The following is a 72,089-nucleotide window of genomic DNA, read 5'->3' as shown; positions in this document are numbered from 1 at the left end:
CAATTAGCATAAAAATTGCATACATAAAAACAGACACCTAGAGAAAGATAGAGAGACAATGACAGAGATAGAATCTCTAAGGCATAAGTATTATTTGTAATCTGTATGGCCACTTAATAACATTTAGTATGAAATAATATTTCATATATTTGTAATTGGATTGAATAAGGGAATAATAGCAAGCATAAAGTATCTCCAATATACCAGACACTCTTCATCTGTTCCTCACTATATCTTCATAATACACAGATAAGTCATCTTATATGCTCATGTGCAAAGAATAGAAATAAGTTACTAATAAGTTTGACTTTTTACAATCATAGATAATGTCCTCTTGATATGTACCTAGGGTTTTACTTCATGGTTGATCAACTACTATGTACATGTACTATGTAGTACATGATCAATCACTATGCATTCTCTCTTTCTCATAAATTGGCCACTAATGGAAATAAATTCCCTTTCATCAGGCAATGTGACTAAGTTGGAAGTGCCTAGACACCATCCCAGGAAAAAAATTTATTGTTAAATACAAAGATAGCCCAAAAGTATGAGATCAAGAAACATCAGAAGGAGGGATGTTTCAGATTTGCTAGGCACAAATCCTGAGTGTTAGACAAGTTAGAGAAGTGGGTACAGAGATCAAGAAGACTGGACATTGACAAACTAAAACAGACAGGTAAAAGGAAGGAGGAAGCTAAATTAATCTAGGAAGTGCATAAAGAGAGATAACACCAACCTCGTTGGACAAGAACAGAACTTATCAACAGATAATTAGCCAGCAGTTTGAAATACCTTTGCCTAAGGTGGAGTCAGTGGATCAAATTTTCGAGACATTTCTTAGATGTTGGACATTGCAAACCAAGTGACAATAAACCTGACTGAGCAAGTATTGGTGATGAAGAAAGTTGATTCTGTGGAGTGGTGTCAGTGGATTAGTCACATGGTAGATACATTTTGAATTTTAGTGGATGTTCAACACTTTCCAGATTACCAGAGAGGCTGTGACTATTTGTGATCCCACCAACCAGTGGATGAGGCTTCCCCTTTTCTTATATCCTCATCAGCATGCTTCCACTTCTTTTGTTGGTCTGTTATTTCATGCATGAAATGAAATCTTAAAAAATTTCTTAATTTGCATTTCTCCAACTGCTAACAGTGATGAACATTGTTTGAGATACTTCTTGGTATTTCTTATTTCTTTTTTTTCAGAAATGTCTGTTCAATGTCTTAATGTTTTAAATGGGTCATTTGGTTTCTTGGTTCTGATTTCATAGCTCTTTGTATATTAATTCTCTGTCAGGCATATAGCTGGAAAAGACTCCCTCCTACTCTGTGGACTTCTTCTTCACTTGATTATTTTCTTAGATATACCCACGTCTTTTAGGTTTATGAGGTCTAACTTTTCAATTGCTGGACTTAATTTCTGGGTCATGGGCAAATGCAGTCCTCCTGAGAGAGCTCTTTTCCTACACAAGTGTCCCGTAGACTATTGAGAATGTTTGCTTCTGGCAGTTTTAATATTTCAGGATTCACATTGAGGTCTTTATTTTTTTCACTTTTAAAACATTCTCCCCCCCCCCCCCGGGGTCTTTCTGAAAAGCCATTGACTATGACACTGGGACCTGTTTCCTCTGCATATGCTGGATTTTGGGGATCCAGTCTGTTTGGACGCTCGCCTTCCTGGACCTGGAGGGAGGGGGAGGGAGCTGGAGCTTCCCACAGGGCAGGAAACCCTGACTGCCCTGGGGGACGGAGGGGAAGGAGGGGGGGAGTGGGGGGAGTGGGAGGGTGTTGGGAGGGGGGGCGGAAATGGAAACTTTTATAATTTAATAAAATTTACTAAAAAAAAAAGTAAAAAAAAATAAATAAAACATTCTCATTTTACATATAAATCCCAGTTCCCTCTCCCCCACACCTCCCACTTCTCACACCCCACACCCCATGCATTCCTCAGAGAGGCTGAGGCTTCCAGTGAGGTGAAAACAAAGTCTGTCACATCACTTGAGGCAGGACCAAAATCCTTTCCTTATATTGAAGCTGAGCAAGGTATCCTTCGTAGGGAAGGATTTCCAAAGAGCCAGTTCATGCACTATGAATAAATACAATTTCCACTGCTAGTGGGTCCACAAACTTCCCAAATCACACAACTGTTACCCATATTCAGAGGGCCTAGTTCTGTCTTATGCAGGTTTCCCAGTCAGGCCAGAGTTAATGAGTTCTCACTTACTTGAGTCAGCTGTTTCTGTGGGTTTCTCCATCATGGTCTTGGCCCCTTTGCTCATAATATTAGTCTCTCTATGACTGGACTCCAGGAATATGGCCCAAAGCTTAGCTGTGGATCTCTACATCTGCTTTCATCAATTACTGGATGAAGGTTCTATGATGAACATAAAGGTAGAAATCAATCTGATTACAGAGGATGGGCAAGTAAGGTACCCTCTCCATATGGGACCTCCTGGAACCTCCTGAAGCTCAGAAACTTCTATAAGGCAAAGGACACAGTCAACAAAACAAAACAGCAATCTCCATAATTGGAAAAATTTTCACCAACCCCACATTGGACAGAGGGCTGATCTCCAAAATATACAAAAAAAAAAACCCTCAAGAAACTAGATATCAAACACCAAATAATTCAATTAAAAGATGGGGTACAGATCTAAACAGAGAATTTTCAAAAGAAAAATCTCAAGTTGCTGACAGACACTTAGGGAACTATTCAACATCCTTAGTCCTCAGAGAAATGTAAATCAAAACATCTCTACGACACTATCTTACACATGTCATAATGGCTAAGAACAAAACCACTACTGATAGCTTACTTTGGAGAGTATGTGAAGTAAGAACACTCCTTCATTATTGCTGGGAGTGCAAACTTATACAGTCATTTTAAAAATCAGTATGATGGTCTCTCAGAAAACTGGAAACAATCAACCTCAAGACCTAGCAATATCACTCTTGGGCATATACCCAAAAGATGCACACACATACTGCAAGGTCATTTTCTCGATATTCATAGCAGCATTATTTGTTCCAGGACAGGCTTCAGAACTAGAGAAAAAACTGATCTCAAATACATAAATAAATAAATAAATGAAAAAACAAAACAAAGAAAAATTCAATATTAAGAAGAAATATAGACTGTGAAATTATACTATTTTCTCTGTGTTTTTATTTGAAACGTTCTTCAAATCTTTATTTATTTATTGCATTGTGGCCTTTCCTATATTCTACTCATGTCTTTTATGCTAGCAAATCATGCCATGATCCACAGTGTTCCTAATTACTTTAATTAGCTAGTCAGTGCTGTGTTGGTATTGAATCTTAATTATGCATATGGAAGTGTAGATATATTTTACATATGTAAACAGAAATGTAGACATATTTTACATATGCAAACTAATTAGATTTTAAAGCAAATACAGATTAAATTCTGCAAGTAAAGGCTTTAGTTTTCACTCTAAATTTCCTAGGAATATTTTCAATGAAATTAATACTCAAATTGAAACATTTCATCAAAGACCTGAGTACACATTAAAGGCTCTTTGTTTTTGAAATACAGTCACGAATGGTATTCATTTGTCATTTTAAAACATGAAGTTCCTACTACCTCTCATATGCGGATTTAATATACAAGTCTGAAGAAAGGATCATGATACTAGTATTAAAACAGAAATCTTAGGATTTTATACAAATGAATATTGTATGAAAATAATATAGAACACTTAATCTACTGAAATCTTTATAACTCTAACAGAGAAAGAAGTGAGCTCAAATCAATGTTAATGCCTTAGGTATTCCTGAAATTGGCTAATATATTACAGAGTGTAAACTCCTTTCTAAACTATCTTCACATGTTAATACAGAAGTATTCAGTATTTTTTCTGTGTGAAAGGCAAACATCATGAAATTCCTGAAGCAAAATTACAGCCTTGGTGTAATTTATTTCACAACACTATAGGTAAGAATAAATGGTGCAACAAAAGATAAAAGATGAGGGTCCCTATGCTCCCAGCACAGAGTTGTGTTCCACCACCCTTAGTCAAGAAGTTCCTTACTGCAAACTGGAAGAATGTAAAAGCCACGGTATATAGTGGAGTACAGTGAAATGCTGGCCCCTTGACATGACATGGGCATTGCACACATGAATTCAAAGAAGCTGTTGCTGTCTACACAGATTTACAACAGGATAAAGTCTGAGAGAGGGAGAACAGGCTTCTAAAGAAGTTATCCAAGGACAGAAAGGATGTGGAACCTTATTAGTCATTGATAAACATGCTAAGATATCATTAAGCACCTATAAAATGTGTCAAAAGTAGAAAACTAAAATATCCTACATGAAAGGAAATAAGATAAAACTGCATTTTTTATTTATTATTGGTGAAGATGTAAAATAATACAATCCTGCTAGAATAGAGAGCCATTGTGTCTCATAAAGCTAAATACAGGCTTATAATATGATACATTTATAGTTCTGGCTATTTACATATGATGAATAAATACTTTTGTTCACACAGTAATATTTGTGTATGTCTGTGGCAACTTTATTTATTACGATAAAGAAGCAGAAGCAATTCAGATAGAAATCAGAGGGTATATTGTCAACTGTACAGTGATACAAAGAAAGAGAAAGACAGTTGGGGGAAAGATTGAGACAGAGAAGTTCATTGATGCTGTAAATCTTAGATAACTCTTGGGCATGCATTTGTACTTGTGGTGTATGTGTATTCATCCATGTTCATGTGTGTGTGAGCCTATGCATCTGCAGGTGTGCATGTGTGAAGATACAAGAGGTTGACATGAGATGTTTTGCTCTTCACTGTTCAATTTATTTTACTGAAACAAACTCTTAAACTGGACCTAGGGTTCACTGATTTACCTTCTCTACCAGCTAACCCAGGGATTAATGAAGGCTTCCAGGTGCCAGTAGATGCTTCAATATTAAAAACATAGACTCAGTTTGAACCTGAACTGCAAATGCTTTTTCTTTTCCTCATGCCCTACTTATAAATGTTCAGGAAACTGAGGTAAAGGAACTAGCTCATTAGCATACATTTTTGAAATAACAGTGTGAAAGGTGAGAGTTGATTCGTGTTTGTAAAGAGGCAGTTTGTGAAAGGCTGAGACAATAGATTTGCTGTAAAGAAGAAACCATAGGGAACCTTCTGTTTGAACAGCTTGAATACAAACTGTGACTACAGTCACACACATCTATATATGTGCTAAAATTTCACAGAATTAACTCACGTGCACACAGTCTGAGTTTCCATGAAACTGGTGAAACATACAAAAGAAGACATGCCCTGTTGGAGAAAGTGGGTGGGTCACTGTAGATGGACTCTGAAGTTTCAGAAGCTCAAGCCAGGCCCACTGGGTCTCTTTCTTGCAGTTTCTGTCTGCAGATCCAGATGTGGCACTCTCAACTTCTACAGCAGCACATCTGCCTACATTCCACCATACTCTCCACCACGATGACAGTGAACTAAAACTCAAAAGCTGCAAGCAAACCCAAGTTAAATGTTTTCTTTTATAAGTGGTTGCCATGTTCATGGTGTCTTTGTGCCAAATTAGAACAGTGACTAAGACAAATAGAATTATAGGATATTTCTGTATAGCATTTACATTTTTATCTCTGACTGCAAGTTGAAGGAAAAAGGCAGAGGACGAACTTTAATTTGTGTTGTGTAATATTTTTGTGGGGGAACATTTGTTAAAGTGTGGGATGTTAAAGGGGAGTTGAGAGCTGACCATGATGGAGGCATCACCTTTATTGTAGCACTCTAGAGTCACTGTTAATTTTGATTCCAGTCTGCTTTAAATAACTAATTGAAAGAAAGTTAGGGCTATATATACAGTTTCAAAACAATATTTTAAACAGGAAAGAAAAGACATAGAAAGGCGAAACAACAAGGTTTCTAAAGAAGAATTTGCCTTAGGCTCAAGATGTCCTAAGGGAAGTGAGCTGTGAAAATGTGCAAGATCCTAAGCTAAAACGTGTCAAGTAGAAATAATTTTGTTTCAGTTTCTAGTAGCTGACAAGTTACAGAAATAGAGACCCTCTCTGTGAGGTGTGTACCTGTCTAAATTCTAAGGGTTCAATTTTCTTCATGCCTTTCTGGAAAACAGTCCAACTAAAAATGCAAACACCTCTCCTACCCTGCAGTGCAGAGGAATTTTGAACACACTCTTCTCACTTTTATATGACCAGGAATTGTTGCAGGGGCTGCTTGATCGTTCCCGGCCACTTAGCCCCAAAATAATCACACAGAAAACCGTATTCAGTAAATCACTGCTTGGCCCATTAGCTCTAGTTTCTTATTGGCTAACTTTTACATCTTAGTTTAACCCATTTCTTTTAATCTGTGTATCACCACGAGTTTATGTCCTGCCAGCAAAGCTTCAGCACACCTACCTCCGACAGTGTATCATAGCATGTCTCGGACTCTGCCTTCTTCCTTCCAGAATTCAGTTTCATCTTCCCTGACTACCTAAGTTCTGCTCTATCAATGGACAAAGGCAGTTTCTTTATTTTTTAATGGTAATCACAGCACACAGAAGGGACTCACACATCAAAATGCATAAACGCATAAAGCAAAAGTACACCTGTCTTTCTAAGTAATATACATATTACTTAGAAATAATCTATATAAGATATATAAAGAGAGAAAGCAATATATATAATTAGTCTGAAATATATATACATCTGTCAGACTAACTTTTAGAATATCTATGTGTGAATAAAAATGAAGCCATTCAAAAGGTAAATTAGTATTTATCAAACTTCATGAAAGAAGCATACAGCCATTAGCACAGAGACTCAGAATTTGCCAATATGTAGAGCATAAGACATACAGAATGCTCAGACCAAAATGAGACATCTGTATAACACCGCACACTCCTATGGCTCAGGTGTAGCTAGCTTTCTTGTCAGGCTTTCTTTGAATCACCAACTCCCAAATAAAGACACAGAAAGTTATTATTAATTATTAAAGCTTGACCTTTAGCCAAGGCTTGTCTCAATTATCACTAAAAATTTAAATTAACCCATTTATATTCTTCTACATTCTGTTATGTGCCTCTCTTCCTTCTTGCCCCTCCTGTTTCCTCTCCATGTCTGACTGGCAACTCTGCCTTTCATCCTCCCAGAGTCCTATCTCTGCTCAGACATTCTACCTTTATCTTCTGCCTAGCTATTGGTTGTTCAGATTTTTATTACACCAACCACTGTAATACAGCATCATACAGTATCCATACATCCCACAATACTCAGAGATCATTGCAGAAGATCAAAGAATAATTTCAAGGACAAGAGGACTTCGATGACTATATCAAATTAGAATTTTCTGGCACATGTAAACTTACATGGTTGTGACAGATTGCTTAAGACCTATACATAATTAATTCATACAAAGTCCCAACATGTAAAGGAGATATAGCCACAAAGATCCACCTTTGGAGATATTGGCAATTGATAGCATCTAAGAGTGGGAGAGTCAGTATTATTTAAGGATGTGGTTATTGGTAGATTGCCCACACTGAAGTGGATATCCAAACACCCATGAGTATATATATATACATATATATATATATATATATATATATATATATATATATATATCACTTATTGGCTTAATAAATTATTTTTAAAGGACATGAAGTTGGAGGTTATTCGCTTAGGATTCATCCATTCAGAGTCAGGGCAAGAAGTAGGGGATAAATAAAAACAAAATACATTGTATAGCTGAAGATGGATTCTAAGAAGAATTCTTACACTAGCTCCAAACTGAGTATAATAAATGGTCATTTATTTAGAGGTAGACACACAGATCACAATCCTCTGCTTGAACAGGAAACAGCAACTGAACCCGGCAGCCAGCAGTAGAGAACACATGTGTGCTTTACATCATGTTTTATAGTTTAAGAGGCCATGCCCAAGTGGACTTGTAACTTAAAAGCTATTGGTTGAAGGATTTCCTACAACACCTCCTCCTTTTGTTTAAAAAAGAGAGTTCTAAGTCTAATATAAAACTGTATAAATTAAAAAATATCAAGAATAAAAATTAGAATTACAACCAGCATAAAAAATATCATGCAAGAAATATTTGATAAATGTTTCGATAATTATCCTATCCCATGGAGTCTAAGGCTTATATTATAAATAACTTGGCCAGGTTATGGGAAGAGAGTAACTATGACTATCTAGTCTGCTAATCTATCATAATTTTTAACAGATTTTGATTGTCAAATTCAAGATGAATTCTTTCAGATAATTTCTCAGTACCCATTGACATGGATTAAATTTTGTCTGTTAAATTAATGTAACCCTTTTCAATAGTAATACTTTTTTTCAGGTAACTTTTGATTTTCTTTTTTTTTTCTTTTTTTTCTTTTTTTTTTTTTAGTAAATTTTATTAAATTATAAAAGTTTCCATTTCCGCCCCCCCTCCCAACACCCTCCCACTCCCCCCACTCCCCCCCTCCTTCCCCTCCGTCCCCCAGGGCAGTCAGGGTTTCCTGCCCTGTGGGAAGCTCCAGCTCCCTCCCCCTCCCTCCAGGTCCAGGAAGGCGAGCGTCCAAACAGACTGGATCCCCAAAATCCAGCATATGCAGAGGAAACAGGTCCCGGTGTCATAGTCAATGGCTTTTCAGAAAGACCCCGGGCCAGCCACAGTCAGAGAATCCGGCCAAATTCCGAGAATCTGGCTAGATCACATCCTCGTTCAGTCCCAGTCCTACTGGCCCTGGTAAACTCTCATCAGATCTGTTCCCTTGTATCAGTGGGTGATAGCATCCCTCGCAGTACTGATTTCGTCTTTCATGTTCCTCCTCCTTCCGCTCCCCCTCCGGACCTCGGGGGGCTCAATCCGTTGCTCCAATGTGGGCCTCCGACTGCATAGCCGTCCTTCGCCAGACGAAGGATCTATGGTGATAAGCAAAATATACATCAGTATGGTCATGGGCCACGGCCGATTCAGGCACCCTCTCCTCTGTCCAGAGAGCAATCTGGGGGATTTCTCCTTGGACCTGGGATCCCATATATAATCAAGTCTCCTGTAAACCCTAAAATGGCTCCCTTAGTTGAAATATTAAAAAATGGGGTACTGAACTTAACAGAGAATTCACAACAGATGAACTTCGAATGGCCAGAAGACACTTAAGGTCATGCTCAACCTCCTTAGCGATCAGGGAAATGCAAATCAAAACCACTTTGAGATACCATCTTACACCTGTCAGAAGAGCTAAAGTCAAAAACACCAATGATAGCCTATGCTGGAGAGGATGTGGGGTGAGGGGAACAATCATCCATTGTTGGTGGGAATGCAAACTCGTGCAGCCACTGTGGAAATCAGTGTGGCGGTTTCTCAGGAAACTGGGAGTCAACCTCCCTCAGGACCCAGCAATTCCACTCTTGGGAATATACCCTAAAGATTCCCTAACATACTACAAAAGCATTTGTTCAACTATGTTCATAGCTGCACTATTTGTAATAGCCAGAACATGGAAACAACCTAGGTGCCCCTCAATAGATGAATGGTTAAAAAAGGTGTGGAACATATATACATTAGAGTTTTACTCGGCGGTTAAAAACAATGACATCTTGAATTTTGCATGCAAATGGATGGAAATAGAAAATGCTTTACTGAGTAAGGTAAGCCAGACCCAAAAAGAGGAACACGGTATGTATTCACTCATAAGTGGATTCTAACCATAATTAAAGGTCTTTGAGCCTATTATTCGTGATCCTAGAGAAGCTAAATAAGAAGATGAACCTGATGAAGATTATTTAGCTATCCACCAGGAGGTAGGAAATAGACAAGAGTCCCAGGTAACCTCGGGTGCATGGGGGGGTGGGAGGGTCAATGGAGGGGGAGAGGGCTAGAGAGAAGGGAGTAGGGGAGGAACGGGGAAAGCTTGGTGGCCGGGGATGGGGGGGAGGGAAGTAGGATAACTTTTGATTTTCAATGGTATTCATCCTGTCAGCTAGCTGCTCCTTATTAGTTTGTAAAGACTGTATCGTTTATAAAAGGGCCTCATTCTTGGCTCTGTAACCAAACCATTTCTTAAGGATATAAAATGAAGAAGAAAACTGAATTCCAATTTCCAATAAATGGATGTATGGCAATAATTTTAGCAGCTAAGCAGAATACAATCCATAGTATCAGCAAAAGGGTTATTCAAATACTGCATGGTAATACTGTCTGCGATTATATAACATTGAAGTTAATGATTTATTTATTAATCAAATAGTTACTTTGTTGTCAGATTTTGAAAAATTTGTATAGGTATAATAACCTTTATTTTCCAGCAGGTGTTGCAGTTGCAGCCACATGGTGAAGAGTCACAACCAAAAGCAGCGCAACCAGTGACAGTACAAACAGTATTATGTTGCTTTGGTTTTCTGCCTTGGTGGGTGCCTAGTTAAATACTGACAAATATGCTTTGCTCGACAAATTAAAAGCAATTAAATCAATTCATTACACAGGGCAAGGATCCCAGAACTCAGGAGCAGGGAGCACAAACTGGAGACTGTGAAAGTCACTGCGAGGCTGGGAATGTGGCAGTGCAGGGGATGTGATCAAGCTTGGGAAATTTCCAAGTCCCTATGCTTAGCTCCACTGTGGTGGAGTTTTACAATAAAATTGCTTACAAGGTAAAAGCAAGGCAGGTGGGAAAGGGTGGGAGAATTTCTGGGTTGTGGACTTTTGTTCCTTTTAGGCCACTCCACCCAGTAGGTATGGGGTCCATGTGGGGTGCCAGATGAAGATGGATGCTAAAAAGAAATCCCACAATAGCTCAGAATTGAGTCTAATAAAGGGTTATTTATTTAGACGTTGATTCACAGATCACAGTTCTCTACTGGAACAGGGACAGGAACATAATCCAGCACATGGAAGAGAAAGAGGGAGAGCCCACTTTACATTGGCATTCATAGTATAAGAGACCATGACCAAGTGGGCTGGTAACTTAAAGGTTACTGGGTGAAGGATTTCCTACAGCATATAACATTCTTCAAAATTTGGTGAATGTTTTCTAGCTCCATCCATTTTCCGGTGAAATTCAAGATGTCATTATTTTTTTTTCTGCTGTGTAATACTCCATTGTGTAAATGGAGCTAGAAAACATTGTTTTGAGTAAGGCCACTCAGACACAAAAGGACAATTATCACAAGCACAATTATCACACGGATAATCATAAGTGGATTTTAAACATAAAGCAAAGAAAACCAACCTACAAATCACAACCCCAAAGAACTTAGACAACAATGAAGACAATAAGAGAGACTTACATAGATCTAATTTACATGGGAAGAAGAAAAAGACAAGATCTCCTGAGTAAATTGGGAGCAAGTATACCATGAGGGAGGGCTGAAGGGGGGGGAGGCAGGAAGGGGAGCAGAGAGAAAACTGTAGAGCTCAATAAAAATCAATAAAAATGTAAAGAAAATGATGAATAATTTTTGAATGTGTAGAAGTATGAATTTAGTTGTAAAATATAAAGTTCCATAACAAATGTTATGGACATAGATTTCATAAAATTTTTTAAAGTAATTTTATTAAATTATAAAAGTTTCCATTTACGCCCCTCTTCCCAACACCCTCCCACTCCCCCCACTCCCTCTCCTCCTCCCTCTTCGTCCCTAAGGGCAGTCAGGGTTTCCTGCCCAGTGGGAAGTTCAAGTTCCTCCCCCCTCCCTCCAGGTCCAGGAAGGTGAGTATCCAAACAGACTGGATCCCCAAAATCCAGTATATGCAGAGGAAACAAGTCCCAGTGTCATTGTCAATGGCTTTTCAGAAAGACTCCAGGCCAGCCACATTCAGAGAATCCTGCCACATTCAGAGAATCTGGTTGGATCACTTCCTCGTTCAGTCGCAGTCCAACTGGCCTTGGTAAACTCTCATTAGATCCATCTCCTTGTATCAGTGGGTGATAGCATCCCTCGCAGTCCTTATTTCCTTTTTCATTTTCTTCGTCCTTCTGCTCCTCATTTGGAACTTGGGGGGCTCAGTCCAGTGCTCCAATGTGGGTCTCCGTCTGTATCGCCATCCATCACCAGATGAAGGATATATGGTGATAAGCAAAATATTCATCAGTATGGTTATGGGACAAGGCCGGTTCAGGCACCCTCTCCTCTGTCCAGAGAACAAACTGGGGATCTCTCCTTGGACCTGGGATCCCATATATAATCAAGGCTCCTGTAAACCCTAAAATGACTCCTTTAGTTGAAATATATTCTTCCCTGATCCCATATTCATCCTTCCTTCATCCCCCCCAATCCCGGTCAACCAAGCTTTCCCCATTCCTCCCCTACTCCCTTCTCTCTAACCCTCTCCCCTTCCAACAACCCTCCCACCCCACCCCCATGCACCCTAGGTTACCTGGGACTCTTGTCTATTTCCTACCTCCTGGCGGATAGCTAAATAATCTTCATCAGGTTCATCTTCTTATTTAGCTTCTCTAGGATCACGAATAATAGGCTCAAAAACCTTTAGTTATGGTTAGAATCCACTTATGAGTGAATACATACCGTGTTCCTCTTTTTGGGTCTGGCTTACCTCACTCAGTAAAGCGTTTTCTATGTCCATCCATTTGCATGCAAAATTCAAGATGTCATTGTTTTTTATCGCTAAGTAAAACTCTAATGTGTATATGTTCCACACCTTTTTTTAACCATTCTTCTATTGAGGGGCACCTAGGCTGTTTCCAGGTTCTGGCTATTACAAATAGTGCTGCTATGAACATAGTTGAACAAATGCTTTTGTAGTATGTTAGGGAATCTCTAGGGTATATTCCCAAGAGTGGAACTGCTGGGTCCTGAGGGAGGTTGACTCCCAGTTTCCTGAGAAACCGCCACACTGATTTCCGCAGTGGCTGCAAAAGTTTGCATTCCCACCAACAATGGATGAGAGTTCCCCTCTCTCCACATCCTCTCCAACATAGGCTATCATTGGTGGTTTTGACTTTAGCTATTCTGACAGGTGTAAGATGGTATCTCAAAGTGGTTTTGATTTGCATTTCCCTGATTGCTAAGGAGGTTGAGCACAACCTTAAGTGTCTTCTGGCCATTCGAAGTTCATCTGTTGTGAATTCTCTGTTCAGTTCAGTACCCCATTTTTTAATTGGGTTAATTAGAGTTTTAGTGTCTAGTTTCTTGAGTTCTTTGTATATTTTGGAGATCAGACCTTTGTCTGATGAGGGGTTGGTGAAGATCTTCTCCCAGTCAGAAGGCAGCCTTTTTGTCTTACTGACAGTGTCCTTTGCTTTACAGAAGCTTCTCAGTTTCAGTAGATCCCATTTATTCATTGTTTCTCTTATTGTCTGTGCTGCTGGGGTCCTACTTAGGAAGAGGCCTCCTGTGCCTATATCTTGTAGACTACTTCCCACTTTCTCTTCTATCAGGTTCAAAGTGGATGGATTAATGTTGATGTCTGTAATCCATTTGGACCTGAGTTTTGTGCATGGTGATAGATATGGATCTACTTTCATCCTTCTACAGGTTGACATCCAGTTATGCCAGCACCATTTGTTAAAGATGCTTTACTTCTTCCATTGTATACCTTTAGCTCCCTTGTCAAAAATTAGGTGCTCATAGGTTTGTGGGTTAATATCCGGGTCTTCTATTCGATTCCAAAGGTCGATTTCTCTGTTCTTATGCCAATACCAAGCTGTTTTCAATACTGTATCTCTGTAATAGAGTTTGAAGTCAGGGATGGTAATGCCTCCTGAAGTTCCTTTATTGTATAAGATTGTTTTGGCTATCCTGGGTTTTTTGTTTTTCCATATAAACTTGATTATTGTTCTCTCAAGGTCTGTGAAGAAGTTTGATGGGATTTTGATGGGGATTGCATTGAATCTATAGATTGCTTTTGGTAGAATTGCCATTTTTACTATGTTGATTCTCCCAATCCAAGAGCAGGGGAGGTCTTTCCATTTTCTGGTATCCTCCTCAGTTTCTTTCTTCAAAGACTTAAAGTTCTTGTCAAATAGGTCTTTCACATCCTTGGTTAGAGTAACCCCAAGATATTTTATGCTATTTGTGGCTATCGTGAAAGGTGATGTTTCTCTGATTTCCCACTCTGCTTCTTTATCATTTGTGTATAGGAGGGCCAGTGATTTTTTGGAGTTGATCTTGTATCCTGCCACGTTACTAAAGGTGTTTTCAGCTGTAGGAGTTCTTTGGTAGAGTTTTTGGGGTCACTTATGTACACTATCATATCATCAGTAAATAATGAAAGTTTAACTTCATCCTTTCCAATTCGAATCCCCTTGATTTCCTTATGTTGTCTTATTGCTATTGCTAGAACTTCAAGCACTATATTGAAGAGGTATGGAGAGAGTGGACAGCCTTGTCGTGTTCCTGATTTTAGTGGAAAGGCTTTGAGTTTCTCTCCATTCAATTTGATGTTAGCTGTTGGCTTGCTGTATATTGCTTTTATTATATTTAGGTGTGATCCTTTTATCCCGAGTCTCTCCAACACCTTTATCATAAATGGGTGTTGAATTTTGTCAAATGCTTTTTCAGCATACAATGAAATGATCATATGGTTTTTTTCTTTCAGTTTATTTATATGATGGATTACATTGATAGATTTGCGTATGTTGAACCAGCCCTGCATCTCTGGGATGAAGCCCACTTGATCATAATGGATAATTTTTCTAATGTGTTCCTGGATTCGGTTTGCCAGGATATTATTGAGAATTTTCGTGTCGATGTTCATAAGTGAGATTGGCCTGTAATTCTCTTTCTTGGTTGTGTCTTTGTGTGGTTTTGGTATCAGGGTAACTGTCGCTTCATAAAAGGAGTTTGGCAATGATTCTTCTGTTTCTATTTTGTGGAATACATTAAGGAGTATAGGTATTAGCTCTTCATGGAAGCTCTGGTAGAATTCTGCATTGAAACCATCTGGTCCTAGGCTTTTTTTAGTAGGGAGATTTCTGATAACAGCTTCTAATTCTTTGCGACTAACAGGTCTATTTAGATTCACCTGTTCTTGGTTCAACTTTGGTATATGGTGCTTATCTAAAAAAATGTCCATTTCTTGTACATTTTCCAACTTTGTGGCAATAAACTTTCGTAGTAAGATCTAATGATTCTCTGAATTTCCTCTCTGTCTGTGGTTATGTCCCCCTTTTCATTTCTGACCCTTTATTTTGCATGTTCTCTCTCTGCCTTTTGATTAGTTTGGATAGGGGTTGGTCAATCTTGTTGATTTTCTCCAGAACCAGCTTTTTCATTCATTGATTCTTTGGATTGTTTTCTGTGTTTCTATTTTGTGGAATTCAGCCCTCAGTTTGATTATTTCCAGTCTTCTACTCCTCCTGGATGAATCAGCTTCTTTTTTTTCTAGAGTTTTCAAGTGTGCTGTTAAGTCTCCCATGTGTGCTTTCTCCGTTTTCTTTTTTTGGGGCACCTATTGCTATGAACTTTCCTCTTAGCACTGCTTTCATAGTGTCCCAAAGGTTTGAGTATGTTGTGTCTTTGTTTTCATTAAATTCAAGGAAGACTTTAATTTCTTTCTTAATTTCTTCCTTGACCCAGGGGTGATTTAGTAGTTGACTGTTCAACTTCCATGAGTTTGTTGACTTCCTGGGGGTAGCATTGTTGTTGAATTCTAATTTTAATCCATGGTGATCTGACAAGACACAGGTGTAACTAATATTATTTTGTATCTGTGGAAGTTTGCTTTGTTACCGAGTATGTGGTCAATCTTCGAGAAGGTTCCATGAACTGCAGAGAAGAAGGTATATTCTTTCCTCTTTGGGTGGAGTGTTCTATAGATGTCTGTTAAGTCCATTTGATTCAATACCTCCAATAAATCTCTAAATTCTCTGTTTGGTTTCTGTCTGATTGACCTGTCCATTGGTGAGAGAGGAGTGTTGAAGTCTCCTACTATTAGTGTGTGTGGTTTGATGACTGCCTTGAGTTCTAGAAGAGTTTCTTTTACATATGTGGGTGCCTTTATATTAGGGGCATAGATATTCAGGATTAAGACTTCTTCCTGATGAGTTTTTCCTGTTATGAGTATGAAATGTCCTTCTCCATCTCTTCTGAATGATTTTAGTTTGAAGTCGATTTTGTTAGATATTAGAATGGCCACACCCGCTTGTTTCTTAGGTCCATTTGCTTGGAAAACCTTTTCCCAACCCTTTACTCTGAGTAGGTGTCTGTCTTTGTGATTGAGGTGTGTTTCTTGTAAACAGCAGAATGTTGGATCCTGTTTTCGTATCCAATCTCTAAGTCTGTGCCTCTTTATAGGTGAATTGAGTCCATTGATATTAAGAGATATTAATGACCAGTGGTTGTTGACTCCGGTCATTTTTGGGGGGGGGTAGTAGAGTGTATGTGTTTTGCTTCTTTGGGTTGTGCTAGTGAAGGGTCGCTAGATGTCTGAGATATTGTAGGCAGTGTTGGCAATGTTGGATTCCTTGGGATGTAATTTTTCTTCTAATATTCTCTGTAAGGCTGGATTAGTAGTTATGTATTGTTTAAATTTCTTTTTATCCTGGAATATTTTGTTTTCTCCGTTGATAGTGAATGAAAGCTTGCCTGGGTAGTCTGTGCTTGCATCCATGGTCCTTTAGTTTCTGCAGTACCTCTATCCAGGACCTTCTGTCTTTCATGGTTTCCATAGAGAAGTCTGGTATAAGTCTGATTGGTTTACCTTTATAGGTTACTTGACCTTTTTCCTTTGCAGCTCTTAATATCCTTTCTTTAATCTGAATGCTTTGTGTTTTGATTATTATATGGTGAGGGGATGTTTTTTTCTGATCCCGTCTATTCGGTGTTCTGTATACTTCTTGCACCTTCATAGGAATATCATTCTTTAGGATGGGAAAGTTTTCTTCTATAATTTTGTTGAATATATTTTCTGGACCTTTGATCTGCAATTCTTCTCCTTCTTCTACTCCTATTATTATTAGATTTGCTTTTTTTTTTATTATGTCCCATATTTCCTGAATGTTTTGTGATGAGAATTTGTTGGATTTGCTGTTTTCTTTGGTCAGGGCGTTTATTTTCTCTATGGTGTCTTCATAATCTGAGATTCGTTCTTCTATCTCTTGTGTTCTATTGGTTATGCTTGTTCCTGAAGTCTCTGTTTACCTAGATTTTCCATATCCAGCCGGCCCTCGGTTTGTGTTTTCTTCACTGCCTCCATTTCAGTTTTCAATTCTTGAACTGATTCCATTACCTGTTTGATTGTTTTTCCTTGGTTTCCCAGGGTATCATTTACGAATTTACTCATTTCTTTAAACTTTTTGTTATATTTGTCTTCCATTTCTTTACTCATTTCTTCCATCTTTTTGTTATATTTCTCTTCTATTTCTTTAAGTGAGTTATTCATACCCTGTTTAAGAGACTCTATTGCTTTCATAATGACACTGTTTTCCACTTCTTCCGGAATAGGGTGCTCAAGTCCTTCTGTCGTAAAATCGCTGGGATCTGGTGTTTTCATGTTGTTTTTCAGATTATTGGAGGAATTCTTGCCTTGGCGCCTGCCCATCTCTTCCTTCAGATGCTCTCCAATGGCTCTTCCCTCAGCTGGGTCTTCTTCTACTGGATTAGTGCCCCTTGCTATCCAGGAATCACTTTGCCTGCAGCCTTAGCTTGCTGCAGGCAGGTTATTAGAACAAAGGGACTTCCGTCCCTCTGCACTCACTGCCTGTCAGGCCCGCAGTGACCACCCTGGCTGAGATGGAGGAATTTAAGCCCCGAAAAAGGGAGAGGGGAAGGGTAGAGGTTCCAGGCAGAAAGCTGAGATGGCGTAGCAGGGGAGAGGGTTTAGCTGGGGGAAGCTGCCCCTTTGGAGTAGCCAGGGAGATAAGGATGGCGGGAATATTTTGTGTTCCCTAACCAGACTTGTGTGTCGGTCAGGAATAACACACTTACCCCTCCATTGTATCTTCCTCCATTGTACAATACATTGGTAGTGTATTGGACACTACCAATAAAGATAGTGTCCCACAGACATGTCCACAAGTCAACTTGATGCAAGAAATTCCTGACCTGAGATGCCCCATCCTCTGATGTATCAAGTTGACAATGATCAGTCATCAAATATAACATGATCTTTTATATGAGTCCTACTAAAAGCACAACTGGTCCCTTTACTCACTTCATTCTAAGTGCTGATTATAGTGTCTAAGGATGAGTCAATATATGAACAAACTAACATAGAATAAATTCATATTATCTATAGAACCATAAAATGGACACTGAGAAATAATTAACTTGTTTTTTGTCTGTATCTTGAAAATAGGAATCCTACTCACACTGATATTTATTCTCTAAGCAACCTTAGTATCCTTATTCTTGAAATAATCATCAGAATATATTACTATGTTTTCTTCCAAATTTTCATGAACCACTACTGTCAATGTCCATCCTTTACTGCAGTGACATATATTATTCTGTACACTTGTTAGTGATATGTTTGATGAATAACATGCATTTCCTTCAAGTTTGTTCCTCGCACTGATGACTATCACATCTTGCACACTACAGATATTTCAAAAGAAATTTAAAGGAAATGGAAGTTTATAATTCTATTCTCTTTGTCCTAAGATTTGTGATTCCTATTGTTTGTTATTGAATAAAGGAGTCCACTTTATTTAGTTATTTTTTATTATATTTTGTGAATTGTGAGTTTGGTTTCTCAAACACTTGCCTGCTGTTTGATGTATGCATACTGTGTCACACTAAGGCTTCTCACGAGCTGTGCTCAGGCACCCGAAACCAAGCAGTCAACGAATCTCATTTAGAAGCTGGAGGAGAAGAGGCAAAGTGAGCTCAGTGATGAAATAAAAATTCTTGAAATGAAAGACATTAACTTCCAATATGTTTCTCATCACCAAATACTCATTTCTCACTTTAAAACCAGATAGCTGATTGAAGTTCTTGTGTATTTTACTAGAAAAGAGTGAGGAAGATGGCTGAGTGGGTAAGAGCACTTGCTGTGAAAATATGAGAATGCGATTTTGCATTAACAGCACCCATTTAAAAAAAGCGCTGTGACTGCGGGTGCCCATATAGCTAGCACTGGAGCATGGAGACAGGCAGCTGCTGGGAGCCTTGATGAAAGGGAAAGCTTCAGATTTAATGAGAGATCCTCTCTGTGGCTAATAAGGCAGAGAGCAATGGATATAAAGGAATAATAATAAAGTTGGTGTTCTCAGCAAACACACTGTACATGCACATACACCAAACACATATACAAAACACACAGAATAGGAACACAGAGGTGTTATATTAATGTTATTAATGTGTACTTGGGCAGAATATTTTCATTAAAAATCTAAGGTACAATTTAAAGATGCAAATTTTCACTTGTTACTCAGATTTTGAGCTGTTATTTTGGAGACAGGTAAAGTACAGTTTTAAATTTTTTCCCCATCCTATCAAAGAATTAGTCTTCAAAAATAGAAAAATAGCATTAAGCATTAAGCATTCTCATCTGTCAGTAGAACCTTAATTACATTCATTTCTCTTTGATTATCCCTGTTATTTAACTAAGAATGGAGACAGAGACAATTGATGTGGGTTTTGTAATTATGTTAATGAAGAATGTAACCACAACTTAATGCACAATTGCATGGGTGAAACCAGTAAAGTCAATGATGGTCTCACATTCCCAGACATATAGCAAGTGGAGAGTAAATATTAGCTGTGTATTTACTCTTTGTGCTGTTTAAGAATTTCTTTGTGAAAACCAGCCTTTATATCACAATCCCAGAGAACCTAGACAACAAAAAGGACCCTAAGAAAGACATGCATGGATTTAATCTACATGGGAAGTAGAAAAAGACTAGACCCTCTGAGTAAATTTAGAGCTTGGAAACCATGAGAGAGTGGTGAAGGGGAGTGAGGGGGAAGGAGGCAAGCAGAGAAAAATGTAGAGTTCAATAAAATCAATAAAAACATAATAAAAAGAAACATTAACAAAATTTCTTTGTGTGACATCTTTTCTACATTCTCCCATTGTTTTACATTGTTGACACATTCTTAATCTTGGACTATTACATGACAATTATGATGATTTTATGGCATAATGATTATTAAATATTTATAATATTAAGTATAACTCTTAACAAAGAAGGTCATTGCCGGGCACTGGTGGCACATGCCTTTAATCCCTGCACTCGGGAGGCAGAGGCAGAGGCAGGCAGAGCTTTGTGAGCTCGCAGCCAGTCTGGTCTAAAAGAGCTAGTTTGAGAACAGGCTCAAAAGCTACAGAGAAACCCAGCCTCAAAAATAAATAAATAAATAAATAAATAAATAAATAAATAAATAAATAAATAATGAGAAGCCATTATCCAGTAGATATAGATAAGTTTTGAAACAGTATCTGTTTTGACTGGTTTAAACGCCTGGGCTGATCTCTAAGACTGGAACAAGGGCACAGAAAAAAAATGCAAACAGGGATCCCCTAGAAAGTCTCTGAGAGGACAAATGACTAAGAACATTTACAAACGGAAAATACCTTGTTATTAGTGATCAGTTAGGTACTACATTTTCATTCTAATCTAAAAGCAACCTCACACTCATTGATTTATGTTTGAGTCTTAAATTCAATTTCATTGATCTACTGATTGTTTTTGAAGCAGTATCGTGCTGTTTTTATTAGTATAGCTCTGTAGGAGAGCTTGAGATCAGGGATGGTGATAGTTCCAATGGTACTCTTATTGTAAAGGACTAATTTAGCTATTCTAGGTTTTTATTTGTTTGTTTTTCCATATAAAGTTGAGTACTACTGTCATTTCAAGGTCTGTAAAGAATTGTGTTGAAATTTTGGTGGAAATTGCATTGAATCTGTAGATTGCTTTTGGTAAGATGGCAACTTTTACTATGTTAATCCTGCTGATCCATGAGCATAGGAGATCTTTTCATCTTCTGTTATCATTAATTTCTTTCTTCAAAGACTTGAAACATTTGTCTTATAGGTCTTTCATTTCCTTTGTTAGAGTTATCGCAAGGTATTTTATACTGTTTGTGGCTATTGTGAAGAGTATTGTTTCCCTAATTTCTTTCTCAGCTCCTTTATCATTTGTATACCAGGACTAGATCATTATCCTAATTTTATCCATGTTTTCCAAAGTTTTCACCTAAAACAACTGGAAGCAGTGTAGAGAACAGCACATCCCAAGAGGTAGCATGTGTGGTTTATGGTCAATTGGTGAGTTCATTTAAGCGGGTTGGTTACTAGTTGTTATTGGTCTTGGTTATAGGAAACTAAACAAAAGAGATTAGATTGAAGGTTCTCTTTCTGAAGAGAAATAGGGGGAATATAATACAGAAATGATGAGATAAAAGGGTGAATTGTTGAGTCTACTTTTAAGTAACCACTCTTTCAAATATGTTTCATTTGCATAGAATTTCGTATATTGATACAATTTTAAGGTTTATTTTGCTAGAACATACTACACATATATTTCACTCTATATCTTATGTTTTTTATTCTCTTCATGATTTTGATAGCAATAGGGCAGAAAATACATAAGATTGAGACACATTTCTCTAGTTTTTCATATAAGTACCATTGCTATTTCCATCATGCTATTAAAATATAAAATACTTTTTCACTTCCCAAATAATTGAGTTGTGCATCACTATTTAGAATACATCCCACTCAGAAGTGGGAGGCTTCTATTTAAATGAAATAAATTGCAGCAAAATGGCAGTTATTTTCTTTTCATATATATATATATATATATATATATATATATATAAATATTTTGACTTTCATTCAATCTTTGAATCAATTAAACTGAAAAGCAACTAATGTTTCAAACACCTTTTAATATATTTTTCATCCAAGCCAATGTTTTGACATTTGCTGGTAATATTCAGTGAGCATCATTTCAAAAATTCCTTTGAAATTAAGATCCAATAATATTTTGGAGGTCTTTCCAAGCCATATTTTAAAATTACTCCCTTTTATAGATTAGTTTTATTAACAGTGAATTTCTTAGGTGATAATAAAGAAAAAGTGACAGACTTAAAATTATTTACATATGATATTCTCTCTAGCCATACCTATCATTGTAATTTCTCAACGGAATTTGAATAAATGGTATTAATAAAAGGGACATATGAAATGGATCAGCTAGTAAAAACCCATGCCATATAAGTCTGAAATCCATATGGTTCCTGATCAGAACTCAGGAAGGAGTGTGCTGACTCAACACTCAACACTCTGAGCCACATTCACACCATAGAGCATGTGCACACCTACATGTGAAAACTGAACATTAATAAAACATTTAATTCATTTAATTTCTAGTTTTATTTTTATACTTTTGCTTTTTTGAGATAGGGTTTTTCTGTGTAGCTTTGGAGCCTATCCTGGCAGTAGCTCTGTAGACCAGGCTGGCCTTGAACTCACAGAGAGCCTCCTGCCTCTGCTTCCCAAGTGCTGGGATTACAGGCATGTGCCACCACCACCTGGCTATTTCTTTTTAATTTTTTTATTACTTTTGCAACAAAACATTTTAAATGTGAAGGAAAAAGTACACAACATAAAGACAAACATGTCTTATTTTATTTCTATATATTTATATAAGTAAATTAGAAATGTCATACTATTTATTTATTAGCATTTGCATTGAAAAATAATTTGGGATGCTGGAGAGATGGTTCAGCAGTTAAGATCAATTAATTGTTTTTGCAATAGGTTCGGTTTCCAGCACCCTCACTTAGAGATTAACAACTAGTTTTAATGCCAGAACCTGAGGAACCAATGACCCCTCCTAAACTTGAAGAACATCTATACCTATACATTGCATATACCTTCATTCAGCCACACACGTGTACAAAAAATATAAATAAGTATTTAAAAATCAATGCTGGATTATACATTCAAAATTAGAAAATGATTTCTTTATCTCTTTGTTTATCTATCTGTTTGTCTGCCTATCATCTATCCATCTATCCATGCTACTGTCATCTGTGTTAATTTTGTGGCCAATATATTAAAATAACTTTTATGTCATGTTCTGTATCTTTTAAATTGCATTCAATATATGTATATATATATATATATATATATATATATATATAGAGAGAGAGAGAGAGAGAGAGAGAGAAAGAGAGAGAGAGAGAGAGAGAGAGAGAGAGATTTAGAGATACCTGAACATATCACAATCTATATTATATGAATTATAAGACTGTACTAATTTGAGTAATTTTTATGAAGTGTCTATTTACCACCTTCACTCTCAGCCAAAGAAAAAAAAATGATATGGGCAGTATGTCTCTGAAGACACTGGATTCTTAGCAACACATAAGCTTTAACCACTACTTCCTTCAGTAAGCTTCTTAGAATTTGCTATTCTCAAAAACCATGTACCTGGCATTTGCAATTGCCAATAATATATTAGTTATTATTCTCTCATGCCTGCTATTTCAAAGCACTTTTTTGTTGGTCCCCAACTGTCTGTATGCTTTTGTGTGTTTGATTTGTTTTTACTTATTTACCAATTTGTGGGTACATAGCGAGATAATAAAAATCTGTAGATGATGGGATTTCATAGAGGTAAGTAAGATCATTGGGGGCAGGCACTTGAATGAAATATTTAGACTTGTCCTTCTCTACTTACTGACTTTCACAATTGCGGCATCTCCTACCTTCTCCCACTATGTTCTACTGCTTCGCCATAGTCCCCAAAGCATAGGACCTGACTGCAATCTCGGAAACAATGAGCCAGATTAGATCTTTCTTCTTCTAAGTTAATTAAGTTAATTGTCTCAGGTCATTGTAGTGGCAGAAAGCCAATTAACATAGAGATCATGCTTAACAGATATAATTTTTTCTTTTAATTTGTTTTCAATTCATTTTATTTTATGCATATGAGTGCTGTTCTTGCATGTATGCTTGGGCCCCATGTACATATCTGGTGCTTGCAGAGTTCAGATAAGGGAGTCAAATTGAAACTGTAGTTGCCCATGATAGTAAAAATATATACATATATACATATGTGTGTGTGTGTGTGTGTGTGTATCAGTCCAACATGTACAACTGCCAGAGAATTTGGAATGGATGTAAAAATGTTTTTTTTCCTCTGAAGCAATTTTTGTTTATATCCTTATTGGTCAAACCGGTATGGTCAATGCTACACCTAGAAGAACAATACCTTGATTAGACAAATCTGTTTGAATGCCAAATGTTGGCCATTTTCCAGACCAGACTTTGTAAGGGAGTATAGCTTGGGGACAGTGAGACTGCAGAGAGCTGGTGACTATGGAATAAATAAGATGCAGAACATGGGAATAAAACTACAAAATAAAGGAGTAAAAATGTCATTTTAACCATTGTCATTTTTCCTATTTATAATTCTCTCTTTTAAGGTATCATCAAACTAACAAAAGAAAACAATTGAAATTTGTTATCTTGTATGACAATCATCATGGGATTTTCTTCTTTCCAAACACACAGTTTGATAAATCACTTAAAAAGAAGATACTGTTCATTTAAAACATAAGAATTTCAAATGTATGTCATTTCTTGGTGTTTTAATTGCAGCGATACAAGAAAACTAAGAGCTGGGGATATATGAAAATGGAACGTTCAGCACTAGATTTATACAATTCACTAAAAAAGACTTTGTACTTAATTTATTTATCTGAGAGTGTAAAATGTCACTGCTTTGCTCCCCTTGTCAGAATGATCAATGAATAAACGTTTAATGGCATGAGGGCTTAACAGTAGGAGAAGAATTATGAGCCTTCTGTAGCTGAACTACTGGCTGACCATTACTCACCCATTTTAGATATTCATATGAGTCTCTTTCGCTTTGAGGATACGCATGGCAGACTCCCATGGATGATGGTATCTGTGCATAAATCAGAATTCTACAATGTATACTTTAATTAGATAGAAGTTGTTCACTAAAAGAAACTATGGATGACAAAAACTCCTATTTAGTGCAATGTATCAGTACATAGAATAGATTTTACAATTTTTTATAAATAATTGTTTCCCTTTTGTTCCAATTTATTTATTTTTCTTTTCTTTTCTTAATTTTTTTGCCAAATTCATGTATTACATAGACTTATAAGTACTTTTTAAGAAGACTATGGGAGGAAAATGGATCAGTTCTATGTCTTAACTACACATAGAACTACAGTCAACTACGGATTGATGAAAGTGGGGAAGTAGTATTCCACAGGAAGAGCATTTCAGTTGGTTATCCAATGCCAAATGAAAACATATATTACATAAATATATATATATGTAATATGTATATAACTTATATATATTAGAATACATATGTTATATGATAACAATTATTGGAAAACAGGAAAAATTTAATAGCATGTATTATATCATATATATTATATTGCACAAATATATTACATATATTTATAAACAAACAAACAAACAAACAAACAAATAAATTTATCTATAAATAAGCATACAGATATATATATCATATGATAATAATGATTGAAAAAGAGGAACATGAATATGAAATAAAGGAAGGGGATTGTACATTGGAGGGATTGGAGGGAGGAATGGGAATTTTAAAATGGTATAATTATTATAATATTACAATGTCAAAAAGTAAAATACAACAGGCAAATATAAAAGGAAACCTCTCAGACAATGTGAATGTTCACACAGTTTTAGCACTTAAACTGGTTACTTTTAATGCAGGAGGCAGTGTTTGTAGCTATATACTAGAGATCACACATTTACTTTTAATAGACTGAAAAAGAAGACTACTTGAATCCATGCCCAGACATGCTACAGTATGCTAATCTTCTGACCTTTGAAAAAATTGGGCTATTGGTTTTTATTTAAAAAGATGACAAGTCCTTTACTTAAGGATTTTCTTGCTGTTTGATAGATGAAGGGATTTATGAGAAGAATATGAATGGTTCAGCTCCCATGCAGGGGTGGTGGAAAAGTAGTCATTCCTTTAAAATACTAAGAGTTCATTGTTCTGGGAATTGAATAGACCTATCCTCAATGTGGCTTCTTGCTTCTTTGTTCATTCAGGAAAACAGAAAGTCAGTCAGTATACACTCTCCATTGTTTTGTTTATTTGTTTGTTTAAGAAGATGTTATAACTATTTTTAAGTAACCACTGATTTCTTCTTAGAAATCACCCTATGTATGGAGACAAGGTCCTCTACAAACCAAGAAAATTATAGGATAACCACTAACATTTTAACAGTAAAATAATATTTAGCTAAGATGCGTTCATTGCTGTTTAAAACATGCTATTGCTCACAGGCTAGAGTGTAGTACAAAACTAAATTTTCAATGCATTGGGAAATCAAAGTCCCTGCACCTTAGTTTGATAAAATACTTATGGAGGTGGTTTGCAACCAGACCACTGATGTCTTTGAGATACATCTAAAATAAGAGTAATGCCATATGCATTTATTTTAGATATTTTACACTTTTTTATTGTTTTGATCTGTGATTAATGTATACATTTATAAAGACAAATATGTCTGTCTATGTATTAATGTTGACTGGTTTGTTTAATACATATCATGAACAATAATGGAGGTGAAGCTGAAGCTTAGAAATAAGATAGATGATCTGACCAGGTAAGAGGAAGGACAGAGTTCTGAAAACTAACAAGCAAACAAGAGATTAAACTAAAAGAAAGAAACAAGTTAATCATGGGAGACTCAGCATGCTCCTTTGACCTCCTCCAACCAAGGCATCATTGCCCCTTCCCTGATCAAACGTCTCAGCTTTATTGGTAGTTATATATTTTTTTATATCGAGTGAATCTAATTTCAACAAACATACTTATGGATATAGACAGGTTCTAAGAAAACCTCCATCTCTCCTATGAAGCAGACTTCCCTAGACACCCCTCAATACAAACAAGGTAAGAAGAAATAGAACATCATGACTTAGAAGTCCAGATCTGAGAGGCAACTTTTGTCTTCTCAATTAGTTCTCTGTACCCTATACTTTGGAGTTTCCTTTCTATTTACTTTACACAGGCTGACATTAGCCTTGACTACCCAAATCCTATGTCCTTGTCTGAATGCTTCTTGTTTAGAAGCAGAACTAAGATCCACATGATTGGGATCAGAATAGAGTCAAGACAAGGTGTCTCTTCTTATCCCTAATATTAACTTTGTTGTTTTAGGTCATTCCAACCTGATTAGTTGGAATTACATGAATTAACTAATTAGTTAAATTACATGAATGTATTAGTGATAATAAAATCAAGAGAATTGCTGAATTGGCAACAATGGTTCTGCTGCAATAAATGGATACTTCTTCAATGAGAAAGTACTGAAGCATCTCAAACATTGCAATCATTCATTGCTAAATTTCAATGTTGGTCTGCAAGGAGACATCTCAACTGATAAACACCCTTGCCTGAGGCCTGACTATAAGAGACCCCTGTCCAAGGTTCCATGGTAGAAGAAGATAATATTTATACATGTGTTATAGTATGAGCACATACAAAAACACAGACGTACACACTTAAACATAAATTAATTAAATAAGAATATTGTTTCAAGGTCTAATGACTAGTTAGGTGGGTAAAGTGCTTAATACAGAAGCATGAGTACTAGGATTTGGATCTTTAACAGCCATATAAATCATGGCATCCTACTGATGACAGTGCACCAGAGTTGTAGACAGGGGACTTCTGGAACAAGCTGGCTAGATAGACAAATCAAATAGGTGAGTTCAAGGTTCAAGGAAGAAACCCTGCAACAAAACATAATGTAGAAAATTATTTTAAAAAGGGAGTTTATATCAATTTCTATTCTCCATGCTCACACATTTGCATGCACACCTATAACCGTGTGCACTTACCCACACACAATTTTACATAAACATACACACATGCACATACTATATGTATAGAAACATATTTATTGCAAAATATACTGTCATTATTTGTTTAAATGCGCATCTTGGGCATTTCAGCTTTAATGACGTCCCTACAAACAGTACAAAAGCATCCTCACATGCAGCTAGAAGTTTTAATCTAAGCAACAAAGAAACCAAGTCTTCTATAGAAAAAGCAGTTTCTATCTGAGAATGCTAAGGCATGCTTCTGGAATCTATGTAGGTTATTTGAATTTCAATCTCAAATAATTCACTGAGGAGTAATGGTCAGAAAAATTAAAATAATGATGAGATTTTCAAACTGTATTATCTATAAGGACTAGAAAAAGATGTAAGTAGCTTCTGTCCCCTTACAGAAAAATTATTTAATTCACTAAATCATAAATTGTTGCACTGACTTGGATGCCAGTAGTTGAGAATCATCAAGCCATATATTATTTTTGTTAAACCATCATTTATCAGATGCACGTATGAAAATTCTTGGTTTTTATTTGATTTTCTTGTGTCTCATAACTGCATAGTGAGAACAAATGAGATAGGCTAATAGACTGGTTTTGGATTTCTTGAAAATACACATTGTATATGTATGCTGTGAACTGTGTTGAGAGATGGATTTTGAGAACTTGGAATCCTAAATTGCAACTATGTAACATGCTGCAACATAATTTCTTGGAAACTTTTCTTTCCTCCACTTGCCTGGAGTCAACATTGCCCAGTATGTTTTCAGTCTGACATAGTTATGAAGTTTGGGGACACACTGGAAAAAGAAATTCTCAGCTAGCTGACTCCATTTTAAGGGAACTTGTATTCATAGACCAGGTACCACAAAGCAGCTTAATGTGAAGCTTGTTACAAATATGGATGGACTTATGACTTTCAACAGTTCTATAGAAAGGTTAATATTTTAGAGCAAAGCAGGGATACACTGATCTCATTTCAAGCAGTCTTTCAGCTACCTAGATGAAGATAGGGCTATTATAAGTTCATCAGTTAGTTAATACTAAGGAATGGAGTTAATAAGTACATTTATTACATTCTAGGACACAAGGTCCCAGTTGTCAAAGTAGGTACTGGCAGCAGTCCCAGGCAATAAATGTGTCATCAGACAAATACCATTAACCTATCAACCATACGGCATAAACATGGAATTTTATGTAGTTTATGTGATAACACTGTCAATGGCTCTTTGATTTACCTTATAGTTAGCATTTCTAATTGTCAGTACCATCAAATGTGTTGGTAAAGACATAAATAGCACAGAAATAAAAAATAGTCATTACTATAACATTAAAGTGAGGGGATTAGTGAAAAAGATAATGACTGATTAGGAAAAGGGACCTTCTTATTCTTGATAGTTCTCAAAATGCTTGAGAACTATTTTATACTGTTTTATACTTTTGTGTGTGAGCGTGCACTTAGATATATCTTTCTGTTTTTCATAACACCCTTGCAAAGAGATGGATGGAGGTACCCCACTGGCAATCACGGGAATCAGGCTTTTTAGTGTTGCATTAGCACTAACTATCTCATCCAAGAGTGAGCCTCAGGAATAGTGATTGTCCTGTTGTCCTGAAGTATTTTGTATAAGGAGCTTTGCTTTACTCATCATTGGGGGATAAAAATAAAAAGGAATATGTGTGGAGCATAATTACCAAGTATATTTATCAAAGCAGTGCAAGTCATGCCTCTGTCTGTAAACATATTAACATAATTAGAGTGGCATATTTCAGGGCCATTCTGCAGTGACCTCATTTTTATCAAAAATCTTTCCATATGTTCATGGATTGAGTAAATACAAGAGGTCTTATTTATTAGAGGCTTCCTGGGAAACCATACCAGAGCATCGGCACAAGATTGTTGGTCAATAAAATCCAAAGCTTTCTTTCACTGAGACAGCAAGATTCTTAAGAATTACGAAGTCGCCTGGCAGTGGTGAAGTATGCCTTTAATCCCAGCACTTGGGAAGCAGAAGGATTTCTATGAGTTCAAAGTCAGGCTAATCTACATAGTGAGTTCCAGGACAGGCTTCCAAAGCTACACAGAGAAACTCTGTCTCAAAAAGCTAAAAATTGCAAAGCAGGAGTTTTTCCTGCCTGAAGATTGGTAGTTTTCAATTACTTTCATCTTTTATGTTAAAAATGTAGAAATATAACTATAATAACTGCTATTAATTAAAAAGGGTTTACAAAATAAAAGTATGTAATAAAAGAGTATACTTCTGTCCTGGATAGTTTGCTAATTTGACACCCCTGGGAAGAGGGAACCTCAGTTGAGGAAGTGTCTCTATTAACTTGGTCTGAGGCCATGTTTGTGATAGCATTTTATTAATTGGTAATTGATGAAGGAAACCCAGCTCATTGTGGCCAATGCCACCCATGAATGGCTGGGCCCAGTCTTTATAAGAAGAGAAGCTGAGAAATCCAGAGAAAGCAAGCCAGTTAGGGGTTTTTTTGTGGTCTCTGCTTCAGTTTCTGAATGCAGTTCCTCTTTGGGTTCCTGTCTCTCCTTCCTTTGACAATAGAATGGTGTAAGATGATATCAACCCTTTCTGCCCCAAGTTGGTTTTGGACAGTGTTTTAGCACAACTACAGCAAAGCGAACTAGAACAAGCAGGCCAATAGTTTTTTTTTTTTAAGAAGGTATGCTGTAGCTGAGGTAGACATTATGAAAGAAAATATATTTGAAAAACACCCTGAAATAACTTAAGTCAACATAAGGCAAAACTGTGTGTCAGACAGATGCAAAGTTCTCCCTTCCTGTTTTGTCGGAGAATGAGATGTGACAAACATGTGATCATCAAAAATGATGTGTTCAGAAAAACAATTGATTTATATTTGAAATGATATTACAGATATTTTTACCCAAAAATAATCATGCTTTCATCCCGAGGCTATAGTAACAAGTTTGACATTTATTTTTAGAGCATTTGGACAACAATAGAAAATTTTAAACAAGAGAATATACTGATATGATAACATTATTTTTTTATAATGACAAATGATCAAAGTAGCAACCTGATAGAGAATTGATTGAACTGAAACAGAATTCATGCAAAGAAATTGACTCAAATGTCACATTAATAAAATATTGTGGGAGAAAATAAGGGCAGAAAATATATAATAATTAGAAATGTGGAATATGAAATAGAATCAAGACATATCATCAGACAATTTAAAGCAATAAGAAATGAAGCAAATGTGGAATCTGAAGCAGAGAAGACCACTGGATTTATTTGCAGATTCTGACTTGCAAAATGATGAAGAGAGGTGCCATTAAAAATTTAAAGGTGAGAGGAAAAAAATGCTTGTGCAGAGGGACAAGATTTTATTGAATATATTGAGTCCACATCAACACTGGGATGTCTAAGAATGGATTCCAAGTAGATACAAAGGTTTAACTTAGAGAATATGCAAGCCAAAGACATTAAACCAATGAATTCTTTGAGTTTCCTGTACGAATGAAAGTGTATTTTTTTTGAGGAGTCTATAGCTAGGGAAGAAACTTGGGATGAGATTTTAATGAGTTAGTAGGTAAAAATTGCTATGTAAAGAAAATGAAAAAGAGTAATGCGAAAGGGGTATTGTCATTGAAATAAGTAATTTACTCTAAGTAGAGAAGACCAGTGAATATTTTTCAGAACTTTTTAAGACAGAATATCAACTTGTAACATTGACTTTCAGGAAAGCATATGTTGGGGGAGGGTTAACTGGAGTGAATAAAGCTGGAATGTGAAAATAAAGAATAAAGAGTGTAATTCTTCCATGAAATATTTAATAAGAGATTAAATGAGTGTACGGAGGCTAAAGATGGATCCTTACTTCTTGGTTACATGTGTGTGTGTGTGTGTGTGTGTGTGTGTGTGTGTGTGTGTGTTCATTTGAGAGACATTAGTTAAGAAGCACATAAATAATCACACATACACAATGTATATAATCCTAAAGTATATCAGAATATAAATGCCAGAACAATACTTAGATGGCAATAATGTGACCCACCCCATGTGAGAAGATTAGTGTAATTTGATGTACAATTACAAACACAGAAGTTGATTTAGCAGAGGAACATTAATAGAACTCATGCCTAATGGCACATTGCTATTATATGTGTTCTATACAGAGAAAATGGCATCGTGACAAAAATGTGGAGGGATAGACAAGGCAGTAAGAATTTGAGAAGAAGATTGGAAAGGCCAGAGAATTATGCAGTCATAATTTGTGTGTTTGGTGGTCATTGATTTGATCATAATTTAGACCAAATTATCAAAAAAGTTCCCATCATAATCAGACAGCAATATAGTTTAAGTGGCTCATTTTAGATAATATTATTTCACTTATTTTCTGAATTTTGTTAAATGGGAAAGATAAAGTATAATAAGCAAGGATAATTCTAGTTTTCCCTAATTTTATAATTTGAAGGTAGATTTAAGAAATTACTGTAATAATTTAGAAACTAAGAATCAGTAGTATATGCAGAAGGAAGGCTTGTGGGTGGTACTTCAAGCTGGTGTGGTTGCATAGTAAAAGTTCTATTTTTTTATTTAAACAATTATTTTGCATCCCAAACACAGTTTTCCCTCCTCTTTCTCCTTCCCTTCGTTCTCCCACCTCCCCCTTTCCAATCCACTCCTCCTCTGTTTCTGTTCAGAAAGGGGCAGGCCTCTCATGGGTATCAACAAAGCAAGTCAAGTTGCCATAAAACTAAGCACTTCCCCTTGTATTAATTTGGGCAAGGCAACTCAGTATGAGGAATAGATTCTTAATACTGTGGTATTTCCTGAAATGGTGAAAAAGTAGAACATGGTAAGAAATATTAGTATGTAGGATGGTATGCAAGACGGAGTTGGCCAAAGTACTTGGGAAAACAGAGTGATATTAACTGGAAGGTCTTGTAGAGCTATGAAGTACTGAAGCAAACACAATTAGACAAGAAATTTGGAAAAGGAAAATAAGTATCAAGGGTGGAAAACTGGACAGGAAGATTCTTAATTAATTTTAATTAAATAGAAACTGGTACATATGAAAACAGATATGAATAAGGAAATAGACAGGAGGAGGAATAGAGAGCTTAAGCTTCTTTGGAAATTCAAAAGCCATGAATGTTTTCACTCATACATTAAATTAAATATAACAAATTCTCCAATTTGTTTCCAGCTTTAGTATAAAGAAACAGTACAAGCCAGGAACTCAAACTGTTAAATCCTGCAGAATGACAGGGAATATAACAGGTGGCAGGATGCATAGAGGAGGATATTAAATTGATGTGGCAGTCCCCTCTGTGTGCTATGACTGCTTTTAATGAATAAAGAAACTGCTTTGGACTTATAACAAGACAGAACTTAGGTCGGCTGGGAGAAAGAGGGCGGAGTCAGAGAGAGATGCCATGTAGTCCTGCTGGAGATAGACACCGCTTGGAATCTTGCTGGTAAGCCACAACCACATGGCGATACACAGACTGATAGAAATGCGTTAAACTAATATATTAAGAGTTAGCCAATAAGATGCTAGAGCTAATGGGACAAGCAGGGATTTAATTAATACAATTCCATGTGATTATTTCAGTTCTGGGCAGCAAGGACAAACAAGGAGATCCTTCTACATTAAATGAGTCACACATTAAGCAATTTTAAAGGCAGGAGTCGGTGACCTGAGAGGTACAGGCAGTGTATGGATGAGGGAAGACCCTGTCTTCTAACTGAATTCTAAGGACTGCCAATACACAACTGATGGCTTAGGAGAATCTGTGAGGAGAAGCAATTCCACATAGAAATGCCATTTCTTTTATAATACAAAGAGATTACAGAAATATATAAAGATCAGGATGAAATAGAGGAATCTTGAGATATGTAAGAAATATGATTTTCTCAGATGTACACTGAGTAAAAGTTCCATATACACAGTGTATGTGAAAAGATCCCCTGCAAGCAGACTCCTAATCTAGCTTGTCATATGGAAATAAGCAAGTCTTTTCTGGTATGTTCTTTCAGCATGAAGGCAGGTATCCAAGTGGATCTACTATTGCTAGGATGTACGAAGAGAATACTTGGTTGAACTACCATCTGAAAAACCAAAAACATACTAGTTTGGGGTTAGAAAATCCACCCACATTCAGAGTTAGGATATACTTAATATGCATTAGTAGCCCCCAAAGGTGGGGAAGTAATTCTTATTTTTATCTCATTTTCTTTTATCACTTGACTTTAGTAAGAATGATTCTCAGCTATTTCAGACATTTAAAAATAGTAGCATGATGAAAAATGTTGACAGAGTTTATGTAAAGTGATGTAACTTAAAAAACATATTACAATGTGAATTTATGAATATTATAAATAACTAGATTCAATAATCCTCAGATATGTAGGTAGGGGGGTGAATTTCTTAGTAATAAGATCCTTGTGGAATGTCCTTAGGTAGCTTCAGTGCCATGAAAATATCACAAGATATACACACTTAAGTGACAGAGGGGAGTTATTTCAATGTAATGAAAGTCAATAAATAATAAATAGTAAGATGTGTATTACCAAGAGCTTTTTGCTCCGAAGGTCATTATTAAAAGAACTCTTCATTCTCCCTAATTGTGTGTGCCACACAGTTATACAGCTGCCAGAGTTATGGGTGTGTACTAAAGCAAACACTCCTGACTTTGTACAGTGTTGAAAGGGATAGGATGCTTACACTATCTTTTTACCATGACTCTTAGATGTACCCTTCTCTCTTTCTTTCTTATTTTCTTTCACTTTATTTTATATGTGTGGTGGGAACTGATCCCAGGGACTTGAACATGCTAGACAAGTGTTCCATTATTAAACAATTGTTTTCTTCTTTTGTAATTACATGGTCATTTCTTTTCAGGAAATGCAAATGTTAGGGGAAAATATGACATTTGAAGGAAAGTCTTGTTATTCTATAGCTAATACTATAGTTTTGTAGCCCCTATGGTGACATTGAGTCTATTGATCCTGTAAGAAGTATTTCTCACCATGAGACCTTAATTCTCCTTTGCCTCTCTGGACAATCTCACCCTCTGCTGTGGCCCTAGAATAAAATTTAGAGTGTTGTATTAAATCTGAATGATATTTGCTTTCTTTTTAACATTGACTGAATGTTATATCAAATAAGATACTGGAATGTTCCCAGATATTCTGTGATAGTTAAGGGGTATAAGTTTATATTAAACATCTTAACATCTTATTTATATAATCTCTTAACAGGGTCTTGTTTCCAGCTAACAATGGCATTTGAAAAAGACAGAAATTATCTGAATCATCATAGAAGACAGAATATCACTGAAACATTATTATTATAGGAATGGAAGATACTGTCACTGAACAACTGATCTTATTTTGCATAACTGATTATTTCATCAAATGATCTTCCAATGCCCATTGCAGTTGAATAGAAATTAAGTATGACTGTACATTTTTATTGTTTAATAAAAAAATGTCAATCACATCATTTTTTCCTGTTTTGAAATGGCATAAATCACAGTTTACATATATTTTTTTGCTGCAACTTTGATTTATTATCACCACAAATATGTAGAGAAGCTGAAATACACAGCAGGCTGATAGTCAATACCAGCAACTCAAGATAAAAATTACATGCTTACATGCAGTGTTTGTTGTCAGCCGAATCTGAGCAGAGGAAGACGGAACATTAACTTCAGCCCTCTCACCTCCCTGATCCTGGGCTAAGGCTCTCAGATGTAGGGTGATTTTGAACTCCATTAGTCTTGTATGCTCAGGCTGGGAGAAGATTCATTTTCATGCAAGGCCTGCAACTGGTTGCTAATAAAACCTTCCTCTGACAAATAAATGGCCTGTAATATAAACTGCTCCAGGGCAGTGAAATCTCAACCACTCAAATATGATCTGTAGCAAAGCAATATGCAATGTTCTTCCCCCAGCTATCCAGAAAATGCTGCCCAATCCGTTTACTTGTCCAAATTTCTATATTAGTGAGCCAAAAACTGTAGATCATCTGCCAAAGGATAGCAAATACTTTTTGTGATGATTTATATTTTTAAATAAGATAGTTATTAAGCTTAATATAATACTCTGTTAGAGTAATATAAACTAAATTTGTGTTACTTTTATCAAGTGACATGATAAAAACTGAATCAAGTAAAGCCCAGAATCCTCATTAGCAGGCCAAAATACAAAATGCTCTTTCTCTTTGCTGATTATCCGAGAAGTAAAATAAAACCTTCACTTAAGTAAGTAGCATTGTTTCAAAATATTAATTACAATTGATCAATATATTAAACATAGATTATCAGAGCTTGAGGCAGGAACAGAAGAGATAATTATGCCCAAAGTGTGTAGAAGATTTACATAAAATACATAAATTATCCCATTTCCTATAACCTTATTGTCAGGGATGTAGTGAGGATCAAATGAGATAAAGATTGGAAATTCTGTTGCACTTGTGAAGCAATAGCGAAACAATGGGCATTGTTTTCACAAAATAGAATATACTCAGTACTTAATACCCGGGACATTTTATAAATTCCATACCAGCTACAAATCCAGAAATATTCCATGCAATCATAATTATTGTAGGACATTTGCTGCACACCTAGTTATAAACAGTAGTGTTCATCTTTCTACATGGTAAATATTTTTGAATTGCTCTGTTGGTAGCCATTATTGCTCAGCTTTTTCATCCTATCATTAAGATCTTCCTAAGTTCCATGAAGTTTGACAAGGATTCTAAACTTGAATTCACCTTAAAATTGATAAAAGTCTTATTTTATTTTCTGACATGTTGAGATAGAATGGTCAAGCCAATGCAAATGGATATACCATCAACAAACGAGTGCTTTGGAAATAAAATACAGAAATCAGAGCTGAGTGTGAGAACTCATGCCTGGAATGTTAACATAGTTGGTGCTGAAGGATAGAATTAAGATCAGTTTAAGGCTGGCAGATATATTCTGTAGCAGCAGAATAATATCTTATCTTAATGAAAACAAGGATGTGAAGAATTGGCCAGAGTCTACAGATTATCTCCTCCTAACCTCCCTCTCCTAATTCATCTCTTTATTCTAACCCCAAATTCAACAATGCCCCCACAGCTAACCCACAGGTAATGACTCCCAGAAAAGCTGGTATGCTGCCTGCAGATCTCTTCTCTCTTAAATCCCAGTTTCCTCCAAATCCTATTCCCCAAGATCACCACCAGCTCTGCTGCAGAACATCTTCCTTGCCTCACTGGTCCAATATCCTGCAGGTCTCATAAATCTTTCCATCTTTCGATCTAACCTCCCTCACCCGACTCATTGCTTTGTATCAGTCCCCAAATTCAGCAGGCACACCCTGCTAACCCAAGGGCTACTTCTGCCAGAGAAGTGTGTAGGATGACAGTTGGATTCAGACTTCTTCTGCTCCTGTAGATCCAATCCCAAATCTCAGACCAAGTGTATAGCAGAAAAACTGATATAGTCTCCTTGTGTGATCTTATCCTAACACCAATGGATCAGAAATGATACCCTCCAGTCTCCCTTACCCCAACTCCTCCCAGCATCCCAGCCTCCAACATCAGCAGTGAACACACTAGCTTGGTCAACCAGCAAACAGAAGCTAACTGAAGACCACCTCTGTTCTTTCTTTCCTCTCATCCACACCCAATTTCCCATCTCATCCCTATCTCTGCAATAGAACACCAGATGCAGCCTTCTATCCTCCTCTGCCCACATTTCCTGTGGGTCCCACAGACCTTCCACTCCTAACCTCCTTTTACCCACTTGTTGCTTTTTCACAGCTACCCAATCCAACAGGCACTCCCTACTAACCCATAGATCTATCCTGTAATGAAGCAGATAGGCTGTCTATAGATCATCTCCTCAATTTTGTTCCTTAGACCCAACTCCTCAGTCTTATCCCCAGCATTACATCAGACTCTCTGTGGTAACCTCTCTTCACTGTCTTCCCCTACTCTAAAGAGACAAAATAACAAAATAAGGAGATCCTGGTTGAAAACTCTGCTCTTTTCCCTCCAGTGAACTCAGTCAAACCCATAGGCTATTGTCATTTCTAACTGTCAACTTCCAATATCCAGGGACATATTGTATCTGGAAGTCCCAGTGGGCACAACACCAGGTCCATAGAAAATTTCCTACCAAACAACACAAGCAATACAATGCACTATCCAAAAATCAAGACAGGAAATAGAAAACAAGAACAAAATACACACCCAAAAGAGACAGATATAGAAATCATCACCTAGGCCTATAATCACTCCAGTCCCAGAGGACTAGACAGCAGTGTAAAAATATGTTCAATAGTAGCCAGGACCTAGGGAGTTAAGTCCAGTGTTCCAATGTGGGTCTCTGTCTCTATCTCCATCCATCGCCAGATGAAGGTTCTATGGTGATAAGCAAAATTTTCATCAGTATGGTTATGGACCAAGGCCGTTTCAGGCACCCTCCCTTCTGTCCAGAGAACAATCTGGGGATCTCCTTGGACCTGTGATCCCATTCATAATCAAGTCTCCTGTAAACCCTAAGATGACTCCCTTAGTTGAAATATACTCTTCCCTGATCTCATATCCATCCTTCCTCCCTCCCCCCATCCCAGTCCACCTAGCCTTCACCATTCCTCCCCTACGCCCTTCTCTCTAAACCTCTCCCCTTCCAACAACCATCCCACCCCCCATGCACCCGAGGTTACCTGGGACTCTTGTCTATTTCCAATCTCCAGGCAGATAGCTACATGATTTTCATCAGGTTCACCTTCTTATTTAGCTTCTCTAGGATCACGAATAATAGGCTCAAAGACCTTTAATTATGGTTAGAATCAAATGAGAAGCAGAAGGAAAGAGAACGTGAGCAAAGAAGGCAAGATCAGAGAGAACCTTCATCCAACGATGGATGGCTATACAGACAGAGACCCACATTGGAGCACCGGACTGAGCCCCCCAAGGTCCAAATGAGGAGCAGAAGGAGGAAGAAAATGAAAAAGGAAATAAGGACTGCGAAGGATGTGATCACCCACTGATACAAGGGGACTGATCTAATGAGAGTTTACCAAGGCCAGTTGGACTGGGACTGAACGAGGACGCAATCCAACCAGATTCTCTGAATGTGGCCGGATTCTCTGAATGTGGTTGGCCCGGAGTCTTTCTGATAAGCCATTGACAATGGCACTGGGACTTGTTTCCTCTGCATATACTGGATTTTGCAGATCCAGTCATTCTGGACACTCACCTTCCTGGTCCTGGAGGGAGGCGGGAGGAACTTGAACTTCCCACTGGGCAGGAAACCCTGACTGCTCTTAGGGATGGAGAGGGAGGAGGAGAGGGAGTGGGGTGAGTGGGAGGGTGGTGGGAGGAGGGGCGGAAATGGAAACTTTTATAATTTAATAAAATTACTAAAAAAAAAATAGTAGCCAGGATAATATTTCTCTCTTAGAGCTTAACTGCCTACCATAGGAGGTTGTTAATATGCCAACATAGTTGAAGCACAAGTAAAAGATCTTAAAACTTCCTGTATGATGATGATAGAGGTCCTAAAAGATAAAATCAAAAATTCTCCAAAGAAGTCAAGAAAAACACAGAGTGAGGAGTTGATCAAAGGCCTTAAAGAAATGCAGGAAAGTAGTCTGGGCTTGCAACCATGATCTCTTAGTTTCTGCAGCATATCTATCCAAGACCTTCTGGCTTTCATGGTTGCCATAGAGAAGTCAGGTGTAATTCTGATAGATTTACCTTTATGTGTTACATGACCTTTTTTCTTTGCCACTCTTAATATTTTTCTTTATTCTGTATGTTTTGTGTTTTGATTATTGTATGGTGAGGGTTTTTTTTTCCAGTCTATTCGGTGTTCTGTATGCTTCTTGTACCTTCATAGGAATATACTTCTTTAGGTTAGGAAAGTTTTCTTCTATATTTTTGTTGAATATATTTCTGGGCCTTTAAGCTGTAAGTCTTCTCCTTCTTCTACCCCTATTATTCTTAGGTTTGGTCTTTTTATGGTGTCCCAGATTTCCTGGATGTTTTGTGTTAAGAATTTGTTGGCTTTGCTGTTCTTTTTTTTTATCAATGACCTTATTTCCTCTAGAGTATCTTCAGTGTCTGAGATTCTTTCTTCTATGTCTTGTATTCTGTTGGCTATAATTTTCTCTGTAGTCCCTCTTCATTTACCCAGATTTTCCATAACCACTTATCCCTCAGTTTGTGTTTTCATTACCTCCATTTGAGTTTTCAAGTCTTGAACTGTTTCCATTACCTGTTTGATTGCTTTTTCTTGGTTTCGTAGGTCATCTTTCAGGTATTTATTCATTTCTTCAAACTTTTTGTTATTCTTCTCATCCATTTATTTAAGGAAGTTTTTCACTTCCTGTTTTAGGGACTCTATTACTTTCATAGTGTTTAGTTTAAAGTCTATTTCTTCTATGTCTTCTGTATTAGAGTGTTCAAGTCTTCCTGTTGTATGTTCTCTGGATTCTGGTGCTATCAACTCCACATCAGATAGGACTAATTCTTCAAACTATATGGAGAACTAAAAAAATTAGATATCAAAAAACTAAATTATCCAATTAAAAATGGGGAATAGATCTAAAGAGGGAATTCTTAATAGAGGAATCTCAAATGACTGAGAAACACTTAAAGAACTTTCCGAGATCATTTTCCATCATGAAAATACAAACCAAAACAACTTTGAGATTTCATTCTACACATGTTAGCATGGCTAAGATCAATAACACAAGAGATAGCTCAAGGGGTGAGTATGTGGAATAAGGGGAATGCTCATCCCATTCATTATTGGGACAGTGCAAACTTGCACAGTCATTATGACAATCAATATGAAAGTCCCTCAGATCATTTGGAATCATCTACCCAGAGATCCAGTGGTACTTTTTTTTTTTTGCTTTAGCTTATTTTGTTGAGTATTGTTTTTAGAAGCCTATTCTTAAAGAGAATAAGGAAGTAGATACAGAGGGGAGTGGAGAGGAAAGGAAAGTGAAAGGAAGGTGAGGAGAAGGTGGGGAGTAGAGGGAAAGGCAGTTCTAATCAGGATACGTTGTATGAGAAGACAGTCTATTTCCAATGGAAGGGGAAAAAAAAACAGAAAGACACATCATTATAGAGCAAGACCTCTCAACCATTAATAAAGTTCCTCATGCTGTAGTTACTGAACCATGAAATTATTTTTGTTGCTACTTCATAGCTGTAATTTTGCTACTGTTATGAAATATAATGTAAATACCTAATACACAGAATATCAGATATACAACCCTATGAAAGGGTCATATGACTCCAAAAGGAGGTCAGGATCCAGACATTGACAACCACTGTTACAGGGATTAGTCTGGAAACAATAAAGTCATGAAAGAGAAGAATTGGATTGGATAATATAAATGAGAGCAGAGAAAGAACCATAATACCATACCATAAGTATCCTTTGCTGACACATGACAATGCCATTCATGATCCTTATGTGCTATTCAGTTAAATTATTATTACTTACCAGGTATAGATAATTTTAAGTACTAAAGTGACTGGACAATGAGTTATTTCATTGTATGGGAAATAGTATTTTGCAGGTATCTGTGAGGGTATTTCTTTTATTTATTGTTTTTAGTTGTTGAAATTATAATATAATTAAACCATTTACCTTTTTCCTTTCCTCCCTGAAAACTTTCCCAAATAACCCTCTGTTCTGTCTTTCAATTCATGTCCTCATTTTAATTGAGTGTTCATTTATGCATATATGTATACAGACATATATTCATTCATACATAAACACAACCTGCTCAGTCTGTGTAATGTTTCTTTTATGCATATTTTAGGGCTAACCATAAGAGCATTTCCTAAAATATTAATGCATCTGTGTTCTGTATAATATTCAATTTAAAAATGGACTGCATAAATAATAAAAAAAATCAAGCTCTCCCCATCCTCCCCTTCTCCTTCTCTCCCTCCATCTCTCCTTATCCCCACCCCACCCCCACCCCTATGCTCCCAACCCCTGCCCGGCAATTCTGTCAACTTCCAATATCCAGGAGGATAACTATTTTTTTTTTTTAGGTTCACTTTCTTATTTAGCTTCTCTAGGATCATGAATTATAGGCTCAATGTCCTTTATTTATGGCTAGAATCCACTTATGAGTGAGTACATACCATGAGTATGTGATCAAACCGGACTCTCTGAATGTGGCTGATGGTGGAGGCTGACTGAGAAGCCAAGGACGATGGCGCTGGGCTTTGATTCTACTGCATGGAATCAGTGGAATTTGTGGGAGCCTTGGCTGTTTGGATGCTCACCTTCCTGGACCTGGGGGGAGCAGAGAGGACCTTGGGCTTCCCATAGGTTAGGGAACCCTAACTGCTCTTTGGCCTGGAAAAGGAAGGGTGGGAGTGTAGGGGGAGGGGAGGGGAGGGGAGGGGGTGGAAATTTTTAATAAAAAATAAATAAATGATAAAAATCCTACAAATCATATCAACATGTAACATTCCAACTTTGACCTAGTTTGTGTAAATACCCAGTGATTTTAGGACAATGATGATATTGCCAATCAACATGCTTTATCAGAAGACATCCTGGCTGATAGTGATAAGTGAGTATATTACAGTTGGATAGAGTCCCCTCTTCTTTACATCATGGTAGCAATTTCCTATCCTTTGGTTATCTGACTGAAACAACAGGGAATGGGAATTTGAATTTATTCTCTAACTTAGCTATAAAATAATTCATCTTTGTCTTCCTGATTCATCACTATCCAGCCTCACAACGATACCACTAATTCCCCTGAAGACTTTCAAATTAAATAGCATAAAGTTTTGAGCCTTGATGTTCACACTAACCTATTCCTATTAGTAAATGCGTCTTTCTAACCATCTGTTGAGTCATTGCTTTTATTTTTTATGTTACTCACTGGAGAGTATTAACAGAGAAACAACTGGATAATAACTGATACACTGTTGTGCTTAATTAATCAATTTTATTGGGTAAAAAAGGTTATCTCGTTGTAGTGTGAATTCTAATTCATCTTAATAATAAAAATCTGAAGTCAGAAATTAGGGGGTGAAACCTGAAATATCAGAGAAACAGAACAGCCATCCACTAGAGTTCTTACCTCTATAAAATACTAAGACCGAATGGGGTATCCTGTCTCTACAAGTCCTCATAGTGAATGCATTCTGCTCTTATTTCTACTAGCCTTACATTCCTCTCTTTGTTCAGCCTTATCACTTCCTGTCTCCACCTTCCTTGTGCTGGAATTAAAGGTGCTTGACTGTCTCACCTAGCTCTCTTTCTCTTTGAGACTGGGTAGCTCCTCTGGTGTAGCTCCAGGTGGCCTTGAACTCACTGAGATCCAGAACCCTTGTCTCCCCAGTGCTGGGACTAAAGGTGTGTGCCACCACTGCCTGAACTCTGTGGCTAACTAGTGGTTTAGCTCTGCACTCTGATCTTCGAGCAAGCTTTCTTTGTTAGATCACAACTAAAGCATCACCATATCTAATACTTATCGGTATATTTTTATGTATATGGGATGCAGAATTATGCACATAAAAAAACAGCATTATAATTGAAGCATGTTTTCTGTCAACTACATGTCAGTTTCTGTAGTAACAAGTAAATGATACATTTGATGACATTGTGGTAAAAGTCCAAGTTTCCTACAGGAAGCCAGTTTTGTAAACATACGTTTAAATCTTTAGCTAGTCATAACATGTTCTTTATTGATAGGTGTACTGTGCCCTTAGGCTCTTGTTGAGAGCAGATATCATTAGTATATTGCCAAGTCACACACATAGTAGCTTTGGAAGAAGCAACTTACAGTATTTTTTATTTTTAGGTTTAAATGGCATTTAAAAATGAGAGTCCAGAGCTGTGCTAAAGTTACTAAAATTCATGTAAGGATATTCCCTATAAGCTATATGGGCCCATGCATTACATGTGGCCCGTTGAGATTTTTATAGTCCTTATTTTACTTTTTTCATGCATAAAATTTGTATAAGGAGATCAGTATCAGAGGCCTAGGATCCTATAAATGCAAGAATTGTGGTAAGGTGAATAATACATCATGAACTAACCTGAATTGCTAATGGCTTTGAACAGAAAGCTTAAATGTAGGCTTCTGTTTACTCTTGTTCATAACAAAAGAGTTGGATGAACCAGACTTTTAATGCTCTTTACAATCTATCATCTTTTCTACTCTGCCCTCTATCATAATGCAAATACTGGCTTTTATTCTCTCTTTCCTTTATATTCAGGTAGGAGAAAAGCATTTTTTTATTTTTTTTTATTTTAAAAGATGACAGGCATAACTCTATAGACTTATTATATGCAAGGTCACATTTAATGTTAATTTTAAAGTGGTAAAAAATCAATTACCAAATTCATTATTTCATATACTTATCTAAACTGTGAGGTTTTTTAACCTTAGTGAGGGAAAGATGATTTATCACTGTGGAGGAAGATAAACTACTTCCCTGGGTACTGTTGCCTTTAGTATGAATCAGACAGTGCTTGAATGAGAAATTCCACAATTCTAGACTCCACTTTGAATAAATATTCATTTTTGCAAAATATCAGAAGCACCTATTGTTATGTTCAACATCTTTTAGTAAGTGCATTAAATCTCCCCAAATCCATTGATTAATAGTCCTTCAAAGAATCCCTGATGACTGCAAACATAAGTCCCTGTTCATTAAATGTCTCACACATCACAGAAAGCAAAATGAAAATGAACTGATTACATCTACTGCTCTGGACCTTGACTTCAGCTATTATGTGAACATTATTTTTTCATTCCTAGCTTAGTTGACACACTGGAAAATGCAAATGATCTTTGGCAGTACAGCCTCTTTCTCTACTCACTTCTGCTGTGTAAATATGAAGAAACTGTGAAAAGAAGGTCAGAAAGGAACTCCAAGTTCATCACCCATTTAGCCACTCAGGCAGGTGTGTAGAACTCCCTGGATACAGGTTCCTTAACTTTATTTTTAAGACTTTAACTAAGACATTAATACACAGCTCAAACTATGAGTATTACGAGAAAGCATCTTTGGAAGAGACATTTCAGAAATGTCACAGGAAGAAACTGTAAAGATACTCAAGCTACCTTTCTCATAGATGTCAAGATTTTTGTTAAGCTAAGGAAGAAAGCATTAATGCACAAGATTCTCTTTGTCTTCTCTGCCTGACAAAGACCTGGAAGAACATACAGCATAGTTATAGACCAGAGACAAGCTCCACAGAATGGTACTTGTGATATCTTCAATAATACAGCAATTGGAATAGCTTTTAGAAATCAAATCTACTTAGTGTTGTGGGTTGCTTCTTCTTTTCTTTTTTGTCTTTCTATAAGAAAGACCAAATTAACCAAAATGGAAAATGTTGATTGTGTGGTCAAAGTCTATTATTCTGAAGAATATAACAGCTTTAAAATGGTCATTAGTTTTTGTAAAATGCAGCATGAAACCAATAAAAGGGCATGATTGTTGTGTTTTGATAAGCTGTAATAACAATCTATAATCCAAATGGGTTATATTATAAATGGCCAATAATACCTCTTAAACTTCACACATAAAGAAAAATAAAACAATTGCTTAAAGCCATAGGGATTTAATGAGAGCTGCAGTTTTGAGTGAATTTTATGTTTATATGAATTGTTGTATCATCATACTAACATAAACATCTAAAATACAAGATATATGAATAGCACCATAAATATCAAGTCAGTAGTTTTTGATTTATCTGAAATTCATATTTTATTGTTGAGAAGCTTTAAAAGAATTGCTCCATACCCTTAGTTATTCCTTAGTTATCAGAGAATGCAATACAGAACTATTTTTAAATTTCATCTTATACTGGTCATAGTAACTAAAAAAAGAAGAAAAAGAAATAAAGAGAGAGAGAGAAAGAAAGAAAGAAAGAGAAGAGAGGGAGTGAGGGAGGGAGGAAGAAAGGAAAAACAAGGAAGGAAGGAAACAAAATAAAAGTACAGACCAGGGAGGAAGTGGTGTAAAGGAAGCACTCATCCAATGCAAACATCATGCAACACAACCTTGAATAACTACTATGAAAATCATGTGCTTCCAGAAGCTGGGAATAAATCTGCCTAAAGATCCAGATATATCATTCTTGCACTTTTTCCAAAGGATGCTTCATTCTACCATCGAGACACTTGCTCAAGCACTGTTCGTTGCTGTTCTATTTGTAATAGCCATGAACTGAAAACAGCTGAGATGTCTCTTAATGGAAGCATGGATAAAGAAAAGGTGGTACATTCTCATAAGAATTATTGCTCAGCCAATCAAAAACTGAGAGCAAGAAATATGCAGGTAAATCAATTTATCTAGGAAAAAATATCTTGAGTGATATAACCCAAAAGCTAAAATACAAATATTGCAATAGTAAAAAAAATGTTTGTGGGAGTAACCAACAAATATTTGAGAGGATTCAGCTTTCATTTCCTGAAATGGACTTTTTCCCTAACATGACTGGTGTGGCCATGAGCCTGGGCCTAGATTGGCCAGGAACCTAGGGGAAATCCAAAGGAACACAGGGATAAAATGACTCTTAATGGCATTCTGTTTTACTAATAGATGAGTATATTGTTCAGGCACCATCAAATAAACTTCCTCCTACGGAATATGGGAACAAAATCAAAGACCAACAATGGAACAAGGAGCAGAGAGTGAAAAAATTGGAACAGTCATTTCTAAATGGAATTTTTCCATAAAATCCCTCCCCTCAGGGCTCCGGGAGTCCTTTAGAAGAGGAGGCAAACTGACTATAAGAGTCAGAGGGACATGAACATCGATGCGAAAATTCTCAATAAAATACTGGCAAACCGAATCCAAGAACACATTAGAAAAATCATCCATTATGATCAAGTAGGCTTCATCCCAGAGATGCAGGGATGGTTCAACATACGCAAATCTATCAATGTAATCCATCATATAAATAAACGGAAAGAAAAAAATCATATGATCATTTCATTGGATGCTGAAAAAGCGTTTGACAAAATTCAACACCCTTTTATGATAAAGGTGTTGGAGAGACTGGGGATACAAGGATCATACCTAAATAGACACTTAAGGTCATGCTCAACCTCCTTAGCGATCAGGGAAATGCAAATCAAAACCACTTTGAGATACCATCTTACACCTGTCAGAATAGCTAAAGTTAAAAACACCAATGATAACCTATGCTGGAGGGGATGTGGAATGAGGGGAACACTCATCCATTGTTGGTGGGAATGCAAACTTGTGCAGCCACTTTGGAAATCAGTGTGGAGGTTTCTCAGGAAACTGGGAGTCAACCTCCCTCAGGACCCAGCAATTCCTCTCTTGGGAATATACCCTAGAGATGCCCAAACATACTACAAAAGCGTTTGTTCAACTATGTTCATAGCAGCACTATTTGTAATAGCCAGAACCTGGAAACAGCCTAGGTGCCCCTCAATAGAAGAATGGTTAAAAAAGGTGTGGAACATATACACATTAGAGTTTTACTCAGCGGTAAAAAATAATGACATCTTGAATTTTGCATGCAAATGGATGGACATAGAAAACGCTTTACTGAGTGAGGTAAGCCAGACCCAAAAAGAGGAACACGGTATGTATTCACTCATAAGTGGATTCTAACCATAATTAAAGGTCTTTGAGCCTATTATTCGTGATCCTAGAGAAGCTAAATAAGAAGACGAACCTGATGAAGATTATTTACCTATCCGCCAGGACGTAGGAAATAGTCAAGAGTCCCAGGTAACCTTGGGTGCATGGGGGGGGTGGGAGGGTTGATGGAAGGGGAGAGGGTTAGAGAGAAGGGAGTAGGGGAGGAATGGAGAAAGCTCGGTTGACCGGGATGGGGGGAAGGGAGGAAGGATGAATGTGGGATCAGGGAAGAATATATTTCAACTAAGGGAGTCATATTAGAGTCTACAGGAAACTTGATTATATATGGGATCCCAGGTCCAAGGAGAGATCCCCAGATTGTTCTCTGGACAGAGGAGGGGGTGCCTGAACCGGCCTTGGCCCGTGACCATACTGATGAATATTTTGCTTATCACCATAGATCCCTCATCTGGCGTTGGATGACGATACAGATGGAGGCCCGCGTTGGAGCACCGAACTGAGCCCCCCAAGATCCAAACGAGGAGCAAAAGGAGGAAGAAAATGACGAAGGACTGCGAGGGATACTATCACCCACTGATACAAGGGGTCGGATCTAATGAGAGTTTACCAAGGCCAGATGGACCGTGACTGAACGAGCATGTGATCCAACCAGATTCTCTGAATGTGGCCGGATTTTCTGAATGTGGCTGGCCTGCAGTCTTTCCGAGAAGCCATTGACAATGACACTGGGACTGGTTTCCTCTGCATATACTGGATTTTTGGGATCCAGTCTGTTTGGATGCTCACCTTCCTGGACCTGGAGTGAGGGGGGAGGAACTTGGACTTCCCACAGGGCAGGAGACCCGGACTTCCCTAGGGGACAAAGAGGGAGGAGGAGAGGGAGGAGGGGAGTGGGAGGGCGTTGGGAGGAGGGGCGAAAATGGAAACTTTTTATAATTTAATAAAATTACAAAAAAAAAAGAGTCAGAGGGAATAGAGAACAGGAAGGAAATTAGACGTTTATAACCAATACACATATGAACTCACAGAGACTATGTCAGCATGCACCAGCCTGCAAAGGCCCACAACAGATTGGGGGCATCTCATCTAAACCAGCACAAATTTGGCTCATTTACACAATGCAATATACCACAGTTGTTAAGAAAAAAGAAATGTGCAGTTAAATGGAAGCATCTGGAAATAATCACTTACAAATTTTCTTTCGTTTGTTGATACTAGCTTTGAATTCTTATAGATATACATATATTACTTTGGACACACATATATTGGGAAATTAGTAAGGTGCCAATAAAAGATAAAACACACTGATATAAATGAGAAGAGAATAATGGAAAGGCACCAGTTAATCAGGTGGTTAAATGGGCATGGTAAAAAGAAAGGAATATGGAGAGAGAAAAACTAATATGATATAGAACTTCTGAAAATTCATGAAGACCTACTACTATAGAAGCATTATAGGATACAAATGTAGACTCATAAAATGAGAGCTTAAATATAGTTAACCTGTAACAGAAAACAATGCCCCTACTATACCATGGGCTAACAAATAAAACACCCAAGGTCAAGAATGGGTGATCTCTATTAGAATTATTGGCCAGTACAATCCAAAACCACAATGTTTTCAGAGTCTTGGCATTTCTCTCTGTTACCCTCCTTAACTTGGCAAAGATCTAACATCGTGGAGTCATAGAACACTAAAAATTCAATTTGGTATCGACCTGGAAAGTTCATCTCAGCTGGTTAGCTTTCATATTGCTGTAAAGTGCTAAGTATGCTACCAAAGAAGAAAAGTCACTATCAGACTTACCCAAATGTGAACCATAAGGGCTGAATTAATGACCTTCATGGCAATATCCCTGTCAGCACAATAAATTAACAAATGGCATGAGAGTAACTCTTCTTTCTGGATAGATATAAGGCTTGATTCACAAGACCATTATTGGACCAAGAAACCTGTGGAAGACAGGTCAGAGACCCTAGAGGAGAACTTACTTCTTGTCGTCAACTATTAGTACATAATATTAAACTAATATTTAGTGACTAATCATGTCCATATATTAGTGTATCCCAAACCTCAGAAAAGAAACCTTTTTTTGCAGAAGATGATGGTTAACAGAGATACATATCTCATCATAATATAGAGAAAAGTGACTATGAAGGCTCAGCCCTCAGTGCAACATGAATACATATCCTCTTCTTCCAAGGATCATGGCTGATTGTAGAAGACAATCAGGATATATTATTAGAGGCTGTGGCAGTGGATGACTATAAGTAAACAATATTGCCTTGAGAAAATAGTTTGCACTTACGAACTTACAACGGTTTGTAACAGCGTTCACAAAATCTGTGTGCAAGTTCAAGCCATTAAAAATTCCATATGGAAGGAAAAGGTGGAAATGAATTCCAACACTTGCTGAGGAATTACTGATAACTGGTAGTTGCCAGTGGTGAAAGAGTTAGCTTTAATATAAAATGTGTCCCTTGGTTAGTTAATATTGCTGTGGAATATTATTTTGACTAGACAAAGCATGTTATATTTGTTATGCTACAGAATATGACTTTAATTGTGTAAAGATGTGTTTGTTACACCTATTTCTGCTGCCTTTAGTAATGATGTAACAATGTGTTATTTTTCTTTATACTGCATTTGTATAATTTTGTAAACACATGCTGCATTTGTTTCACCTTTCCCAACTAAAGCACCTGATTGGTCTAATAATGAGCTGATCAGCCGATAGCTAGGCAGGGAAAGGATAGGTGGGATTGGCAGGCACAGAGATAAAAGGGAGAAGAAAATTAGATTTAAAAGAAAGAACAAAAAAAGGAAGAGAGAAAAAAGAGAAAATGAGGGACACACCCAGAGCAAGAAACCAGGCTTAGGTGCCAGATAAACAGACATAGAGAAACAGGGAAAGAAAGATATACAGAAGTAAGAAAGGTAATAAGCTCCAAGGAATAAAGTAGATAAAGAGAAGCAGATTAATTTAAGTTAAAAGAGCTACTTAGAAATGTGCCTAAGATAGGCCAACCATTCAAAAACTAATATGTTGCTGTGCCATGATTTGAGAGCTAGGTAATGACTCTAAAAGAAAAAGCCTAGTATATAGCATCCTCCAGGGGGCGGTCACACACCCAAGAGTATGCAGGTAGCACTACTGCAACTGGATTTTCTTTCTTTATAATAAGGACACAAAGTTGAAGCAAGATTAAATGAAAACTTAGGATCAGAATTAAGATCGGAAAAACAAAACAGCCAGCCACTAGCTTATATCTCAATTTCAGTTCAAAATGGAGATCCCATCTCCAGGAATCTCAGAAGGCTGCATCAGAGAGCTGTATTCATCTGTTTTATATTCTGCTCTAGGGTTAGGATTAAAAACATGCACTGCCGTCATTACAGACACGCACTGTTCGATTCCTATGGCAATTATGGTGGCTACTGAGATTAAAGGGGTGTGTCATTGTGACTACTGGGTTTAAAGGTGTATGTTACCATAATTTGGTCTGTAAGGCTGACCAGTGGGATTATTTTACTCTCAGATCTTCAGGCAGTCTTTATTTATTAGAATACTAAATAATAAAATATTATTTATTAGAATACAATTGAAATGCACACAAAGCTGTGTGGGTTTGGAATAAGGTGTTTATGGGGGAATGGAATGTGTAAATTCAAAAATGATGTGTGAAATACTTATGGAATTATTAAAAATATAAAATAAAAATAAAGAATAGTTAATACAAAGATGTTAACACTGGGATGGACTTCATGTGCTACAGGACTTCAGAGACATTTAACAAAATAATTGGCTGAATAAAGTCACAGAGACCGCAGTCCCTGGAAGCAGCACTCCCTACTGAAGTCAAGCATTGTCGGTTTAATTTCAAACCTGACCTTTTTATATTCAGAATAAGCAGCACCTTTAATCTTGGTACATAGTGAAAATCCCTGCACTAACGGTCCAATACTGGCCCAGATTTCCCCCTTGCCTCTGCAGGTAGCAAGTGATGCCATTCTCTATTAAGTCTTCTGTCATCTTCACTGAGGCACGAAGTATCTACCGTCACTGAAGTGTGCAGTATTACTTAAATTAAATCTTCATTTCTCATGACTGAGCTGCAGAAAAAAAAGATCTTAGCTAGAAACACAAGTATTCATGGAGATTTTATGAAAATAATCTTGCAATGTATAAAATATGAAGATGTCTTGACAGCCATCAAAGTCAACTGTGAATATTTTGTTATACTTCCTATAATCAATGAACTTTTAATTTTTAATTCATACTTCCAATAACATCATTCTGCTTAGAGTTCTCTGCATGTGTATATTGATCATAAACTCTCCTTTCAGTGATTTCTATGTAATAATAATATATTTTATGACTTCATGAATAGTAGTATGAGCCAAATTATAATTTTGTGTACTATTTCAAACGTGTGTACTTTTAGTTTCTTCTCTGTTGTTTTTGAAATTTTTATTGCATTTAAATTAAATTTAAAATACAAAGTATCCAGTGTTTCTCACTATACTAGGCATGTTCAAGCACCAAAATATGTATTGATATGAAAATTATATGTCTTGCCTGTAAATTTGCATTTCTTGGTTTTGTGAAATAACTGTTATATCTCATAGCTATTGTTTATTTACAGTAAACTTCCACCACTATCTTTTTGCTTGCCTACAAAAGTACAAATATTTTTGTTTGCAAAGCACTTCATGAGTTGAGGCTGTTGATTATTCCAGTCTAGGTACTTTGGAAGTACTTATGTTATGAACATTTCTTCTTACTTCTTACTTTAATAATTCTCCCATATCAGAAAAGGGGGTTTTTGCATTGCCCAGTTGGCAATTATAGATAATTTTATTATTTCCATACAGGAATGCTTATTGTTATATTGCTATTATGGGTGTAACTAAAAGACTTTTCCTAGTTAGGAGGTGACAGGGGTGCTGTACCGATCTTGGACTTGATCTCTAAGGCAACAAAGGCTGGCTTTGTTCTGCCATAACTCCTACTATATACTGATAATTAGTCTGTAAATTCACAGCCTGAAATATCAGCTGCCATGATCATTACTCTAATTTAAGTATTTTCAAATTATACAAACAGATATATATTTGTGAATATAACTGAAAATCAAAAATTTAGTTCTTCATATATTCATTATGGCTTTTAAAAACATAAGCTTCTGAATATCCTTGAAACTTTAATAGGTGCCTAGAATAGAATAGGTGTCCAATTATTTTAAATGAATAGCATAATTACTAATTAGTTCAAAGCCAAGAAGTAATTATAAATACAGAGGAACATAAGGGAAAGAAGAAACATGTAATTATACCAATCCTTACTGCCATGAAAAGGTGAGAAAAGCACAACACTTACAGACAACAAGTATTGAGAAATTCAAGAGTGTCACTCAATCATAATCTCAGCACAGGATAATGGGCCAGGCTTCCAACAGCCTGTGTTTTAGTCTAACCTTTGTCTTTGCATGCCAGACACTATCATCACAACAGCTTTGCCACTAACAGTCCTAGCATGTGTCAACCTATGTATATACACACTTTCTAACCTGTTTTATTCCATGCCTTCCACTATGATGATGGATAACCAAAGAAAGCAATATCCTTGAGTGAAGTATATTACTGTGTTCTGAAGAGAGAGCCCAAAAAGATGATAAATATGCAAAGTGAAAACTTATGAAGGCTAACGCCAAAACTGTGCTACAGGATAAGACTCCAGGAGTATGAGGGATAATCAAAGTAACATTACCACGTGGACTTTTTAAAGAAATGAACAAAATAAGAGCTAAGGAATTCAAGAGACATACTAACAAAAAATACCATGATAATAAAGTAAAACAGGAAAAAAAAACATTTTTTTTTCCTCAGGGAAAAGAACACTGCATCTTACAAAGGTCAAAATCAGGATTTCTGTAAAGATTAGTGTCCATAAGATGGAAGTATATCTACTAGGTTAACTCTAGACAGCACCACCCTAGTCACAAGGTAACTAAAATAAAATATCTTCAGAGTTAGATCACACATTGGAAGTTCTGATCAACAGTGCTCACTCTAGTGATGAGTCAGAATATTCCACAAATGGCTGCCTATGTTGCTCTTTGGTTTCCTTGGGCAAATTGTTCTTTATTTACATGTATTTTTATCATGGTATAATGCAAAATGTACATAATAGAATACACAGAGTACAGCTGACATTATTCTACCTTCTCATCCATTGACACTTCCAGAAGAAAACCTGAAGTTTCTGTGCAGTGTGCTTATTGATGCTTAAAGTTAACCTTATCCAATTGCTCTAGTAACTAAGGCTAACACAATGAGTGGAGGGAAGAATTTACCTAGTGCTTCTTGGGATTTTACAGAAATTCGACAGACCTAGTGACTGACCCTCATAAAATGCCTACAGAAACAAAACACTCTAATATATACATCAGATGCAACCTAAGTAATGACCATTTAGTTAAGATAGATAAGGGAAATGATGACAAAAGCTCTCAATTATAGATCGTACAGTCACCTAACACCAGTAGGTAAATTGATAATTCATTCTTTTTTATTGATTTTATTGAGCTATACATTTTCTCTGGTCCCCTCTTTTCCCTCCCCTCCTTTTCAACTCTCTCCTATGGTCTCCATGCTCCCAATTTACTCAGGAGATCCTGTCTTTTTCTACATCCCATGTAGATTAGATCCATGCATGTCTCTCTTATAGTCCTCATTGTTGTCTAGGTTTTCTGGGATTGTGAATTGTAGGTTGGTTTTCGTTGCTTTATGTCCAAAAGACCCTTATGAGTGAGTACATATGATATTTGTCTTTCTGGGTCTTGGTTACCTCATTCATTAGGATGTTTTACTGATCCATCCATATTCCTGCAATTTTCAAGATGTCATTAATATTTTTCTGCTGTGTAGTACTCCATTGTGTAAATGTACCACGTTTTCTTATTCATTCTTCAGTCGAGAGGCATTTAGGTTATTTCTGGGTTCTGGCTATGACAAACAATGCTGCTATGAACATAGTTGAGCACATCTTTTAAAATGGCTGAAAGACACTTAAGGAAATGCTCAACATCCTTAACCATCAGAAAGATAATTCATTCTTTCTACTGAAGGGACTCACAGCAAACGATGTGGCAAATATTTCTACAAACCTCATTGATCAAGTATGAGGAGTTAGCATCTGCTATTTTTGTTGGCAGTGTGACAAAAGCAATTGGAGGAAGGATGATTTACTTTGGTTCCTTTGGAGGAGGTACACAGATCGTCACTGTAGGAAGGCATGGATAAGGGAGAATGCAACAGCTGGCAACTGTGTCTATAATCACAAGGTACAGTGAGATATATTTGCTGGTTCTCAGCCTTTCTCTTTTCTTTATATTCCAAATTGGATCCCTGCCCCAAAACTTACCCTAATCCTATTAATGGCAGGCTTTCCTCCTCATTAAGTGTTTTTGGAGACATCTTTACAGAAATACTTGGACTATCTCCTAAGTGATTATAAATCTCATCTCGCTAACAGTGAGGATGAATAGTCACAAATTTGAGCCAGAAAAACATATTTTAAATATTAAAATACTTGTTCAGTAGTTTGTGAAGAGACATTACATTTTTGCAAACACTAACTATTTAAATTTGATAAAGATATAGAAAGCTACAAAAATAGCACACTCACAAAAATCACTGGGAATATATGTTTCTATGGGGATGTGTATTTCCTTCAACAGATTTCCCAAATAAATCAACTATCAATGAATATCTACTATCAATTTCACAAGTAGCAATATTAAAAAATGGAAAATAATTTAGAATCAGTTAAGGGTATTATTTAGGGGAAAAGAAAAGATGAAAGAAAAGACAGAGAAAAGGAGAGCATATATAGAAACATATTGCCCTAGAAAAGCTGAAAATGACAAGCAAATTCCATAATCTACTCACCTCTAAGTACATACATCTACCAGCTATCTATTTATAGATAGATAGATAGATAGATAGATAGATAGATAGATAGATAGATATCCATCTGTCTACCATGCAATTATCTTGTCTGCCTACTTATCTAACCAGGTCATCTACATTTGTGTTCTTCATGAGGTGAACATGTTGTGAACAGTTAATCAGTTACTTCATTCAGGGCATCAAGGTGTGACATCAACTACCACAGAGCAGATCCTCACCTTCAGGTTGCTCAACATTTTAAAAGCATAATTTTATTTCATGTTAACTGCACATATTAAAGGGTTTCACTGTTATAGTCCCATAGAGACTTTTGTCAAGCTTTTACTTGCTAGTTTCTTGAAATATATTATTTATTTTGCTATAAATTATTTAACTTTTGTGAGATAAAGTTAAGGAGTTATGTCAATGTTGTAAATATTAACATACTATAAAATCAGAATGTTGTTCTTCTAGGCTTGTTCCTTCAATCAGTCAAAGAGATCAGTTTCTTAAAAATCAAATAAGAAATTTGTCAAATATCAGTTTAGAGATCTTTTAAAGGTTCTACCTTCCATTTTTCCATGTTTATTTGGACTTACAATTTAGTCCAAATTTAAGAGAAAATTATGCTCAAATAAAAATGCTAAATGTGTATGCTAGCTTCAGGTTTTTGTGGGTTTTTTTTCTGTGAGAAAATATCATGATATAAAGAAATTTTGAGAAGAAAAGATTTATTTCACTTGTAAACCCAAGATTATGTTCCATCAATTCAGAGAAGTCAATACAGAATTTCATGGACCTAGTTATATCATAGCCACAGTCAAGAGACTATTGCCTGTTAATGCTTAGCTACCTCGTATCCAGCTCAGAGCCCAACCCATGGAAATGGTTTTGCCAACATTCAGCATGCTTCTTCCCATATCAATTAAAAACCCAACCCACCAAACTACACACATACAGATATATAGAGAAAGAGAATACCCTATCTAAAACATCTGTGCATATCTTCTACAAGTCTGACTGCATTTCATTTTGCATAGACCATAAATAATGCAAACGAAACCATTTATTAGTATTTGTAGATCTTCTTTGCAGCATTTTAAAATTATCATTTATCATTTGTTAAGGCTAATTTAAGAAACTTTTCAAGGCAGAGGAATTGCATATGAATTTATCACAGAAAAGAAACCTTTAAAATATCATAAACAACATTTTGAGCATTCAAGATTTTATACTAAATCTCTGTTGGTTACCCTGGGGACATTTTGATAAAGAGCTCAGATCGTCTGCTGGAAAAAAACAAGCAAACAAAAACAACAACAACAAAAAAAAACAATGCATCTATTCAGTCTTGGTGGATTCAATGTTTCATTTTATTTGTTCATTTTTTCTACGTTTAGCATCATAAGTAAATGTAGAACAGAAATAAATGTTGCAGCCAGTTTTACAGTAAATGGCACCTAATGTTTTCCACATCTTATCTAGTATTGACTTAGCCAAAACATCTTGAATTGATCAATTTAATGATTTTCCTTCATTAACTAGCTTAATTGGTGAGAGTGAGTCCTTAATAAACATTTGCCATCTGAGCCCTTGGTCTTGGATCTCCCATCTTCCAAAGCTATGAGAAACAAACCTTTGCTGTACATACTTGTGTTGTGGTCAGTTATTTTATGATAAAGGTTGCCATAACAATCTAAGTCTTTGGTTTGTTTATGAATAATTACTTCTTAGGACTTTTTAAAAATGCAATATTGAAAATTAAAACACAGGGCCAGGGAAACAGCTCAGTATTGAAGAGCACTGGCTGCTCTTCCAGAGGGCTTGAGGTCAATCTGAGCACCCACCCACCTGGTAACTCGCAACCAACTCTAATGCTAGTTCTTGTAGGTCGAAAGCCTCTTCTGGCCTTAATTGATATAGAGACATACAGACAGATAAACACCCCCCCACACAATAAACGAAGTGAAACAAAAAATAAAATTAAGAGGGCACAGCTACATGTCATCAGACTATGAATGAGACAAAACAGCCTACATAACATATCACAGAAGCATGTAGACAAATAGTGACTAGCTGGGGAGATTATAATATAATGTAATAGGATGGGAAAGGTCAAAAGCACATAATATGAAGAAGTCACGTGAACCACATTCTGTAAAATTGTTAGATAGCCTTCAGTCATAAAACTAAAGATGAAATTGAAGGAATTTGGGGAGAATAATGGCATGGGAGAATGAGATACTGAAGATATCTACACAGGCAAGTGATGGGGTGACAGGGCAGGCTTTGCCTCGAGCTCTCCTTGTACCACAGCAGCAGCAGGAGAGCTGTGCAGCTACCAGCATGGCAGCAGGAATTGAGCTTTGTTGTTCATCTAAATGATTAAGGTAGAAATTAAAAATACAAAGAATAAATGAAAATAATTGTTAGGCTCAAGAAATTATCATAGTTGTGAGAAAACTGGTTTTAAGTCACATCAAAACTACAGTTTCAACCATGCGTTATCAGTTTGACTAGTAATAAAACAGTAAGTTTAACATGAACTTATATTATTTTTCAACAAAACTGTAGCTATATGCTTTTACTTTCATGTCCCTCCTTTCCCCCCTCTCTTTCTCTCACTCTGTCTCTCCCCCCCTTCTCTCTCTCTCTTTCTCTCTCTGTAGCTATAAGACAGAATGATACATACACGATAACAAAATAAACAAATCAGAAAAATATTTTGAAAATCAGTAGAATGCCAGTAGCAAAACTGTTAAATTAAGCAAAAGAGACGAATGAGAAAGTACACTATGATAATATAAGCCTCAAATTGAAAACACATTATAAAAACTGAAAACCCTCAACCTCCTGAACTTATGAGAATATCTTGCATTTTATCTTCAAAGTCGGTGTCAAGGACTGAAGTTTGTGGAAGCAATCCATGCCTATTGTATTTAAGCAATTATATCTTTAATTTAATTTATTCTTAGAGAATTTCATATAAAAATACTGCATTAAAATTATTTTTCTCACTCTACCACCTCAACCTTCTCCTATGCTCCTTGACTCCATTTCAGATTCATAATAAGTTCTTCTTTCATTATTGTTGATATATAAGTATTTATGTATATGTGTGTGTACTTGTGTGTATAAGACATATACATACTTATATATACATACATATGTGTTGTAGGTGGATGCTTCTTTGTTTCCAGCTGCTTAATACCTAAAAATCACAAAGAATCTATATTATTTGCAATAGTGTTTGGACAATAGCTTAAGCATATTGCTGGCTAGTTCTTACATACAGAATTAACCCATTTCCATACACACACACACACACACACACACATACACACACACACACACACACACACACACACACACACACACATATATATATATATATATATATATAAATTTTATCATGAGACTCATGGCCTACTGATAAGATTTCAGCTGGTTGCTCACATCTTTCCCTCTGGCAGCTACATGGCATCTCTTCAACTTCATCTTCTTTCTTCCAGCATTCAGTTTAGTTTTCCCCACCTAGCTTTATTCTACCCTATCACAGGCCAAGGCAAATTCTTTATTCATTAACCAATAAAAGAAACACACATACAGAAGTAATTCCTATATCACACAAGTACAAAAAAGAACTGATAAGTTCATCAGTGTTGCTCTTGTAAACATGTGTTTGTATGTGTGTGTGTGTGTGTGTGTGTGTGTGTGTGTGTGTGTGTGTGTATACTTGTATGGATGGTTGCTGGGGTTGGATAACCTATCCAAAGGCTATCCTTAGAGAAGACAAATTTTCCCTTTCTCAACAGCCATTGATTTTTCCATAGCTTTTCACCACAGAATGAATTCCAATATCTATGATGGATGCTACTTAAAATAATAAAACATAGAAAACTACAGGAGTTAGAAAATATAACTACTTGTGATATTATCAGTATGACACAATGAAAATATAACTTTAGTAATCTTAGATTAAAATAGCTTGATGGTACCACTGAATTTGTTATGATCACAGAATCAAGATTTAGAGAGCAGCAAACTCAGCATATAGAATTCTGTGTCTGATGTTTGGGAAATGAATACTCTGCTACCTTCGGCTTTTCATTTGTGGTCTATTACAAGGTAATGTAAATACGTAATATTTATATGTAAATGTAATATAGTCAGTTATAAGAGATATGAAATTTGATAGAAATGTTTGAATCATTTTCAAAATCTTTAAAATATTTCCTTCAAGTGACAAGCCATTATTGAAAACTTCTCAAATACCTGGAAAGCCACAAAGAATCTGAATGATAAAACTGTTAGTTAAATTATTTATTGACAGTCAAATATCCATTTAGAGAAGAATGAGAAGCTGGTTTCTGAGATTTCTTTTTCTGGTGGTTGAATATGAACTTTGGAGGAAGAAATGAATGACAGGACATGAAAATTATTTAAAGGAGAGAAAGCTTTTCCCATACAAACACTAGCCAAGCATATGGAAAGTTTGAGATACTTGTATATGTGGGTTTATTTTAATCTGTATATTTTAAATTCTTTAAATCTAAAGAATTTCCAGTTTGAAAAATAGTGCTGGATGTTTAAACCTACTTTTATTTATTTTTACATAAGATGATGTCTTAATAAAAGACAATAGTTTGGTAAAATGTGGTTATTGAAATTAATCAACCTCTTTGGGAAAAATAAAGTTAAACATAGTCTGATTATTGCCTATTTGCAGTATTGTCACAATGTAAGATTTGAAAATGAAATAATATGTAGATCTTATTAAAGGTATTCCTCTAAATCTATGATATGAGATAGTAATCAATCACCGTTTCTTCACTGAAAGGAGTCAGAGGAGGAGCTCAAGCCAGAAGCCAGGAGGTAGAAATTCAGTCAGAGGCAGAGTAATGCTGCTAACTGCTTAAACATTCCTACCTTGTACTTGTGGAGGGCCGCAACCACATTCTCCATTGCTTCAAGGAACAAAGGTAGAGATTGACCTCTGTGACCCCAAGGTGTGGCGGTACACGCCTTTAGTCCCAATGCCTGGGAGACAGAGGCAGATTGACCTCTGTGACCTCAAGGCGTGGTAGTACACGCCTTTGGTCCCAATGTCTGGGAAGCAGAGACAGGCAGATCTCTGTGAGTTCTAGGTGATGTAGCACACGCCTTTAATCCCAGCGCATGTGCTTGTTAACTCTCTACCGCTGCGTCCCTGCCTACTCCCGAGGCATCATCTGGGATAATGGGCAGCGGACCAATCCAAGAGTGACACGTCAGAAGCGAGGACTGTTTCCTTTATAAGGGCTGGGTTCCCCTCATTCTGGGTCTCCGCCATGTTGGCTGATGCTCGCTCTCCCAAGGGGCATTAAAGCTTTACTGCAGAAGGATCCTAAGTGCCCCGCATCGTTCTTGCTGGCGAGAAGGTAGCGCGGGACATGTACTATTCATTTTTTATGCACACCCAGGGCCACCTGCCCAGAACTACTTTCCCACTCAAAGTGGACTGGGACCTCCTACATCAGTTATCAATACAAAAAAATAATAATAATAACTGAGCCAGAACAAAATGCCCCACAGAGTTGTTTACACGTAGTCTATGGAGGCATTCTCTCAATTGAGCTTACTCATTTCTGATGTCCTTAATTTCTGTTAAGTTTTAAATAGATCACTTGGTCAGCACTGGATCTAAGAATTAACAGTAATAAAATCTGGAGTAAAAGAATCTGAGATGTCAAAGTTCAAGTCTATGTAGTGTAATCAGCAGTATTAGGAAAATTAGGGCAAACAATGAACATAGTTTGTGAGCTCATTATTATTCAATAAATACTGTCATTGTAAAAAGACAACCATAGCCATATCTGTTCCTGAAATAAGACACTTATTTATGAAAGCAATGTACCTGGCATGAAAAATCTAGTGAGAAAAAGTCAGCAATATACTATTTTAATAAAATTATTATCAATTCTAAAACTACTAATTCGCAAGTTTGTGGGAGTTGTCATCATTAACTGTTACTGTTAATAGCTAAAATCAGAACATAAACATAGTGGGAGGTCAATGGACATGTAAAATAAAGTGGTTGAAAAGAAATAATACAAAGCAGATCTCACTCACTATATTCATACAGCTGAGGTTGGGTGTCTTAGAGTTTACTGTTGCTGTAAAGTGGCACCATAATCATGGCAAGGTTTATAAAAAAAAAAACAACAACAAAACATTTAATTGAAGTGATGGCTTACAGTTTCAGAGGTTCAGTCCGTTGCATGATGGGGCACATGGCGGTGGACAGGAAGAACTGGTGCTGCCTATATCTTGACCAGAAGGCAATAGAATGTCGACTTAAAAATACCTAGAAAAGCTTAAAAAAAAGAAACCTCAAACCTGCCCCCACAGTGACACACTTCCTCCAATAAAACCACCCACAACTACTGTGAAAGGGCATGTGTCCTGATAGTGCCACTTCCTTTAGAGGCTATTTTCTTTCAAACCACCAAACCAATGAAATCTGTTGTCCTTCCTTCCCTCCTTCCTTCCTTCCTTCCTTCCTTCCTTCCTTCCTTCCTTCCGTCCGTCCGTCCGTCCTTCCTTCCTTCCTTCCTTCCTTCCTTCCTTCCTTCCTTCCTTCCTTTCTTCTCTCTTTTCTCTTTCCTAGTAGGATCTAAATTAATTCTGGAAGTTATGTATTAAGAGATAATATAAGATACCCAGATATCTAAAAGTTAGAGATAAGCTTATAGATATTTTACACTTCTCATGTACTGAAAAACCACAAAAGGAGCAATAAAAACAACTGCAATTTTAAAAATCCTTAAAAGTGTAGTCTGTTCAGTGCTGTTATGTTCCTCATTACTGCCTCCTACAATAGCGCTTTCTGCAGTAGTTTTAAGAAAGAAAAGTATGGTAGAAGTATACTGAAGGTCTTTTGTTTTGTTGATGTTATAAAGACAGCTTGTCATGTAACCCTAGGTGGCCTGTGGCTTGCTTTACAGACTGACTCTAACTCACCAAGTCCTGTTTGCCACTGCTGCAGAGTACTTGGATTAAATCCTCCACAACCGTACCTAGTTTGGAAGAAGGTTGCTCAAAACGTAAACAAGTATGAGTTACACCCTTGCCTCCTCTCCCTGGAGCTCGCAGTAGTTTGATTTCTTTGGTATTATGCACTTGTGCTGTGAGCTGCCTACTGGTGCCAGAGAAGTTACCATTTCCACTTTCCCTCTTGTGGATTTGCTAGCTGAAATAGAAACCTAAAATGCATGTAAAAAATACAGTTTTCAATATTCCCAAAGCTAGGCATTGGAAGCAGCAGCATACAGGCAGGGGTGATGCTAAGAGCACACAAAAAGATATAGTCTACCCCCATCAGTAATGCAGCTGAGTCTAGAGTGCTGCTTCTTAGAACAGTGTTACCTCCCCTTTACATCTGAGAGCACAGAGTTGTTCATCTTCAGGCAACCATCCTGTAAACTCTCAGATTGAACTATGACAAAGAAAACTCCCATATCTAGCCCCAAATACATTCATGGTATATAAATATTAATAATATGGATAAATTTAAAACACAGCTCTCAGTGTTAACAAGATTTTGTGATAATAAGAACAAAGTAGCAAATCAACCATCCTGCTCCATCAGAAGGTGACTTGATAGGTGTTACTCATTTATCCATTTAGTTTCTTCTATAGGTTTCAAAGTTATCAGAACAGAGCTCAAGATTTCTTTGTTGCTCTTAGTTCACTGATGTCTAAATCCCAATTCAACGAGAAGTTTTCTGTGTCTTTCTGTGTCTCTCTCTGTGATCTCTGTCTCTGTGTATGTGTCTGTCATTCTCTCTGAGTGATTGTACTTGAACTACAACCATGCCTCTAATATCAGTTTCTTTATTATAGCTAATTTTCTGTTTCATTCTTTGTTATTTTGTATAATTATTTGCTTTTCTATATTTTCAAGAAATAAATATATTGTCTCTGAAGCACATTTCTTTGGATAGTTGTTCCTTTTGAGATCCTGTGATCATAATTTCTAAAAATTTTCCCCAATTTTGTGAAACCGTGTAGTACCAGTTACCTAGAATATTATTAATTTCTATGAGGGAAAATTTTGCAATGATCCTTAGTAGGATTGAGAATTCTGAAGAAGGGCCTCAGAGAAAAGGAGCAATGAAATCCCTCTCCTTCACGTGTCTTTTTGCTCTAAGATGTCAGGGTGTTGGAGAGTGAACACTTTTGTCCTATTTCTGACTTTAGTGGAAATGCTTTAAGTTCTTCTCTATTTTCATTTAGCAAATAATTGCCTGTGAGCTTCTCTATATTGCCTTCACTGTATTGAAATGAATCCCCTATATCTCTACATAGATTATTCTTCAATAGAGACAAAGTGCTAAAATAACCCCAGAAGCCTTATCATTGTATTTAGAGATTAAGCCATCTAAATTCTCATCAGAGAAGTTTCTACCACAACTGATCAAGGTACAGCAAATAAGAGACTGCAGGATTGCAGCCCTAAATGGAACACCTGTGTCATATCCTCTCTTCCCAAAGCTCAGAAATCATTAGGGAAGAGAGAAGGAGAAAATCTAGAAGGCCCAGAAGCACTGGGTGCATAAAGGTGCTTCCAGTTCCCTCTGGATACAAAGTAGCAGCTGTGTATATGAAATCACAATGACTGTGGGCAAATTATCTATTATATTTTAAGATTTAATTTGCTGTGAGACAATACATACATTCCTTGACTATTGCAGTCTTGGATACTTCCCTTTCTGAATAGGTAAGGATTGGCAGTAGTTCAACAGATGGCTAGGGATAGGCATTTCTATTTTAAGAATGTCACACTTATTCAAGATGAAACAACAAAATAAATGTGACATCCTTAAAATAGATATGTAAAATCTTGAAAATTTAATTAAAAGAATATTTTGATTGAAAAGAATATAAACATTGATAGAAAAATAAGAATTTTATTCTTAAATATAATAATGTTATATATTCATTCATATGTGCACATATGTGGTTATGCATAAGCATGCATAAAGTTCAGAGTTATTATAATGCATATATTTCATAATTATTATCTTATAGGTATTTTTATTGCAATAAACTTTATTATATAAAAATTCAATAGAAAACAATTAAAAAACATAACATCAAAATGAACAACATTCAAAGTCCATGCAGTTCAATGAACTGCAATAAAATCAGAATTGACATTCAGAAATGAGGCTGAACAACTTCACACTGAATTTTACTCTTTTCTGCTTTGAAGATTTTTTTATGCACTTATCTACGAAGAAAAAGATCCATGAAAGAATTTGAACTAATATAACAGTTGTGTCCATGAATGAAATAGTGGAATATTGTGGGAAAACTATTTTTAATTTTAGGAGAAATATCCTGACTTTTTCCACAAAGGTCATATTAAGTTTCATCCCCACCAACAAAGAAAGAGTTCCTGTCTTGCCACATCTTTTTCCAAATTGACTTTCAGATCTGTTGTTGATAGCCATTCTTACTAGGTTGATATGGAATCTCGAAGTAGTTTTAAAATGTATTAACATCTTTTATAAATATTTGTAGGTTACTTATATTTCTTTTGAAAGCTATTTATTCAATTCAATTGTCCATTTGTTGATTACTTGCATTTTCTTGCTATTTAATTTTCACAATTCTTTGTAATTTCTGGATATTAGTCCCTTGTATAGCTGCTCATGATTTTCTCCCATTTTTTATGCTGTCTGTTAACAGTTTCGATAAATTTTTTATTTTGAAATAGTCACACCTGTTAACACTTGAAGTTAGTTCTTATGCTTTTGATGTTCCATTTAAAATCTCTTGTCTGACTGGACGCCTTTAAAAGTATCCCCTGTGTTTTCCTTTTTAAAAAAGTCGGTGTTTCAGGTGTGAAGTAAAGTTTTTGATACGCTTTGATTTGATTTTGTAGAAGGTGAAAGATATAATTCTAACTTTATTTCTTGAAGACAAAAATTTAGTTTTGCGAAATTAAGTGGGCATAACTTTGATGTTTCATTTCCTAATTCTCTATTTTATTTCATTGGTCTACCTGTTTATTTTTGTGCCAATATTGGGCTATTTTTTTTCTTTCAATCACGATAACTCTATAGAAAAATTTGAGTATTTCAATACTCACCCCCAAATATCCTATCATTCAATAGTGACCCTACTTTTCAGGATTGCTTGGCTTATTTATGATCCCTTCTGGTTCCATTTAAATTCTTGACTTTTTTCTAAACCTGGGGAATAAAACTTTGAAATTTTGATAAATATTGCATTAATTTTGTTAATTTGTTGTGGTAATATATATTTTCTCAGCATTAATTTTGCCTTCCACGAAAATGTCATATTATTTTACCCATTATCATCTGTGTTTTCCTTGATCAACATATTCAAATCTTCATCGAAGAGACCTTTTATGTCTTTGATAAAATACATTCTTAAATAATTAATTTAGGAGAGTTAGTTTTAATGTAATATGATTTTCTAGTTTCTTTTTAAGAGTGTAGATAATTGGCAAAAAAGAGTACTGGCATATATATATATATAATATATATATATATATATATATACTTATATATTTCTGCTTTCTGTGTTGATTAGGTATGAGGATTTTCTTGCAGACACATAGGTTTTCCAATAAAGAATCATGTCAGCTACAAATGGGAATTATTTTTATCTCTTTCTTTGTTATTGCTATCCCTTTCATGTATTCTCTTTTCTAATTACTGTAACCAGCTTTGAAGATTATTTTGAATAAAAGAGGGGAGAATAGATACAATAATTTCATTTCTGCTGTTCTAATGGGATTTTGTAGAGTAACAGAATGTATAGAATAAATTTTTCTGCCTCTGTCTCTCCCACTTTCAGAGAGATACAGAGAAAGACAGAGAGAAAGTAATTTTATTAAAAATACATAGAGGTGGTGGTCCAGCTTGTCCAATTGTGTCTGTCTATGTACTGAAGCTCCAAGAATCCAATAATTGTTCAGGCCCTGACGTTGGATATCTCAGCTAGTCTTCAGTATGTGCTCGAATCCTGAAGAAGTAATCTGTAATTCCAGAGAGACTTGACTTTCTAGCAAGGCAAAAACAAATAGGCCTAGAGTAAAAGGTTCCTCCTTTCATCTCCTTACAAGGGCTTTCAGCAGACAGTGTGGCCCAGATTAGAGGTGAACTTTCTGCTTTCTCAGCTCACAAGATCCGAATTAAAGGTGTGTCTTTCTACCTCAAGATCCAGATTAGAAGTGGATTTTCTTACTTAATATTATGCAAAATTCTTTACAGGTGTGTCTCTCCATTTTTAGGTTTTATTTAACTCCAAGTGTAGTCAAATAGACAATCAAGAAAAGGCATCACACCTATTTTAGAGGAAATGCTCTCAGTTTTCTTCTTTTAATATAAGGTTGGCTAAAGTTTTGTTGAATATAGCCTATATTGAGATATGTTCCATCTATTCACAGATGAATATACATATATATATATATGTGTGTATATGTTCATGTCTGTATTAATAGGAACTGTCTTTTCAATGACTTATAGCAGAAAGATTTTAAACACTTAAAGGGATTTTATGAAAAAAAGAACGTTCAACTTTGGGTTTACTTTTTAAAATTAAATCTTCTGTAAATTACAGTTCTTAGTACAATCTTCCACTCAAGAGTGATGACTGTACCAGATGTTGTTGTAGAGCAATCTAGGTCCTTGAACGAAGTAAGATATTTAACACAGAGTGATTAAGAAAAGATTGTTATCACAGTCATTAAAAGATAGAAAGATATCTCAAAAGTGAACCAAATTCCTTCTTAAAATTTACTTAGATACACACAGGTATTCTTATTTGTTTGTTTGTTTTTATTATTTATTGAAAATAGATTCTTCTCTCATATAATTTATCCTGACAACCGTTTTCCCTTTCTTCACTCTCTCAGCCTCTCTCAATCGCCCCTTTCTCCAAGATCTGCTCTCTCTGTCTGTTTTTCTTCAGAAAAGAGCAGGCATCCAGGACACAACTGATCAAAACATAAGAGGGTGGAGAAGACAACCCAATAAGAGGAAAAGAGTTCCAGGAGAGGCAAAAGAGACAGACCCAGAGCTGCTTTCAATTTTAGAAGTCCCACAAGAAAAACAGGAACAAACAACAACAAAAATAGACTTACAGTCATAACATTTATGTAGAGGATCTGACACAGACCCATGCAGGGCATGTCTCTGTGAACCCATATGAGCCCTGCTTAGTTGATTTAGAAAGCCTTGTTATCCTGGTATCCTTCCCTCTGACAATCTTTCCTTCCCCTCTTCCATGGTGGTCCTCAAGCTCTGAGGGGAGGGACCCAATGGCGATCTCCAATTTAGACTCTCTCTATACATAATGTCTGGTTTAAGCATTCTAAACATCTCTCAGTATATGAAATTGTTTATTTTTATTGAAGACCGTATAAATAAATTAAAAGGAATAGTTATGTCTTATAACTCAGTATATTGTTGCAAACACATATGCTTATTTTTTCAAGATTAAATAATCATCTTTCTAGGAAAATTCTTCAAAGCCTTTAAATCCCTGAAATATGTTCACTGTCATTTGATAAGTTATTTGAGATACCTACAATGGAAAAAGCATAATAAATTATAAAAAAACAACACAATGTATCATATAACAAGATATTTTGAATGCTGCTAGATTTCTTCAATTTCCAGATAGAGAAATTCTATAAATTACATGTGTCTTCATTATTTAAATCTTAAAAATTTATTCAGAATTGTGATAAAATAAAGTCAGTGACTACTAGACTCAGACCACTGAGAGCTATGAAAGCAGAGTAAAAATGTATGTTCCTGAACATTAGATTCAAATTAAAGTAAGTCTGATTAAAGAGCAAATCTCTGGCAGTATTTATTTCCCCAGCCCATATACCTTTCCCAGATTGATTTGAAGATGAATAAATATACCTATACAACTCAATAAGCATAAATTTAGGCTGAAATTTCAGTGATTTACTGAATGGAAAATAGAATTATAACCAACGTAGCTAACAGTTTTTCTTGTTTTGAGGGGACAGGGTAAACAAATAACAATTTTGTATTTGAGAGAAACATGCAATTTATGAGATAAAAGGGAGAAGAAAGACATTCTTTACATTTTGTAGTATAAAATTATATTATTTAAAGGTCATTTGAAAGAGAGGGTTTTCCAAAATACACTAAGTTATTGAGATGAGAGTAAACTGTTGGAGACAGCACCATAGACAAAACCTCAGGTAACTATCACAGTGTATCTGTCTTAAGCCTTTCCAAGTTACAAGAAGTTGCAACTTATGATTTCATGAATTATTATTGAATACTATATTAGGAGAACCCTGTTTTCAAGAAAATTTATTAGACACTTATAAACTCACTTTAGCATTGATTAGTATAATAAAACCTTGATTTGGGGCCTGAGAAGACTTTTCTGTGTTACTAAACCAGTAAGAGGCTAGGACTTCTGAGAACCCATGTAAAATGCCAAGAATGCTCCATGGCCGTTCTCTTTATTTGGCCTCAGGAACAGGGTTTCCCAATAGTAATCTGGCCAGTGAGACTAGCAGTACATCTGTGTGCTGGATTTGGAAAATACACCTTGCCTCTAAAGAACAAGGCAGAGAGTCTTGGAAGAAGCTTTGAAGTCAACTTCTGGAAGATTGCCAGCATCACTCTGAGGCTTAGTTTTGCTTGGACTCACATGCACATATGCAGCCCCATACATTCCACACCCACTCACAAAATAACTTGCATACAAACATTCACATATACCTAAGTCACACTAAAAGAATTAGAAAAGGCCTGTCTTTGGGCTACAAAAATAGTCAAATGTATTCAGAATTCCCCCAAAGTTAGTATTAAAAATGATTGAGGCAAATGTTATCTTTAAATAAAAAATAAAAAAATGTTAGAATATGAAGTATGGAAACATTTCATTTCATAACACATATACATACATATGCACGCACACACACACACACACACACACTGCAAGGATGGCCCATATTGTTTAAAATCCATGAGTGAAGTGATTGAGGTTCAATAAAATGAGAAGGAACTAAGAAATCCCACAATTTCCTGTGATCTGTTCTAAAAAGTCAAAGCAATGTATTGACCTTTTGTCACTATTTCAGGCTGTGCTCTAAAAGGGCTAAGATTGGTTTCATCTTGAGACAAACATTTCTTTCATCTCCTACTTCATCTCATCGGGCTGGATTTGGAACTGAAGATGCCTTTCATCATGAAGATCTGTTTGATCCTTGAGAAGTGCACTTGTCAGGCTGTTGACTCTTCACAGAGGACCTCTGCCCAGAAACCAGTGAAAACAAAAGTCTCAAAAATGCCTTCTAGCTGCACATCTTTGCCAGTACTGTCCACTATTTCCTTGTGATAATAGTCGTTATAACAGAAATAATATGATGCTTTATTTTAGTTTTGATTTCCATTTACTTGATTGATCTGTGATGTTGAACATTTTCCATGCATGTATTATTTTCACACGAACACATTTAAGTATTATTTGACAACTAAAACCTTTTGATGTTATTATGAACATTTCAATCTACCTTTTCTGTTTTTTCCGTTCAAAAAGTAATAAACCAATCATCACCTCACCTAGTAGTTATCATTTTATTTATGTTAATAAAACATGTTTTGAGAGGAGTCTTCTCAACATGGATATTAAATTAAATAATAAACATTTCCCCCAAAACTTGTTTACAACTGTGTTGCAATAAATCATGTTTTCCATCACTCAATAGCACTCTGGGTAAATTATAATCTGTTAGTTGTAGACTGCTGTTAAAATTCACTAATTTATCCTCTATCCTTCAGAATCTCAAATTTAAAGTCCTCTTCCCTTGGGACAGAGATCAATATTTGGACTGATAATTTGTAAATAGATACAAATGTGGGCATACTCCACTCCCATGTTTAGTTAAACTTATTTGAACTTTTCAGCAAACATGAAATTTACATGTTGATAGTATGCTTGCGTTGTTCTATGTACATTAATGTTACTTAATATTAAACATATATTTCTCCTCAAATGTTTACCAATTTTCATGGCCAAAAGCTGTCAGAAGTCTTTCTTGTAGCTTTTAAATATGTACAGAATATTATTGCTACCTACAATTTTTCTGCCACAATACCTTACCCTCCATGGCATTTACCTACATACATATTTGAAGTTCTACAACATCTCTACTGCTGCATAAACAGGGTGGAAAGGAAAGAGTAGGTCTCTTTTGTAACTACACAAAATTCATCATATCTGAATGTATGTTTAGCTACAACACACCATATCTAATATGGAATTCATGAACAGGGGATCCATGTCACAGAGGAGCAGTTCCTGGTGTCTTAGGGTTTACTATTGCTGTAAAAAGACACCATAGAGACTTTTATAAAGAAAACATTTAGTTGAGACTGTCTTACAGTTTTAGGAGTTCTGTCCATTATGATCATGAAGGGGAGCATGACTGCCGGCAGGTAGATGCGTTGCTGGAACTGAGTGCTGCATCTTGCAGGCAATGGGAAGTCAAACTCTCACTCACACTGAGGGAAGCTTGAGCCAAAGAGACCTCAAAGCCCATCCCCACAGTGATGCACTTCCTCCAACAAGGTCATACCTCCTAAAAGTGCCACTCCTTTTGGGGTAATTTTCTTTCAGAACCTCCCTACTTCGCTATACATACCTGTGGTTTTCTGGTGAATTTAAAGATACCAAACTGTACATTTCTCTGCTCTGCTACACTTGGCTTAATGAAAAATACTTATTGCTCTCTGCAGTAAAGAATTAATGGTCCATGCTTCAACATTTGTTTTTGAAAGCCAAAAATGAAAAAAAAAATACACTAAAATACCCATGTACATGAGGGCCGGGCTCAATACCCAAACTTCCATACTGAAAGCTCAATCTATAAAGTTGCACTGGTTGTAGGTGATTCAAAGTGAGAAACTATAGGTTATCTCACTACTAAAGCTTTGTTCTTTTAGCATAATCTTCTCGATTTGTACTCACCTAAAACCTTTTATCTACGTGCCGCCACGTTCCACCATGTGTGTTTCTCCTGTGTGTTGCCATGTTCACTTTTCAGGCAGCTGGCCAGCTGACTCCTTCTCCCTGCGTGTTGCAGGCTTTCTTTGAACCCTCTCCCTGGACCATCATATCGCCTATGACTCTCTCCACATCCACTAACACCCACTCAGTTTTCTATCACAGCTACCACTGCTGCACACCCTCAGACCCTGGCTTCACAGGAGGAGCTGCATATGCGCTCTGCCACGCCCGTTCAGTGCAGCATCAGCCCATTGCATTCCCAGCTCCTGCCCTGTCACCCTGGCTGACTGGGCACCCTACCTCCACCTCTCTCCACAGTCAAGCACAGCCGTCATACCTGGCTCCCCTCTCACAGAAGATTCGCCTTCACTGTCATCTACAGAAAATCTAGTGAGAAACCTGGATACTCTTAAGGGGTTATTCGTGATAGGGTCCGAAAAAAGCCCCCAAAGAAGACCAATAGCCCACATATGCATTAACAAAAGTGTTTTATTAATTTATGACACTTGACAACCCCCAAAAGAAGGTCACAAGCTCCTTGTAGGTGGAGTTAGGAAAATTCCAGAGAGGAGGGATTCATTTGAGTCTGATATGTGGAGAAAATATTAGTACTGGAGGCAGATTGGTGGATGTTCCTAG

Source organism: Myodes glareolus, chromosome 16 (assembly GCF_982192425.1).
Source record: "Myodes glareolus chromosome 16, mMyoGla1.1, whole genome shotgun sequence".
In the NCBI taxonomy this organism is placed as follows: domain Eukaryota; kingdom Metazoa; phylum Chordata; class Mammalia; order Rodentia; family Cricetidae; genus Myodes; species Myodes glareolus.
The sequence above is the reverse complement of the archived record's forward strand: the minus strand, read 5'-3'. Positions refer to the sequence as shown.